The 71,533-nt window shown below is 35.1% G+C and overlaps 7 protein-coding genes and 1 non-coding gene across 9 annotated transcripts; 7 read left to right on the top strand and 1 right to left on the bottom strand.

Annotated features, from left to right (window-relative positions):
* Positions 1–17,457: 17,457 nt before the first annotated feature.
* Positions 17,458–23,387, top strand: LOC108227045 (protein FAR1-RELATED SEQUENCE 11). The gene is made up of 4 exons (XM_017402078.2): positions 17,458–17,678; positions 19,820–20,844; positions 21,463–21,906; positions 22,485–23,387. Exons 2-4 carry the CDS (start codon positions 19,867–19,869, stop codon positions 23,109–23,111), a joined length of 2,049 nt encoding a protein of 682 aa, XP_017257567.1. The 5' UTR covers positions 17,458–17,678; positions 19,820–19,866; the 3' UTR covers positions 23,112–23,387.
* Positions 23,388–25,639: 2,252 nt separating this feature from the next.
* On the top strand, positions 25,640–28,399 carry LOC108211488 (uncharacterized). Its single transcript, XM_017383099.2, has 4 exons — positions 25,640–25,843; positions 27,127–27,192; positions 27,849–27,953; positions 28,027–28,399. The coding sequence occupies exons 2-4, from the start codon at positions 27,148–27,150 to the stop codon at positions 28,144–28,146; spliced, it is 270 nt and encodes an 89-aa protein (XP_017238588.1). The 5' UTR covers positions 25,640–25,843; positions 27,127–27,147; the 3' UTR covers positions 28,147–28,399.
* Positions 28,400–29,637: 1,238 nt separating this feature from the next.
* Positions 29,638–34,278, top strand: LOC108209001 (LRR receptor-like serine/threonine-protein kinase GSO1). Its single transcript, XM_017379678.1, has 2 exons — positions 29,638–30,227; positions 30,750–34,278. Exons 1-2 carry the CDS (start codon positions 29,728–29,730, stop codon positions 34,159–34,161), a joined length of 3,912 nt encoding a protein of 1,303 aa, XP_017235167.1. The 5' UTR covers positions 29,638–29,727; the 3' UTR covers positions 34,162–34,278.
* A 2,377-nt stretch (positions 34,279–36,655) lies between these two features.
* LOC108217855 (disease resistance protein RPV1) lies at positions 36,656–41,260 on the top strand. The gene is made up of 3 exons (XM_017391091.2): positions 36,656–37,261; positions 38,246–38,440; positions 39,039–41,260. The coding sequence occupies exons 1-3, from the start codon at positions 36,780–36,782 to the stop codon at positions 40,798–40,800; spliced, it is 2,439 nt and encodes an 812-aa protein (XP_017246580.2). The 5' UTR covers positions 36,656–36,779; the 3' UTR covers positions 40,801–41,260.
* Positions 41,261–41,931: 671 nt separating this feature from the next.
* On the bottom strand, positions 41,932–46,361 carry LOC108204755 (probable disease resistance protein At5g47260). Of its 2 annotated transcripts, none has more exons than XM_017374351.2 (3): positions 46,123–46,361; positions 42,382–45,316; positions 41,932–42,206 (listed from the first exon to the last, which is right to left on the bottom strand). In XM_017374351.2, the coding sequence occupies exons 2-3, from the start codon at positions 45,308–45,310 to the stop codon at positions 42,199–42,201; spliced, it is 2,937 nt and encodes a 978-aa protein (XP_017229840.1). In that variant the 5' UTR covers positions 45,311–45,316; positions 46,123–46,361; the 3' UTR covers positions 41,932–42,198. The 2 variants fall into 2 exon arrangements, with proteins under 2 accessions (XP_017229840.1, XP_017229841.1); XM_017374352.2 differs by having other exon boundaries at positions 42,382–45,310; positions 46,123–46,356.
* A 10,100-nt stretch (positions 46,362–56,461) lies between these two features.
* On the top strand, positions 56,462–56,568 carry LOC135150031 (small nucleolar RNA R71). Its single transcript, XR_010288385.1, has one exon. It is a non-coding gene; the product is annotated as a small nucleolar RNA R71 (small nucleolar RNA).
* A 4,315-nt stretch (positions 56,569–60,883) lies between these two features.
* On the top strand, positions 60,884–62,070 carry LOC108219886 (uncharacterized). The gene is made up of 2 exons (XM_017393451.1): positions 60,884–61,542; positions 61,632–62,070. The coding sequence occupies exons 1-2, from the start codon at positions 60,884–60,886 to the stop codon at positions 62,068–62,070; spliced, it is 1,098 nt and encodes a 365-aa protein (XP_017248940.1).
* A 272-nt stretch (positions 62,071–62,342) lies between these two features.
* LOC135149621 (uncharacterized) lies at positions 62,343–63,637 on the top strand. The gene is made up of 2 exons (XM_064085386.1): positions 62,343–63,057; positions 63,399–63,637. The coding sequence occupies exons 1-2, from the start codon at positions 62,343–62,345 to the stop codon at positions 63,635–63,637; spliced, it is 954 nt and encodes a 317-aa protein (XP_063941456.1).
* Positions 63,638–71,533: the final 7,896 nt, after the last annotated feature.

Here is a 71,533-nt window from a genome sequence, read left to right as displayed (position 1 = left end):
TGGAATGTATTAAGTACGTAAGTCTGATTAGCAAAAAAAACTTTAAAAAATTGTATGCGTGCAAATGTAAAGAATATAAAGAAAATTTAAATTGCCTAACAAAAAAATTTTAAAAAAATTGCAAGTATGACCTCTATACCGAGAGTAATAATAGATTGTCAAAAATAATAACGCTATTAATTTTGCTGTACTTATAACTATCACACTAAATATTGCAAGAAATTAAATACATAAATATAACTACTAAAGTGCACAAACTTCAAAAGAATTGGATATAAGAACTGCTAGTACGTGATATAAAAAGCTTAAAAGCTTTCTCCGGGTTAGTTCTTTAAATTTAATAAATTCAGTTGTAGCTCTGAATCTTTGAAAACATAATAATGCGTTAATTCATTCTTTAAATGTTGCATCATACACAACTTCAAGAAGTACGGATCAATTTTTGGGAGGAACAAATATGATTACAGGAAATAATGTGTAATTAATTTTAATTATTTATGAGAAATAGTATAATACTACTACAAATTACAAACCCTGAGTTGCTATGAATTTAACAAAAAACATATTTGTATGCCACCAGAAACAACCGATATACCTTTTCTTGGATATTTGTATCATTTGATTGACCTTTATACATTTTTAAACATTGAGACTCTATTCAATAAGGTCCTATTTGTTTACTGCTTAATGGAAGCTTAATAAACTTAACTGACTGATTAAGTTGCTTCATCTCATTTGGCAACATTTTCTAAGGGCGCTGAGCGAATCATATAGTGCTGATTCATTTCTTCCTAAAATCCTATCTCATCAGTTCAGCTAGCTAGATACTTTATATATCAGAATTAGCATCACGTAGATAATAGTAGGGGTGAGCAAAACCGGATATCCGGTCCGGTTATGAATTATAAACCGGATATCCGATTTTTCGGATCACTAGATTTTTATTCCGGTTTCGATTCCGATTAACCGGATATCCGAAAATTCGGATATCTTCTAAATTCGGATTGGAAAACGGATTATCCGAATCCTATTTCTCCTCAAAGAACATATATTACTTTCTCACTTTAAAGTTTAACTTCATTCTGCAGCTTGCACAACTATAAAAAGAAAAACAAGCAAGACAAGTACAAATCAGATCCAACAGAAAAACAAACAGCCACTCCACTTCTCTAGACTCTAGTAATAACTAATAAGTATGTCACTTTTTATTTGATAACATTTAAATTTCAATGTACCACTAACAAAGTCAGAATACTTTGCAAAGATACACCAAACAGCTTCAAAAATGAAGTTATGTAACTCTAATCTAAGAAACCTAATGTAAGTATGTAACTCTGTTACTAACAGAATATTCGGATTTTCTTGCTCAGCCCTAGATAATAGCTTTAGAATAAAAAAATGAAAGCTAATTTTGTAGCTTTATGATGTGTAAAAAAATATTTGACAATTTATGAACTAGTTATTACTTATTTACATGAATTTATTAAACGATTTTTTTTCATTATTTATTTGTTTATTTCATAAAGTTCTTTTTACTATTAGTTTAAATAATTATGATTACATTCAATAATATAACAATAATAATAACTATATGGCAATTACTTAAATTCAAATTAATTAATTAATTAATGTAAAAATTAGAACAATAAAATCATTCAGATATTATTAAAATTTTTATGTCAAATGATATTAATTATTTAGCATTCAGATATTTAATTGATTCAGATTATTCAGATATATTATTACTAGAATAGTGTTGAAATGTTTTTTTTTTAATATATTATATAAATCTGAGTTTAGCCGCTTATTTAGGTAATCTATTTGACTTGCCCTTACCAAAACAGGCTCGGAAAACAAACAGCCTAGCGACTCAGTGAACGAATAAGGGGCTGTTTGGATTGAAGTTGGGAAAGAGAATCGGGAATGGGAATGGGGGTTAATGGGAATGGGAATGATATGGTAATCCAAGGGGTGGGAAGGGTATGATTTAACCACCTAAAAAGTTTGGGGTTCCATTTCATAGCACCAAATAACTAATCCAAACACTTGTTATGGGATTAAGGTTCCGATTCCCGTTAACCGAGCTCATTAACCATGAACCAAACACCCCCTAAGTATTAGATCGGTGATTGTGACATGAAAAATACATAAAAAAACAAAAAAAAAACAGTTGCGGGTCTTACGTTAAAAAAATACACAAAAAAATGAATTTAAATAAGAAAATAAAATGGACAAATGAAAAAAGATATCGTAGGTCTACACTCTACGGGCTGCTTTCAGGATAATCTTCCACCTATTCTATCAAACTAGCTTATATGTATATTAATATTATATATATTGTGGGTATTTTATTATTCTTATTCTATAATCATATTTATGATTCGCAAAAAGTTCTAAGGTTTTGAACTATTTTGTTCCAAAAAATTGATGATTTTCATAATTTTTCAGAGAATATAAATATGTATTCTCTCCGTCCCACTTCTTAATTTCTATACAATTCTTGTACATTACTTGACATACATTTTAAACTTGTATAAAATGTAATTTTGTAATTTAATTTAAAACAAAAATTTTAATATGAAAATTTTCATTATATAAAAAGGAACCTAAAATAATTTATAAAAATAAATTTTATAAGAATGTTATCAAACATATACTAATCAATGGAATCGGGAGAATAACTTATTAGAATATAAAATTATATTTTATAAAAAAAATTTGACTTTTTTTTCCTCTTGTGTTACTTAGAAACGAAATCAATTTTTAAAGTCTCGATCATTACATATATTACAGGTTGCGTATTAATGAGAGCGTATTAGCTGAAATACAAGTAGGCAAGAAGCATGTGGCTACGAGACAGTGCACCTTGCTTCCTCTTTAATTTTGGTGGGCACATTAATGTCAGGATATGAGGATAGACGTGATATTTTTTCCATTCGAGATAAAAATATGAGAGTTTTTTCATCAAACATATTAAATAACTCAAATGATCAAGTTTCTAATATAACTTATATTATACTCAAAATTCAACATGAACTTATGGGCTAAGTCCATATAAAAGATGAAGATATGGACCGACACATTCAAGATTGGGCTCGACAATATATGGGCACGCCCACATATTTGACCACGTCCATAAGCCTTAGTTGGATGAATAGAAGGAAAAACTATTTTTGGCTGGCATATTCAAGATTGGGTTGGATCATATGTGGCCGAGCTGACATGTCTGACCGCGCCCTATTTTCAGGGCACGCCCTGTTGTTGTTGTTGAAGACACATTAATAAATGAAAATAATCTGAAGATAAGAAGGACATGAGGGAACATGTTATGCTTAGGGATATGCCCTTGAGCATGTGTGGAACCGACTGTTGATTGACTGAAGACTCTATCTTGTAGTGTGAGGAGTTGTCCTCCTTGGGAGTTAGAGGATGAAGACTAGAAGAGGCCTTACTCTGTAGTCTAGCGAGTTGTTCTTGCCGGGGAGCTTGTGGAACCTTCTCGAAGTTATACCCTGGAAGGCTCTATCTCTGTAGTCTGGCGAGTTATCCTTGTCGGGGAGTTTAGAAGCGCCCTTGCATTTGGGATAAGTCTTGGGTGCTCGAGAGTCTACAAGGACCAAGACTAGGCCTCATCGTATGGGGCCCCTTTCAGGAAGGCGGCAGAACGGGAAGCCTAATCCAATTAGATTTCTTAGGAAAATAGAACTACGTCCGGCTTGATCCTCTACAAAAAAGGATACGTAGGCACATTTTAAGCATCGACAACTCTTGAGAGCAAGACGCTAGTGAAGGAAACCTAGTTTTCTTTACGATTACGAACCTTTTCCTACAATCTCAGCCACACCTAACTATTCTACCACTCTCCGGTACGAGTTTCAGGTTGCAGCCACCGTCACAGATCTTGATTCCAGCTACAACCTCAAATTTCGATGACTACCAAATTCCTGTGTTAACAAAATGGCGCTAGAAGGAGGGATTTCAAGATCTACATCTAGGAGGAAGGATGTTTCGCGACTGACATGATATATCGAAGTGCAACTCCCCTTGACTGGCGTGCTCTAAGGTAATTATTCCTCTTGATACTCGTATACCGATATGTTGTGTTAATTGTATCCCTTGCAGGTAGGAAGTATGTTAGGGGGTGCGCCTCCATCTAACATGGCACACCTTAGGCACAGACGTGCTTCACTTCAATTTCATAAATGCACAAATCAACTACACAACTCGATAACGGACACCGGCCAATCTTCTTGCCCCTTGCTTTATGGGGTATCCCGTCTACAATGAGTGTTCAACCCAACCAAGGTTGGGGTGGTCGACATTGATAGTCTCATGAGGATCTCGACACATTTTGATGGAGGAAAAACCGAACTCGCCGCTCATGTCATACCAATAAAAAGACTCACTTCCAATCAAGGCCTCTCACTAGTCTTTGCAAAAGTCATCAAGGCTCCTTCGCCCGTCAAGAACACAACGTCAGATCTGAAGTTCCATGACACTCCTATGCGGTCGAGTTTCTTGGCAGGTTCAACATTGAGATAGGGCTCATGGGTGCTCGAGAGTCTGCGAGGCCATGACCAGGCCCTTGGCAACTTCTATGCGGTCGAGTTTTTTAGTAGGTTCAACATCAAGATATGGGGCATGGGTGCTCAAGAGTTTGCAAAACCCATGACCAGTTCCAGGAAATCACTAGGGGGTAGATCACCTGCTTTAAAGATTCTGAGGAAATGGTTCCAGTCGAGGTTGGAGTAGGTTCTTTAAGGGGAGACAACTTCGAGCAGGAGGCAAACGAAGTTAATTAGAGACTTCACCCCGATATGGTGGAAGAAGTCAGAAGAGAGTCACAGATCATGTAAGCAACATATCAACAGAAAACAGCTCGATTCTACAATAGCAAAGTGAAGGTCAAGCCTTTGAACGTGGGAGACCTAGTGCTATGCAGGATGATGCTGGGAATGAACGTGCCAAGTCATCACTACTAGAAAACAGCTAACAGACATCAGTTAAAAACTAATGTCCCAGAAAATTTAAACTGATGTCTTTGTCGGTGATGTTAAAGGTACCCATTTTAACATCAGTTTTCAACTGATGCTAAAGACCCTATCGAATCAGATGCGAACTCTTTGAAGGGACACATTGCTTCAAGCACTTGCACTATCAGTACCCAGGTCAACAAAACCCTCATAACTCTCTCTACCAATACCAACCCCAACAGCCTCAATACAAAATTGAAGGATCTAGCGTAAAATGAATTGTACTTGTATTAAAAGATAACTTTAAACGTTCATAGCAAATAATATTTGAGTACTTTTTATGTTAAACATGTTTTATAAGATTATGCACACTAAAAAAAAAAGATTATGTGTTTCTTCAAAATATTTCAAATTACATTTTTTTTATATTGGCATAAACTTCTGAAATATTACTACATACTTGCTTAAAGTGATGTATGTTTCAAATTAAAAACCAATAATAAATAATAATAATTCAAGGCACCAAACAAGGGCTTATCTAGTCCACCCACATATACGAGACCCAACAAGTCTAGCTAAATTTGATATAACACGCACCAATAAAAGTTCATATCTTAAATATTAAATTTTAATATATGATATATCAGTATATAACTATATATCCTTACAAAAATTTGTGCATCCCAAATATTAAAACATCATAGAAAAGTCGCACCCTAAAATTACATATAAAAGTGTTAACACATGACCATTGAAGGTGTTCATGAACTTCGGAGCCTCAGTACTTTCTTCTTTAGCTAATTATGAAACTAAGTATTTCCGGTTAAGCAAAATTACACTCAAATCACGTCTCTAGTTAATGTTGTTATTTTAGCTTGAATATATTTACATTTACGATCAATATATAGATAGAATAAAAAATATGAATTTATGCATGCATGATATACTCAACTACAGCCAATATTAAACAATTCATATATATTAATGCAAAACTTACCAATTGTGTAGATCCAATTGTTTGTCGAAGCAAATCACATTCTACGTCCACAATATTACAATTATGTCTAGATAATATAAATTGAGTCATGTGCAAATATATCAAATTAGTAACTCAAAATTTAGTTAAGCTATGGTCACCTATATATATATACATATCGCAAATATGTTTCTTCGAGTCACGCAAAACACAGCTCCTAGGGTTTTCGCAATAAACATTGTGCTCCTAGGGTTTTGTGCATGGTCCAATTAATAAATTGGAGAAATGACCAGCAAATAGGACAGTAAGAATTGAGTATGGTATTGTTATAATATTAGATCATTTTATTTGCATGGTCCCTCGATTAATTTACAGCTTGTGCATTATCTTGTGCGAAGCCGTGACTGTTAAATGAGTAATGAAAAATTCAAAATAACCTATTAAAGAAAAAATACACACCTTCACTCTCAGTTCCCTTCTGTCATTACATTAGGAAGTCAATCCCCCTTGTTTACATGTTATCTTCTTCAACACCAAAGATACTTGAAAATTTATACGGAAACCAATAAACTGTTGTAAAAAAGATAAACATAGAATCTAGCTATAGTAACAAAAAATCAAAGAGCAAGTTCTACTCAACATCCTCCTGTACTCAGCATCACTATTCGCTTCTTCCAACCCTTCCTTCTTTGATTAGGCTATTGATCATTTCTTTCTCAGTTGTTGCATCTTTCAGAAACCCATGTTTTAGGGCTTGCCTAGGAATGAAGCGCTTTTTAAAATCTTGAAAGCACAATCCAACAAAAGATCCGAAATCTTTGGAAAACCTTTGACACGTTCCCATTTTACATAACTGTTTGGACAAAGCAGGCAGTAGTTTGATCATGTCAGACCAAGAGTCCAATAACCTCTTATAACTTGCCAAGAAACTTGCCACATTCAAGAAAGTATCCCCAGTGGAGGATCCAACTTCGAAAGTAAGGGAGGTCGTAAATAATATTTTGTAACGATGATCTATCGGAATAAACACATGAAAAAAAAAATTTAATATTCATATTATGTAGTTCTTTACCGTTACATAACATAAATAAGTCATGTCTACATCGATTAGAATGGTGAATACCAAAATAATAAAATAGATAAAAAATTTAATATTTAGAGTTTTTACCGGTCCACGACATTATGTAATTATGTAAAATTAAGGAAAAAATTTAAGGGGGTCGACTGACCCCTCTTGCCCCTTTCAGGATCCGCCTCTGAGTATCCTCCTGTTAATATCATCCGTTTCGGAGATCCCATAACCCAATTTGAGTCCTTGGACACCTACCATCCAGGTATATGATTTAGCTTGGTATCCACATCGTAGCTCTTCCACTTCAGGACGCCCCGTAATTTGGAAAGAAGGAGAACCGAAAGGCATGTAACTAGTCATTCCCATAGCAATCTTAACAAGCTTTTTTTCAGCATCCGCAGATATTTGGTCAACATCCAACTTTCCCACAGAGCTTCCTTCTTCACTCTCTTCCAATTCAGATAGGCATATTAGAAGTTGTTTGAGCACAATTTTGATGTAATTTTTGGGCCAACCGCCGGAAAACTGAACATTTCTTAACCGAGTTGTTTTTAGAGAAAAAAGAAAATAGTGATTTTTCAAGCACTCATCTTCAAACTCTTCAAGAATAGCAAAATGGTGGGGATCGTCATACATTTTCACTTCAGGAGGCCCCGTAATTTGGAAAGAAAGAGAACCAAAAGGCCTGTAACTAGTCATTCCCACAACAATCTTGACAAGCTTCTTTTCAGCATCCACGGAAATTTGATCAACATCCAACTTTCCCACAGAGCTTCCTTCTTCACTCTCTTCCAATTTAGATAGGCATGTTAGAAGTTGTTTGAGCATAATTTTGATGTAATTTTCGGGCCAACCGCCGGAAAACTGAACATTTCTTAACCGAGTTGTCTTTAGAGAAAAAAGGAAACAGTGATTTTCCGAGCACTCATCTTCAAACTCTTCAAGAATAGCAAGAAAGTGAAGATTGTCATACATTTTCTTGTTCCTCATAGTTCGAAGTTCAAGAACTCCTTTAAAGGATGAGGGAAGCATTATCAACCCAAACCTTTCTTGTTTTGCGTCAACAACTTCACGAACATTCGGCAATTCAGTAATCAGGGGCACACCTATCTGCCTTCTGATATTAAAAGTCATGTCATGTAATTTGTCACGTATGTCAACAGGGAGAGCGGCTTTCTTGTTTTTGTTAGGTCCGGAAGCGAATGTAGAAGGGGGGTTGAATACAATCGTCGCAAAATAATCGCGGAATAAATCTGATTCTTATTTAACATGTTAATCAGATTTTAATTAGTTAATATAAAAATGTTTAAAGTCGTTATATAATTAAATGGGTTCAATTTTAATGTCCACTAATGTCCGTAGAATAAATTCGATAGGGTATATTTTCGATTAGTGATTAAAACAAATGAGTGATCAAAGCACAGAATTTCTGTGAATATAACAAGAAAGTCTATCAACTTGATCAAACTTTTACAAGTGAGTGAACACTTTTGAAATGGAGAATGGTGGTCATATATAGGCAAAACCATTGAACTTGTAAGACAACTAAAGATATGACAAATACAAGTAAGGTATGACAAAGCAAAGCAAGTTAAAAAATTCTAGTTGCTTTGTCATGACAAAAAAAGGGAAAGACAATTTAAAGCAAGGTAGGACAATCTAATTGCTAGTTAAGACAAAGTAAAGAAGGAGAAGACAAACCAAAGCAAGGTAGGACAAATGGAGACAAAGCTTGGCAAGCTTTCCCATTCGAATAGACAAGGGCACTCCTTGTCTTGGCTTCATTCGAATGAAGCAAGGAATAACAAGCCATGAGTTTGTCTTGGAAAGTCTTGACTTGCTTTGGAAGGAAAAGTGAGTTGTCTTGACCATGTGTTATGAAACAAGGTAGGACAAAGCTTTCCAATGTCTTGGAGTGTCTTTAAAAGAGCAAGAAAAAAAATTTCTTTGTTTAACTAGTTGATGTAGTGCATAAAGTGATTACTTTAGAAAATAATATATAGATTATAATTCACTTAATTAATTTAATTGAGTATATTCATTAGTTAAATTAATTCAAGAGTGAATTAATTTACCAAATAAAATACACAACTAATATAATTATATGAGAAGTGAATATATATAATCTATTTGATATTTAATCAATCTCATTCTTTAGTAGAGCTTCTGTCTTCTTTGAAACTTTAATATCTTCGTCTTGAATTTTCAATTGATTGAACGACCACCTTTGTTTGACTTTGAATATTTAATCTGGATAGCTGACACACAAATGTACTGTCCGGTTTATCTGTATCTAGCTGAATAATATATTCTTCATCAATAAAACAATTAAGTTGTGGCTCGTTCGTCGAGTCTTCGTCTTGTAAGTTCTTCTTCATAAATTGGAATCTTCTGAATAAATGAAGTATAGAAACTTTATACCTTTTGAACTCCTAACGTTCCACAAAAGATTATTTGTGCACTGAGGCTTGAACATATCAATGATCTTCTTTCAGTGGTGTGCAGCAGCATCCTGGAATTCTTCTGACATAAAATTCCGATAAATCATTTGACATTCTTCGTACGGATTCTGGTTACTTGCTATTTACTGAGCTTTCTTATCTGAGTTGAGTTGTACCTCTTTAAATACAAATAGGCTGAACATATGCCTTTCAATCTCCCCCTATTTGTTTGTTAACAGAACATGCAACTTTCCTAGAGGATAACTCAACTAACTGATAAGACAAAGGATTAAACATACAAATATAAATTGCAAAAGTTTTTGGTATTAGATTAAACATTGAACTAGACTAATTAATAGATTACAAAAGGATGTTCTTTGAACATGTTTTACAAATATCCTAATTAATCTATTCACTCAGAGTGAGTGACTTTTCCTTCTTCAGTATCAGAGCAATGAATAATAGGAGTTGACGGCTCATTCCGAGTAGGCTCTTCAGATATGGTGGTTTCACCATATTTCTTTCTCTCTCGAGCGAAGGATAGCTGATATTGTAATTCTGTATCTACAGGGTCTTCCCTAAAGTCTGATGGCTGAGACCTTTTGACTTGCTTCATTTTCCTGAAGTAGTGGTAAATGTTCTTCCTTGTATAGTAAGCAACAATCACATCATCAGCTTCAGCTTTAACTTTCGAAGCGATGCCTTGGTTCGCAGAAGTGTAGACACAAGAACTATTGGTTGACACCATACGCAGATAAAGAATCATGATCTAGGTAAAAGGTGCCAAAGTGGTTCTCATTGATGAACTTCACATAGTATGGATTCCTGATGACTTGAGGGCTATTATGATTAACATAATCCCTAAGTCTGTCGCGAATAATTTCATTCAGATTTGAATTGTGTCGGATCTTGTTATGAACCACCCAGATTTCAGTAAGAGATAAAGACTTGAAAGAGTCAACTGAAACTCTGAATGTTCCGTTTCTGTGAGTAAAAATAATAAACTCCCAATGATCAAGAAGATTATTGACGCCGACAGTTACATAATCAAGTTGGATGGCAAGAGCACACATGAAATCATCCTCATTAGGGTTTACCTCTCTCAGATCATAGATAAATGATTTGAACTTTCTATCTTCGAAAGGTTCCCTTTGAGGTCTAGAGAATATCCTCCTTGCTATGTCCCAGCTTTCACCGACCTTTCCAGCAACATCCAAGTTTCTCTACTTACATGCAGCATCCCAAATTTTCTGTTTCTCCAACTTGATATGCTCTTCAGTCATCTTCTTCTCATCAAACAACCTCTGCAATTCTTGAAGCTTTAACTTTCTAGCTTCATGTTCTGCCTTGAATTTCTGTACCCTTTCCAAGTGCTCAGGGTCAGCAAACTCTTCCTCAGGAAATAAAAAGCTCTCTTCAAAATGGTCTTCCTCTTCAGCTTGATGATAAGCAGCATCAAAGACATCATCATCTTCCATATCTTTAGGATAGTTGTCATAATTTACATTTATAAAGATATCATCAGAATCAGGCATCTTGTTTTTGCCTTTGGACTTGTCTTGTTCCTTATCAACTTCTAAGGTGTCCTTTCCAGCTTCATTCTCTTTGCTTTCTCCACCCTTATCATCTCCATCTTTGTCCTTATCCTGATCTTTCCCCCCCTTAGTTGAGGGATCCTCTCTAGTTGACTGCGCTGTAGACTTTGAAATCTTCAAATGTTGAATAACTTGAGCCATTGATTTCTCCAAGCTATCAAGCTTTGACATATAGAGCTCATTATTCTTGTCAATCCGAGAGTGAATACCCTTGACATGTTCACATACTTCCTCTCTCAGAGAAGTAGAGGGATGATCAGTAACCTTTTCTTGCAGAGTGACTAGCTCTCCACTCTTCAATTAGGCATTCTCAGCAGCAAGCTTTTCAAGTTCAGCTTTAAAATGGTCCAATTGTTCCTGTAACAAAACAGTGTCGGTGTGTGCACTCACCTCACGAACACTCAAATATTTATCATTATCCTCTCGTGCGTGTGTTTCGCTCGATGTTTGCCTAAGTTCCCTCGTGTTTCTCACACCGCCAGCTGTACCTGTATAAACTACCAAAGTTCCTTGAGATCGAACTAGTGGTAGTGAAGGAACTAATTGTCCTTCTGATGCCTGTGAAGGCAGATGTACTTGCAGGCTGCCAAGTAGATCTTAATCTAAAACGAAGAGTGATCAGAAAAGTTTTCATTTAACATGTTTTGAAAGTCTTTTCACTCATTAAGTGTAGTATCATATGTATCAGGTTGAGTGATTACTAGCGTGAGTGCTAGGGGTGTGCATGACTCTATACAGGGTACCGCGGTAGGACGACCAATTTCAATAAACGCATTCTGTTGAGAGAATGAATCTAAAGACTGTATATTTACCATTTCGTTGTCCAAATACTTTTGGGAAGAAATGGATGCGGCTGTAGTTGTCTCCGACTCATCCACCCTTTGCTTCTTTGATGGAAACATTGCTGCGGGTTGACTCAACAAACTACTCCCACTCCGTTTCCGGGCTACCTTCTTAACATCAAGTTTAGTAGTGTTGGTGGAAGTGTTTGATGAAGAATCAGTGGTTGAAATGAAGTCTTCAGTTGGGTTATGAACCTAGATGTTTTCAGGTTCAATGCTGGCAGGCTGGCACACAAAATTAATGTCACAACCATAATATGATATATCAATAGTAAAACTAGATGAAAATTTAGAAAGTACCTGAGCTACCTGTAAGTCCTTATGAAAGGCATGAAGCTTAGTGTTGATGGCAAAATCAGATGGAAGTGGTTGGGAGGTTGATTGTGTCTGAGGGATGAATTGTGTTTGGATATTTGAGGGTGTAGGTTCAGACTGTGATGGTAGGATGGAAGATTGTTGAACAGGGAAGAAGTTGTATTGTAGTGGTTCTCCGTCATGTGATGGTGAAGGATGATGTAAAGGTGATTGATATGGTGAATGATATGGTGATTGGTGAGGGGATTGGTGAGCAGAGTGGCTTGGTGATTGGTGATCTTGGATAAGTAGAAGTTGTTGTACGTGAGGTTGTTGTTGTGGTACTTGTTGTTGAGGTTGAGGTGGTGGAAGTGTTTGTTGCTCTTGTTTCTGTTGTTGAGGTTGATGTGGTGGAAGTGGTTCACCAGGTTGCAGTTGTTGTAGTGGTTGAGGAGGTTGAGCCACTTGTAGCTGATATGGTTAAAGCTGAGTATTGAACTGATCAATCATGAATGGAGTGACAATTAGAGGAACATGATCATGTTTCTTTGCCTTAGCAAGCCTGTTCATCAGCTTCGTACATGTCTTGGAGGTAAGAGCTATTGGGGAATTCATGTAGAAGATCTTGTCTTCCTGAGACATCTTGTCGTTTAAGAACAACATAAGGAATCTTGGATAAAAGCAGTCAACTTTGGCATTATGTTCCACAGTACGATTCTTTAAGGGACCCAGCTTCTTGATAATTTCCTTAAGAACCCGAAGTTGATAGGACGATTATAGGCACTACAGAATTCAAAGACCTGTAGGTGGGAAGATATATTACCAAAATTTCTCCGGTCAGTGGGAGCAAATACCTTCGCCAAGGTATCGAAGAACACATCCCACTCAGAACTAAGGTTACCCTTAGACATCTTAGAAAGATAGATTTCTCCTTGATCATTGATTGTCTGAAAGAATTGAATTATCTCTTCGTCAGACGGGACCTCAGCAAAGTTATTCCTCCGGAATCCAAGGATTCTGTTCACATCATCTGTAGTGATTGAGATTCGCTTGCCTCCATAAATGTCTCCAACGATCTTGTAATTATCCAAAGTAGTTGAATTGACTGCAGTGAAGTAAAAGTCATAAAAGGGTTGCACTTGAATATCTGTAGAGGCAGTAATGGCAGTGCTGACTAGACATTGTTCATTGAGAAAACGAATTCACGGCCTGAAGCGCTGTGAACAAGACTCGAGATCCAAGTATCCATAATAGTTCGTCTAAATTATATTGAATTGGCCATTCATTATTATAATTAAAAATTGAATTAAGCGACAATTTTTCAAATAAACTGATAATTCTCAAATTTCTCGCAAATTTCAAGTAATAATTAATTAAAAATTAATTAATTAATTAATAATTCGAATCATAAAAATAATATTGAATTAAAATTTTAATTAATTTATAGATGGCACAAATTCAATTTAACTCCAATAATCAACGTCCCAAACGCGGTCTTAAACTCAAACACCAATTAAACTCAAAAACCCAAATTCAAAATCAAGAACCCTAACTCCAATCATATCACTTCGGTTCCAACACACAAAACGCAAGCAGAGGATTCGATTCTTTAAACTAACACAGCAGAATAATCCTTTGAAAATCGAGTTCAAACCCAGCCGAGTAGTTCGAAATTCAGATGAAAACAAGCAGCAGTTCGGCTTATAATCGGACGAATCGAAAGTTACCAGCAAGCCAGAGTTTGAAAACGAACAACAAGTTTGTGAGAAAACTTGAAAAACGAGTGTCGAGTGTGTGTATATATGACTGCGTGTGTGTGTATCGCTCGTATAACGGAGAATATGAAGTTGAGCGGGCAAGACAAATAAATAAAATGTCTTTGGGTGTGTATAGGCAGTGAAGACAATCGTTTGTCCTGAGGTGGTATAAAAAATTATTTGGGACGACAAAGGAGGGGATTGTCGTACCAAACACTAGAGTCCAGAGGTGTGCGTGACTCGGGTAAGACAATAATTAGTATTGTCATACCGAGTCGAGTGTCTCAAACAGATGCGTGCCGCGTGTGTGAGATAGACTTGTCAAGACAATTAAAATAATTGTCTTGGCACTTGGTGTATAGGCGGCTGGGAAAGAATAATTAGTAGGGCAACACAATTTTAAAATTGTCTTGCCGAATGCTGTGACGTATAGAGATAGATGTGCACGTACAGCTCGCAAGTCAAGTGGTTTACTTGACTTGCCGAGCCAACTCAGCCACATAAACAAAAATAAAACCGAAAAAATAGGTTTTATATACACGATTTTTGATTTGTTTTTAAGATAAAATTAAAAATCCATAATAAATTATATATTACACAAATATTTTGTAAATTCCAACTTTAATTAACTATAAATTTTTATGCATTGAACTTTAGTTCAATAAAATGAATTAACTAAAATTCAAATATTTATGTTTAATTAATTTTGAAAAATTCAAAATAATTACAAATAATTATCTAAATGCCTAGAAAATAATACAGCAAAGTATGCAAGCACTTAGAAAATTACAGATGAATATACAAACATGAATAATTACACAAAATGTTATCAGATAATATACATGCTATCATATAAAAACTAATAATATATATATAATTACACAAAAAATTCACAAAAAATATATACAAACAAATAAAGCATATGAAAAATATATACAATGAGAACTATGTCATATTTAACATACCTAGCTCACAAACCAACTTAGAGAAAGTGGATTCATCAAGTGGTTTAGTGAAGATGTCATCAATTTGCTCGGTCCTGGGTACGAAATGTAACACCACTGTACCATTAATGACATGTTCTCGATTAAAATGATATCTGATATCAATGTTCTTGGTTCTTGAATGTTGAACCGGATTGTTGGAAATGGCTATGGAACTTGTATTGTCACAAAATATAGGAATTTTGTTTACTACAATACCATAATAATTTAGTTGATTCCTGATCCACAAGATCTGAGCACAACAGCTACCAGCATCTATATACTCAACTTCAGCAGTAGAAGTAGACACATAATGCTGCTTTTTGCTATACCAGGAAACCAATCGCCGTCCTAAAAATGACAGCTTCCAGACGTACTCTCTTCCTATCAATCCTGCATCTTGCATAATCAGAATCTGTATAGCCAGTTAAATCAAAACCAGTTTTCTTAAGGTACCAAATACCTAAACCAGGTGTACCCTTAAAATATCTAAAGATTCTTTTGACGGCTATAAGATGTGATTCCTTAGGATCAACTTGGAACCTAGTACACAAACAGGTTGCAAACATAATATCTGGTCTACTTGTAGTAAGATAGAGTAATGAGCCAATCATATCTCGATAGCTTGAGATATCAACTTTCTTACCAGATTTATCCTGGTCAAGCTTTGTGGTAGTGGACATGGGTGTCTTTGCCGGTGAAGAGTCTTCTAGATTGTACTTTCATTGAAGATCTCTGACATATTTAGATTGGAATATGAAAATGCCATCTTCCTTTTGGATTACTTGAAGACCAAGAAAGTAAGAAAGCTCACCCATCATACTCATCTCATAATTACTCTGCATTAACTTAGCAAAACTCTTGCACAAGCTATCATTAGTAGAACCAAATATAATATTATCAACATATATTTGAACAAATATCATATTATTGTCATGCAATTTGTAAAAGAGAGTTTTGTCTATGACACCTCTAGTGAAATTGTTTTCAATTAAAAACTCAGAGAGAGTGTCATACCAGGTTCTTGGTGACTGCTCGAGGCCATAAACAACTTTGAATAAGAAGTAAACAAAGTCAACAAATTCCGGATTTTCAAAGCCAGGGGGCTATTCAAGATATACTTCTTCTTCAAGCTTTACATTCAGAAATGCACTTTTCACATCCATTTGATAAACCTTGAAGTTGGAGTGTGCAGCAAATGCAAGAAAAATTCTGATGGCTTCAAGACGAGCAACTGGAGCATAGGTTTCATCGTAATCAATTCCCTCCTCTTGGGAATAACATTTTGCGACCAGTCTGGATTTGTTTCTCACAACAATGCCATCATCATCCAGCTTGTTCCGGTAGACCCATCTGGTTCCAATTACAGACTTACCCTTAGGCCTTGGAACCAGGGCCCAAACATCTTGTCTCTCAAATTGATTGAGTTCTTCTTGCATGGCAAGAACCCAATCAGGATCAGCAAGTGCTTCATCTATTTTCTTTGGTTATAATTGAAATAGAAAACCAGAAAATAAACATTCATTAGATGTAGCACTTCTAGTCTTTACACCAGCATCAGGGTAACCAATGATTAGTTCAAAGGGATGATCTCTGCTCCAGATCCTTTCCCTTGGAAGATGTGACCTTGATGATTCAACAATATTGTCAGTAAAATGAAGTGTATGACTAGTTGATCCAGCATTTTCCCCTGAGTTGTTGCTAGGTTGACTTGATGATCCACCACTGGCACTAGTGGAATCACCAGCATTTCCATCATTTTCTCCACCATTGTCTGGATCATTATCATCATTGTTGTCATCACTTGTTGCAGCCTCAGGTGGCATAAATGTTACATTGACACTTACTTTCACGGACAGAGTATCAATCACAAAAACTCTATAAGCTGAATTTGTGTAACCAACAAAGATGGCTTCATATGTCTTTGGTTCAAACTTACAAAATCCATCATTTTATGAAGTCCAAAAAAATCCATCAGTATTTAAATACGATCAGATTTTTATAAATTTTAGATAATCTCAATTGAATTTTATCGGATTTTTAAGCAAAATTTATAATCTTGATTGAATACGACCAGATTTTGTAACATCATATAAAATCGTAATTGAATAATTCAAGATTTTAATACATTTCTAAAATCCGAATTGAATACAACTGGATTTCATGAATGAAAAAATTCTTTAAAATCAACTGTGACAATATTTGTTTGGGTTCACTCGCAATTATAATAAGCGTATTTCCTATATGCACTTAAACCACTTAATTAAAATTAATTATTTTTCAGCCATGTCATTTAGAAAATATATTTGAACAAAATTTAAGGAACCTAGCATTACTTACGAATAAATTTTGTTTTATTAATTAATAAATTTATTAGTTTATAATCAAATTTATGTTTTTTTTTCACCTCAATTTTACGTGAAAAAAGTCGAAATGACATTTATTATTTTTTTTAAAGGAAAACGACATATACGTTGGTACAGAAGGAGTATTTTATATATTCATAATTTCATAAGACAAACTGAACGGGTGTTTTCGTGGTCGATCAAAGTCATAGCAGGCGTCGGATAAGCATATGCGCACGTTATAAAGAGCCAGGCCCCCATCACATCCCCTGCGCAAATTAGGGTTCTCCCCCCAAATCAATTGAATTTCTTGTCTCCTTTCCTTTCTCTTGCCCCCTATTTAATTCAACAATCTCTACAGCTACTTTTCAAATTTGCAGCCTACTGTTTAATTATTCTTGTAAGTTCTCATTAGCCCTTTTTTGCCCCCATCATTTCATCATGTTAATTTCAGTCTAGCTTATCAAGATTATGTGTATATATGTTTGTATATTTCAATTAAGGTTTGAGTTTTGTTTTTTAAGTATTTAGTGATGTTCTAATATGAGAAAGTATTGATTTTGGTGTTTAGAATGGTATTTTGGTTAAAATGTACATGGAATTTGAAGCAAATTTGAAAGATTCTTGATCATATTGTGGTAGGTTTTTTAGTTGATGGGGTTATGCATTTAGTGTATACGGGTTGTGGCTTTTTGAGCTGAATCTTTATTGTTAATGTGGTAGGTGACTAAGATATAGATTCCGGGTGATATCGGTTTCTTAGATTTTATGCTCAAGTTAGTATTTTTTGTGGTTATTAGGTATTTTGGCATATATTAAACTTTAGTGAAGCAATATCTAATGTAAGGATGAATTTTAGTGGAGAGCTTTAGTTTGAGTCGTTTATAATAAATCCTTAATCCTTAGGTAGAAATAAAATGTCTTTCTTTATGTATACTTTTTTAATAGATATATATACCTCACTACTAGCTCGGAGCTAGTTTATTGCCTTCTGAATTACAAAAATCTACAAGAGATGTAGCACCCTTGCTGTAAAACATTTGGTATATGTTATCTTAATATGTACATACAAGTCAGATATCTTTAACTTATAAGTGAATTTGATGTTTAGTATATTATAGTAATGAAATTATACATGAAATTAGAGGCAAATTGGGAAAAATCACGATCTTGTGCCAAATATCTTTCTTTGACTGGTTTGGCAAGTGAGATTATAAGTTATTTTCTTTATTTGGTTCATTTTTAAGTGACTGATGAGCTCGAGATAATATTTTCTGTGTGATTGCTTTAATTTGTATATATTACAACATTAAAATAAGCCTCAATGAGGCTCTATCCGATATCTAATTTACCATTTAATGAAGAGCTTCAGGTCGTATAGTAAGATAGGACTACTTGATTATAGCTAAAACGTCTTTCTTTAGAAATATAAATATAAAAATTTAGTATCTTGTCCAAAAGCTCCAATTAGCACACATAGTGTGTTTGGGCAACTTAGGCTTATGTTTGTCCTGAGGTATTAAGTTTGGGAGTTTACAATTATCCAATGAATAATTATAATATTTTGTTTCTTCTTATAACAAACTTTTTTGGGAATGTAGTTTAGGACAAAAGAATGACTTGTTGAAAAAATTAAATGGTACCTCCTTTAACAAAGCATTAGACATCATTATTTGGTAGCACACTCAGTCAATATATGCCTAGACGAGGTTTAAACCATCAACCTTACGTGAAAGGAGTGAAGGCAAGAGCTCTTTTGGTAGTATTTGAGGGTCTTATTATGATTTTGAATAGAACATACACAGGATCAACATTCTCTGTGATATGTATACATCTGATTAGGTCTACAAAGCCACTCTTGTGCTTTTTACATGACTAAAGTATCCTTGATCATTGCTTGACAGATAATTAAACAATTGAAGAACAATGAAATGTTAATATTTTGCTAGTTGGCAACTTTACAGATCTGCTCTTAATACTAGAAAAGAAAAAGTTGTGCTGGTGCTGCTATATGTAATAGTTTAACTATTTTATATTGTTTAAGATCTTTTTTTGCGTTATTTATTGTTCAATGATGGGATAAATTAAAATGGAGAAACTTTACATTTCCATATCTATCAAGTATCAGCAGGCTGCACCACAAAATTATGTATGATTTTTCTCACATAGATGGGTAAAGTTACTTGTACTAAATTGGATTATTAGGCTGAACATCACCACAAATGTTGAAATTGTTTTGCAATTGTAAATCAAATCATAGTACTCTTTACATTTAGGTTCTCTTGCTCCTCTTTATTAATACAGGGATGCTCCGTAGTCATGTTATTATACTTGTACCTACTGGACTGACATTGAGATTTCCTAGTTAGTCTGATTCAATCTTTAAAACAATTTCCTGACAAAAAATATTTAAAATAATCTAGGTGGCCAGTATGCCAACTGCTAGCATTATTATTAAATTGTCACAAGATTGGATGTACTGCATTTCCCCATGATAATTAACTTTAAAAATAAAATCTTGTTATTTGTTTTATGTGGCAGGTTATCGTATGGTTTGTGTTTGACCAGAAGTAGGATTTGAGGGGGCTATGATGTCTGAAGAGACTGAAAATATTATGGTCGTTTATGATGATCACTCTGAGCAAAGGTCTCTGTCATTGGATGATACAAGCAGCACTGAGGAATCACCAGATGAATCAAGATTCTCCTTGGAAACAAATGATGCAATTCCTTATATTGGGCAAAGATTTACCACTCACGATGCTGCCTATGACTTCTACAGTGAATTTGCCAAAAGAAACGGATTTTCTATTCGCCGTCATCGCACAGAAGGTAAAGATGGAGTAGGCAAAGGGCTAACGAGACGATACTTTGTTTGCCACCGTGCAGGCAATACTCCCGTCAAAGCCCTAACTGAAAATAAGCCTCAACGAAATCGCAAGTCCTCACGATGCAATTGCCAAGCATATATGCGGATAAGCAAGACAACTGAAATGGGAGCAGCAGAATGGCGAGTCACTGGATTTGGAAACAATCATAATCATGAACTTCTAGAAGCGAACCAAGTTCGTTTTCTTCCTGCATATCGAACCATCTCAGATACAGATAAGAGCAGGATTCTTATGTTTGCGAAAACTGGAATTTCAGTGCAACAGATGATGAGGCTCATGGAGCTAGAGAAATGCGTGGAACCTGGATATCTGCCCTTCACAGAGAAGGATGTTCGAAATCTGCTCCAGTCATTTAGGAAAGTAGATCCAGAGGACGAGAGCATAGATCTACTGAAAATGTGCAGAAACATTAAGGATAAAGATCCAAATTTTCAGTTTCAGTATACACTTGATTTAAACAATAGGCTGGAGAATATTGCCTGGTCATATGCCTCTTCAATCAGGTCATATGAGGTGTTCGGTGATGCAATTGTATTTGATACAACCCGCCGCTTAACTGCATTTGACATGCCCCTTGGAATATGGGTTGGAATGAATAACTATGGTATGCCTTGCTTCTTTGGTTGTGTTCTTCTAAGAGAGGAAAACTTGAGATCATTCTCCTGGGCTCTGAAGGTAAATCATGAAACAATCATAACTGTCCAAACTATTCAACTCTGCTTTCTTTTTAAACTTGTAAGAGAGAGCAAATAATGAAACAGATTCAGAATTTATGGTGAATAATGCTAATAGTCATTCAGTTATTTGCGGGTGGAATTATTAGTTCAATCTAATAACCAATTCGTTACAAATCATTAAATGTAGCTGTTGCAACATCTAGCAATTAGTTGCCTTTTGTAATGTGCATGTTCTTGTTCTTAGCTTTGGCATGCATTTTGTTGTTAGTTCTAGGCATTATATAATTTAAATGAATAAATAGTTCTGGGTGAAAGTAGCTATAACGTATTACTTCGCTGTCCTGAGATATACTAAAAGAATTTGTATGCCATTTTATTTGCTAGATTTCTGTATAGTAATGGCCTTCTGAACATTTAACATAATTTTTAATCAATTATTTTTTGTTTATTGTTGCTTCTTTCATATTCCTTGTACTTGGTTCAAGTGAGCATCTTTACGTTCCATATATGGGTAGTTACATGAGAAACATTTATGTTTGAATATATTATATGCATATAAAGGTGTAATCTGATTTACTTGTGACGTTAACTTTCTATTTCATTACATGTGTCAAAGGCATTCGCTGGTTTCATGAATGGTAAGGCTCCACAGACAATATTAACCGATCAAAATATGTGTCTGAAAGAAGCAATATCAATTGAGATGCCTACCACCAAGCATGCCCTTTGCATTTGGTTAATTGTGGCCAAGTTCCCGTCTTGGTTTAATGCTGTCCTGGGAGAACGCTACAATGAGTGGAAGGTTGAGTTTTATCGATTATTTAATATGGAGTCAATCGAGGAATTTGAACTTGGGTGGAGGGACATGGTCGCTTCCTTTGGACTTCATACTAACAGGCATATAGCAAGTTTGTTCGCATTAAGATCACATTGGGCATTGCCATACTTAAGAAGCTATTTCTTTGCTGGAATGACCACTGCTGGACACGCGAAGTCTATTAATGCTTTCATCCAACGGTTTCTCAGTGCACAAACAAGGCTTTCACATTTTGTGGAGCAAGTATGTTCTTTCTATTTTTATTTTCTATTTTTATTTTCTATTTTCTTATTCTTTATATGTTTGAATATTCCTTGACTTCTTATTTACTGCTTTCCATGGAGATATTCATATAGTCTTCCCTGTGTCTCGACAATGACTGGTTATAGACAAAAATAGGCAAAGTCATTAAATAGTAATTACTTTTAGGCATCTTAGTAATTGAATAGAAGTTCTAGAGTGGAAAAAGAATAGAAATCACAGGTTAAAATCTGTGGGGGGAGCAAGTTTCAGAAATAGAATTATTATAAAAATTGCAATTATCAATATGATCTTTAAAATTCTGAATTTTTTTAAAAATAAATTGCTGAAATTCCCATTTTGCGCCTCAATATTTAATGGGAAAAACATATTTAATAAAAAAATTAACGGAAGGGGTGCTAAATGACTGTGCGGGTGAATTATGGGATGCGATTTGCATTTTTTAAAGTTATGCTACACATTCATAAGGGGCAAAATGCAACTACCTCTTTAAATAATCTAATTTAAAACATGTTATTTAGAGTTATTACTTGATGCAACTAACATAGTTTTTGTAAAAGGTTGCCACTGCTGTGGATTTTAAAGATCAAGCAGGAGAACAACAAACAATGCAACAGAATATCCAAAACATATGCCTGAAAACTGGGGCTCCTATGGAATCGCATGCGGCCATAATATTGACCCCTTTTGCATTCTCTAAGCTTCAAGAACAACTTGTCTTGGCTGCCCATTATGCATCATTTCAGATGGATGAAGTTTTTCTTGTTAGGCACCACACAAAGCTTGAAGGAGGACGGAGTGTTTATTGGTCTCCACAGGAAGGAATAATTAGTTGCAGTTGCCATCAGTTTGAGTTTTCCGGAATACTTTGTCGGCATGCCCTGCGAGTTCTCTCTACTGGAAATTGCTTTCAAATCCCAGAGAGGTACCTTCCTCTCCGATGGCGTAGAATTAGCACTCCATCTGCCAAGCTCCTCCATACTAGTTCAAGCGATCATGCTGAACGAGTGCAGTTATTACAGAATATGGTGTCAACTCTTATCACAGAATCTGCCAAGTCAAAAGATCGTCTTAATATTGCAACTGACCAAGTTTCAATGCTTCTGTCTCGGATTAAAGAGCATCCTGTACCCTCATCAGGCACGAGAGAAATTGCTTCTTATAAAAGGAATCTTGATTACAGGTGATACACCATAGAACCATACCAAGATTTTGTTGTAGAAAGCAGTGATTAACATTTAAACCACAAGGATTTAGTGCTTCACATATGGAATGATACCTCTCTTTCTTAAAGAGTTGTAGATGCCTTGTTGCTGATACTCTGTGCTTGACATTTTTGTAATTACAGACTGACAGTTGGTTTTACTTGTGAGGTACTATAACTTATACTAACATATCTATTAAAGTGGAGTATGTGCAAGTTCATATTTTTATGTGTAAAATTTTAGACCTTTAGAACTAAAGCACAACAATTGCAATGAATGCCTTCATACACATTCTTCCTCACTTGAAATGGTAAACACGGATGTATACCTATTTTAAAATTCTCATAAAATATAATTTTATAAATTACTTTAAAAAAATTTCATTATTATCCTCTGTTGTAAAAGTCGGTGATTAATCATGATTAGTCACCGATTAATCTTTGTTCCGTAACTCGCCGAACTGATTAAATCTCCGATTAATCACCGATTAATATCCGATCAATTCAATTAATTTCCGATTAATCCTTGTTCGATGACTTTACCGATTAAGTCCGATTTCCGTTTTTTACAACACTGTTATTATCAATCAAATGATCACTATATTTTATAAGATTTTAAAATAAGAGTTTTTCCATAAATACTCAAGTTTAAAATTATTTTTGCAATTATGCAACTCGTTGCAACTACAGGCAACCATACTTGCAACTAGATGCAATCATATTTGCAACCACTGTGGGGCTAATTAACAAAAATTGCATCTAGTTGCAGATCGCATTTTTGCAAATATTTTTTTAAAAAGTTAGTATTTTTGCAATTTTTTTAAGAATATGGTAAAATCGCAACAAAAGTTAGAAAAAATAATATTTTTTGATATATATATGGATTTCAAGGATGAGGTCGAAAATGACATTTGAGAACTGGAACTTGAAATCAGGAGTTGCAGTTGCATATGAGGTTGCATTCAGTTGCATATGGTTGAATGCAATCTCATATGCAACTGAAAACTGTAAGTTACCATTGATGTATGGGTGCCCCTGGCGGGGTCATTAGATCAAAATAGAATCAACTGAATGCAACCTTATAAGCAACTGAATTTTTTAGGGTGGGGTGATATTGGGGTGGATTTGGGTTGCAGGCCCCGCAGGGGCAATATTCAACTGAATATGCAATCTCATAAGCAACTAAATGCAACTGAAAACTGTAAATTACAACTGATGTATGGGTGCCCCTGGCGGGGCCATTAGATCAAAATAGAATCAACTGAATGCAACCAAATGCAACTAAATGTCTGATTTCAAGTTCCAGTCTCCAAATGTCATTTTCGACCAGATTTTCAGAATATATATATATATATATATATATATATATATATATATATATATATATATATATATATATATATATATATATATATATATGGATTCCAAGGATGAGGTCGAAAATGACATTTGAAAAGTGGAACTTGAAATCAGGCATTCAGTTGCATATGAGGTTGCATTTAGTTGCAGGGGGGAGGGGGTGGTATTTTTGCAATTTAGAAACTTAGTTTAGTAAATATGCAATTAATTTAGGAAGATGGTATTTTTGCAAATAAGATCCTAAAAAGTAGTATATTTGATAAAAAGTTAGAAAAACATGTCAAGTTATATAAAAAAAGGTATTTTTTTGAAGTAAATTTAAAAAAGGTTTTTATTTAAAAATAATGAGGACAGGAGGAAGTTTTATTTTTGGAAAGGAGTAGCCGAGTAGTGGATTAAATTGGGGCTACACATTAGACTATTGTAAATATGTGTCATCCCTAGGGGTGAACATAACCCGATCAAACCGCTCAAACCGAACCAAACCAACCTTATTTTAGGCCGATTAAACCGACCCAATCAAAACCGAAACTTGAATGGTTCGAATTTTAAAAAACCCGATTAAATTGGGTTGGGTTAGAGTTTGGCAAATTTTAACCCTAAACCAACCCGACCCAACCCGATAATAATTAAAAGCCAATTAAGTAAAATATTCAACTTGTACTTATATAATAGCATTGCAGTTTTGTCAGAATTTAACTTGAATTGGTTTATAATAGCATGTGTATTCGTATTTGTGTGAGTTCACATTTTACACTCCTAGTCCTAGTGTGCCTCAAAATTTTATTTTGGTAACCATCAGTAAGTATATGACTAAAATTCTTAGTCTCTCATGCTTCAGTGTTCAACTTGTATCTGAGCAAACTGCCTGGCCTTTTAATTTTTTTCATCTTCAATTTTTCATATAGTTTTATATCAGTGATCACTATCAGGTGTTAGTCCCAGTTGTATATGGTGATGCATTCTTCGACTAACCAACTGCAGATACCTGAAAATTATTTTAGCAACTGAATAATAATAGACTACGGATCATATTTCAACCCAACCCAAACCGACCCAAACCAACCCGAACTATAAATTGTAGGGTTGGGTTAGCCATATATTTTTAGATGATTGGGTTAAATTTTTTATAAACCGATTAAATTGGGTTGGGTCATTTTTTACCTCCAACCCGACCGACCCAACCCGTGTTCACCCCTAGTCATCCCCGTGTCCGGTGAATCGATTTAGCTGGTGACTAGGGCATATACATACATCTATACATACAATCAGCTTCCTGCCTCCGATTTGGGTTGAGAAACTCGACATCAGTCTATAGGCTTCGTTTGTTCGGGGAAGGAATTGGTTGTGACCAAGGTAATTGTTATTTTCTAACTTTGTTATGTTTGTTGTGTGTAATCTGAAATTGCTTCGAATTTTGATGCATTTCACTTTTAAGGTAGTAGTTCTGGTGCTTTTTTAGTTTCGCTTGCGGTTTGTTTGCACCTGCCATCTCTATAGTTTGTTTTCGCAGCAAAGAAATCAGAAGGTTAGGCTTTGCTCGGATAAGTAAGCATAGACTAGTAAGTGTAATTAAGGCATATGTTTAAGAAAGGGTGGTGAATGATTAAGCATCAATCACTAATGCGAGGAAGTAGTGATTTTATACTGAAATATCAGAGTGTAATATAGATGATGATCCAGTAAAATACCTATTATAATTGATGGGTGGTTGGAAGAGAAGAACATAATTCTGTAATAAACCGTCATGGGAGTAATAAGAAAAAGAATTAGCCAAGGTCTTTGCGCAAGTGATCTGAACTTTTTCAGCCTTTTCTATAATTACCTGCACATAAAACTTCAACTTGATATAAAAAAAAGAGACCAATTGCAAATGAACCATTACTAATATAAATGCAGGCCTCTTCTTACAGTTAATTGTTCAAGATGTTTTTCTCTGATAATGGTAACTTTTGCTTCCCTCTGTACCTTAATTTGAATGTGGGGATTTAGTAATTATGATATAATTGTATTGCGAGTAGTCTAATTTTGTTCGTGAGTAGTACATTTTCAAATGCATTTATCTTTCTTAAATGCTTGCTCTCTTCCTCAGTGCATTGGTGTATAATTACATATGTGGTGGATTAGCTGAGGTTCTGAAAGCATATTAGGTATAAGTTTTTTAGTAGATTGGTCGTGCATTGATCTGGCTGAGCACTTCCTGCAGGCCAAGAGCATTACTTGATACAATTTCACTCGATCAACTTTGATAGAAAACTCCACAAATATTAGTAAAAACACACTTACATGAATTTACGACGCCATTACATAGCCGCAGATTCAGCAGGGAATCCATGGCCTCGATTAAATTGGTGGGTTTTTGAAATCAGAGGCTAAATGATATGATTCTGATGTGTTAGTAGAATTTAAGTTGATTCGTAATAAATTTGATAAATTATGAAAGTGTGTGTGATGATTTCGAGAAATTGGTACAGTTTAGGATTGTACGTGGTGAATTTTTGTTATTTTCACAAGGGGAAAGAAATTATAGAGATATTGATGTTTTCGTATTTTGGTTTATCAGTTTAGGTATGAAGTTGTATATTTTTGTACTTTGTTTTGTTCATTGTTTGAAATTTTGGACGTCTTACTTGTTGCAGTTTTTAACAAGGGTTTACAGGATGCATCCTCCGTTAACTTTGCACAGACACCCAATGTGTGCTGAAGTAAGTTTCTTTTTTCTATTACTATTTTTGTCTTTTTGGTTGTTGCGTTATGATGAATTAGCAGGCATGAAATGGTTTCTTAAATGCCATCGACGTTTGTAAGTGTATTACTGGACATGTTTGCTTCTTTTTAACTTGCGAGCCATAGCGTAAAATCCATTCTAAACTATAGATATGTTGTGAATTATTGGAATGGAAGAAACTTGTGTACTTTTAATCATGCCCGACTTGTTTTTACTTTTTAAAGTAATTTTGAACTGTTTTAAAAAATCTTATGCTGATGCAAGTTATTTTTTAGTTCCACACAACAGATTAACTTCTTTAACTAGAGTACTCTATATATAGTTTTTGACATTCACAAATTTGGAATTCCTACATTAAACAGACATGTTGAAGTAGGTTATCGATGCATATTGATTTTTATTCGAGACCTACTTTTGGATCTTCAGATTTGGTTGGACCATTACATTCTGTAATTTTGTCCATTGTTATATTCAAAGTTACCTATCTTAATGTTAAAGATACCTGGTATTGTCGTTTAACTTCGTGATGGTTCTCACTACAGTTCTAATGCGCATATCACCATGCATCGTTTTACAAAATAGTAATATTTAGTGCTTTTAAGTTGTGATATTATTGGTTGATTCTATATATAGATCATTGAGCAGTTCCAAAAGTGTCACGTAGACCATCCCCTCGGAAAATTCTTTGGTGAATGCACTGATCTCAAGATAAAGCTTGATCGATGTTTTCGAGAGGAAGTAAGATCTCTTTATTATGTGATTTTCATTTGATTCCAGTGTTATCACAAAACTCACATAAATTCATTTGCAGAAAGCATTGAAGCGAAAGGCCAATTTTGAGGAGAGTAAAAAACTGAAGGAGAGGCTACGTGCTCACAGGAAAGAAAGACTCGACGCCAGCCTCGAAGACAAGAACCTCGCGCAAGCTTAGTGGCGGTATTGAAATACACCCACATATCTGGAGGTTTAATTATTCAAAAATGAAATGCAACCTCTTAATACGGGACAAATAATTTGTGAGAGCATGCATAGTTATCATTTGTGTTCACCTGGCTTGTGCCAACATTCTTTGAATTTTATTGTTATAAAGCATAATGTAACTGCTGTAAGCACTTCAATGCTCAATTACAATGTAGTTCTGCCATGAATGATTAATGAATAATTGAATACCTATTATATGTAAATTTGGAATACGTCTGTATCAAAGCACAGAAGTTAAGATTTATTCTTTCCGTGTTTACTATCGTATTGAGATGATATTGACATACTTTCATTTTGACAGACATTTCAGTCAAGCTATATGCTTGTATAATTGTCTTATGAGTTCTGAAAGATATGGTTTGTAGTATTGGTTCTCAACTAGAAGAATTAAAATTATATTAAGCTAGCAATCACTCCCACAAATTTGAATATAGAATGTCTCATCTCCTTTTTGGCATGCCAATCTTAGTGTGGAGAACTTGCAGTCACACTCTAATTTTTCATTTCTATATGGCTCTTTTAAGTAATGGTCTATTACAAAAATATAAATGCCAGAACATTGGCACCAACATTTTTTTATCCACACTTCTTGCATCGCTATTTATTTGCATTTAAATGGTCTATATAATTCTTCTTCTCCGTCAGAGTCTTAGTTCACTGTATCTAAGAAATTGCAAAAGTTTGAAAAAGCTACCAGAAAGTATAAGTAAGCTGCGATTCCTTAGATATCTATATCTCTCTAGTTGTACAGAACTGGCTGAAATTTCTCAGAGTCGATTGATTTTCCTGAGAGACTCTCTTCACTGTATATAAGAGATTGTAAAAGTTTGACAAAGCTGCCAGAAAGTAAAAATAAGCTGATATATCTTCAAGAACTGAATCTCTCTGGTTGCTTCAGCCTATTTGATGTCCCAAATTTATTCTTTGTGCAAATGCCAAACCTTAGGGTTCTAGATTTGTCGAGCACAAGTATAAAAACTTCGCCACTTTCTGTTTCCAATTTGATCAAACTTAGAGAACTCCTTTTGCGAAATTGTGAACTTCTGATGGAGCTACCCCATGAAATTGGTGCCCTTGGGAATCTCAAGGTATTAGATTTAGAAGGAACTTATCTTGCTTGTTTGCCAAAGGAAGTTGGAGAGCTTAATAAGTTAAGGTGTTTGAAGGATTCACTGTATGATGCTGTGAGCTACAGAAAAAGCAAGAGAAGAGTTAATATAATTCCCAGGACAATATTAGCAAAGTTTACTCAGTTAGTATCCATAATACTTATTGAACATAAAATTTAGTATTTTATTTAATTTAATCCGAATTCAACATCAATCTCAAATCTAATTAATACCTATCCTCTATTCACACTTTTCACAATAGTATTTATTTAATTTATAAAAAATATCAATATTAAGGACAGGCAACTACTTTTTTTCTCTCCATGTGGGTATTAGACCTATTCTTCATTGGAAGTCCACATACTATCTCCTTGGAAGATATCTCTCCCATCTCCTCTCTCTGGTGCCTGGAGTTTCTCGCTATGGCCACCCCTGTTCCCAGTATAAATACTTACGGTTCACTTTCAGTTGTGCATGATGTGTATTTGAGTTTCAGAAGTGCAGATACTCGCAAAACATTTGTGGATCCTCTCTGCACAGCCATCAACTCAGACGGAATCTCCACATTTTTCTACGACAGTGAGCTGCAAGGTGGAGAAGAAATGTCCTCATCAGTTTCCCCCGCGATCGAGGTGTCAAAGATCATAATTGTTGTTCTTTCTACAAACTATGCTTCTTCTACGTGGTGCCTGGACGAGCTTGTCCAGATCCTTGAATCAAAGAAGAGAACAACCAAGCAGAAGGTCTTTCCGGTATTTTATGAAGTTGATCCAGCAGATGTGCGCCAACAAACCGGTGAATTTGGCGCCGCTTTCAGTAAACATACGGACATGAAGAACTCGAGGGAGGTAGAAACTTGGAAAAATGCATTGGCTGCAATAGGATGCCTTCCTGGAAATACTCTGCCCATTTTAGCAAGCAGGTAATTAATTTTTACCGTATTGCTTTTAGACTTGAGCAACCAGAAAGGTCCAAAATTAAGCAATAAAAAGTAAACTGAACAATAATATTAGAATGGAACTGGTTGAGTTTGCTGAGACGCCTGAATTCATTGTATCCTTTGCTTTTAGACCTTTCTAGTTGTTTAATATAGTTTATTAAATTTTTAAAAAATAGAGCGCGATTGGGTAGCCAAGTGGTGAGTTTATCTTCTATTGTCCCGGGACACCAGAAGTATTAGAAGGCATATAAGCCTAAACTGTCAAAAAAATTTAACAATGAATTATATGATGAGCTTGTAGTCTCATCCCCTCCCCCGCCCAAAACCTGTGATGAACATGTCCAGTTGCAACATCTTATCAGGAAAGTGTTTCAATATATACAGTCGAATCTTTTGTAAACATTGTTTTGCAACTTGAATAACTTGACAGATACATGAACTGTAACACAGAAATCTTTCACTATTTATTGTCCTGATGTTTATGACTAAATTTTTGTGATGTAGAACGGAACTGCAACTAGACTTTCCCGGAGGAGAAGGTACTCTGTCTGACATCAAAGTGTTACATGGCCTAAAGGAAAAGGTTATACCCCACTCGAAAGTTTTGGCAGCAAAGGACCTCAGAGTCATGCATATAGATCCCAAACAAACTGATATTCCAGATAATTTAAGCTTCCCTGATCTTGAAAAGTTGTTCATGCGATCAAACCTTGGCTTGATATATACTCCCATGCCATTCTTTGAGAGAATGCCAGTCCTTAAAGTCCTAGATATGTCAAGATCAAGTATAAGAACTCTGCCCCCTTCGGTTTCCAATTTGATTAAACTGGAAGAACTAATATTGCGAAATTGTGAACTTCTGGTGGAACTGCCACATGAAATCAGCGCACTTGGGAGTCTCAAGGTATTGGATCTGACAAACTGTAAAAGTTTGACAAAGCTACCAGAAAGTACGAGGAAGCTGAAATCCCTTGAATATCTGAATCTCTCTGGTTGTACAAATTTGGTTGAAATTCCTCAGTCTATTCATTTTCCGCAGACACTGTCTTTTCTAGATCTAAGAAATTGTAAAAGTTTGACAAGGCTTCCTAAAAGCATCACTAAGCTGAGATTTTTAAACTTTCTTTATCTCTCAGGATGCACAAAGTTGGCAGAGATTTCTGATTCTATTAAATTCCCACAGAGTATCTCTTCACTGGAATTAACAGGTTGTAAAAGTCTAAGAAAGCTGCCAGAAAGCATAAGTAGGCTGAGATCTCTTGAATATCTGAATCTTGATGATTGTACCAATTTGGCTGAAATTCCAGAGTCTTTTCAATTGCCTGAGAGACTGTCTGCATTGAATCTACTAAATTGTAGAAGTTTGACAAAGCTACCAAAAAGTATTGGTAAGTTGAGATATCTTCAATATCTGAATCTCGCTGGTTGCTCTGGTTTATGTGATGTTCCAAATATGTTCTTTGTGCAAATGCCGACCCTCAAAGTCCTAGATATGTCAAGTACAAGTATAAAATTTTTGCCACCTTCTGTTTCCAAATTGATCGGATTAGAAGAACTCATTTTGCGACGTTGTGAGCTTCTGATGGAGCTACCACATGAAATCGGCGCACTTGGAAATCTCAAGGTATTGGATCTATTTGGTTGTACAAATTTGGCTAAAGTTCCCGAGTCTATAGAATTTTCTCAGAGTCTCTCTTCAGTGGACCTAACAAATTGTAAATGTTTGCAAAAGCTACCAGAAAGCATCAGTAAGCTGAGATCCCTTCAATTTCTGAATCTATCTGGTTGTACAAATTTGGATGAATTCCCGGAGTCTATTGCTTTTCCCCAGAGTCTCTGTTTCCTGGATCTAACAGATTGTAAAAAATTGACTAAACTACCAGAAAGTATAAGTAAGCTGAGATCCCTTAATTTTCTCTCTCTCTCTGGTTGTACAAATTTGTCCAAAAATTCCAAGTCAATTAATTTTCCTCGGAGTCTCTCTTTCCTGGATCTAAGAGATTTCACAAGTTTGGTCACGCTACCAGAAAGTACAAGTAAGCTGAGATCACTTAAATATCTCTATCTCTCTGGCTGTACAAATTTGGCAGAAATTCTAGAGTCTGTTCGTTTTCCTCAAAGTCTCGCTTTACTGGACCTAACGGATTGTATAAGTTTGACAAAGCTGCCAGAAAGTACATATAAGCTGAGATACCTTGAAAAACTCAGTCTCCGTGGTTGTTCAAGTCTATCTGAGGTTCCAACTTCATTCTTTGAGCGAATGTCGGCTCTTAAAGTCCTAGATATGTCAAGCACAGGTGTGAAAACTCTGCCACCGTCTGTTTCCAAATTGCTTAAACTGGAAGAACTCATTTTGCGACATTGTGAACTTCTAACAGAGCTACCACATGAAATCAGTGCACTTAAGAATCTCAAAAGTTTGGATCTTACAGGTTGTACAACTTTGGCAAAGCTGCCAGAAAGTAAAAATAAGCTGATATCTCTTCATGAACTGAATCTCTCTGGTTGCTTTAGCCTATCTGATGTCCCAAATTTATTCTTTGTGCAAATGCGGAACCTTAGGGTTCTAGATATGTCGAGCACAAGTATAAAAACTTTGCCACTCTCTGCTTCCAAATTGATCAAACTGAGAGAACTCCTTTTGCGAAATTGTGAACTTCTGATGGAGCTACCCCATGAAATCGGTGCACTTGGGAATCTCAAGGTATTAGATTTAGAAGGAATTAATCTTGTTTGTTTGCCAAAGGAAGTTGGAGAGCTTAATAAGTTAAGGTGTTTGAAGGTTTCTCTGTATGATGCTGTGAGCTACAGAAAAAGCAAGAGGATAATTGATATAATTCCCAGGACAGAATTAGCAAAGCTTACTCAGTTGGAAGAGCTAAGCATCACTTATGATCCACAGGATATATGGTGCTATGCTGCAGTGGAAGATACTATGGAAGACTTGCCTAGCCTCAGAAAGCTGAAAACTCTGAAGTTGTATTTGCCAACTACAGTACTTCTCCAGAAACTCCTTGGACTTAGGTGGAAAAATGATGACTTGTCTATTTACCAGAATTTATCAAACTTCACCTTCATCATTGGTCCTGAAGCTCAGCGTTTCATAACACGTCTACCATGTGGCCTCGAAGAGGAGTTCCTGAAGTTAAAGAAATGCTTGAAATATAGTAATGGCAAAGACAACACAACTGCGTTTCCAGAAGCTCTAAAACATGCCAATGCTTTGTATCTCGATCGTCACTGGACTATTCAAAAGCTCTCCATCTTCAAATTAGACGAATTACATAAGCTGAAATTCTGCTTGTTGGTGGACTGCAATGAGATGCAAACGGTTTTTGATGAAAGTGACTTTTCCCACGGGGTAGCTAAAAAAGGAGACAATTTTCATTCATTGCAGTACTTGGCCATTCATTACCTAATGAATCTAGAGGTAATCTGGAGAGGGCTGGATGTTGATTGTTTCTTGCAGTCTTTAAAGGTACTGGTTCTGCATACGTGCCCAAACTTGCATACCATTTTTCCCAAGGTTATACAAGGAGATCTTGTGAACTTGGAAGAGATGGTAGTTGAAGATTGCCCCAAAATCAAAACTCTGACAGATGCAGACTTATCTCTCCCAGGATTGAAAAATTTATCACTTGTGTACTTGCCTGAGTTGGTGAGCATATCTAGTGGCTTGAGCATTGGCCCAAAACTAGAAAACATCGTAATTTATGATTGCCCAAATTTGAAAAGACTTCCTTGTTTAGGAGAGTGCAGTAAAGAGGTGGTCGAAATTCAAGGAGAGAGTGACTGGTGGAATGCTTTAGAATGGAGCAGCAGCAGCCAACCTTACGCTTTTTCTGAACTAGACATAGATGGAGATTTGCTGGATGAGTTGGCGCCAAGGTTTAAAGATTCCCTTCACCTCTTGTAAAAGCATACAATGCCAATTATAAACACCTGTAGATAGTACACCAGATTCCAATCCTTAAAACTTGCATGTGGAAGCAATCAACTTACATTCGAATGCAATTTGATGCATATTCTAATATGTGTGCATGTGTGTCTGAATTCTATAAAGATCATATAGTACAGTAAAAGAAAACAGCTGTAGAATCTTCTGATAGTACAAAGGTCTATACCGAATTGGCTTGTAGGATGATGTAGTTCATCATGACTGCTTCTGTAAACCGATCCAAGTCTCCTTCAAGTTGTTCTGAAATTTGTTGTGGTTTTTTAATTCAACTAGGAATCATGAATATGATTCTGTCATGTAGAAATTCAGTTACTAATCAAGTCTAATAACATCATGCAAGTAAAACATATAGGCAAGATTCCTAAATGGATCCCATCATAATTTGATGTAAGCACAAACTGATTCTCTGATCCAGGGTTATTCTTCTTTCTAATAGTTAGAGGTATATGTCACTCCGTCAGACTGTTAGATCTTCAATGTCTCGTAAAACAGAAAAAATAACAAAATAAAATACTTTTTACCTCTATCTGTCGAACCAAGGAACAATGAGTGAAGAGAGTTCTCAGTCAAGTTCCTTGTTATCTAAGCGGGAGAAATTACAACATTAGTCAATTTGGAAAGATCTGATGTTGACATTGCAAATTCTATTAAAGCATATAGATATTGTTAAAGCCTTTCCTTTGTCTTGGTGGTATTTCTGCAAATGAAATGAATTCTCTGCCTCCGTCAGTCTTTCCAACATCTTCATACTTTCTCCTTCATGCATATCTATATGAACCAAGTGCCTTATTTGGAGTTGTAATTTTAAAATTAGAAATTTTAACTTTCTAGGCCAACTAATAGCTAATTGCATTTTATATACTTGAAACTGTTCCAGATAAACATTTAAGCAACTTGTCAATGTGAAAATGTAATTCAGTCTGCAGGAATATCTTTAGACGCCGTTTGGAAACAAGATTTCATTTCAAATGATGGATTTCAAATGATCAAACTTATACTAATATTTGAATATGTGGATTTCAAATGAAATCCAAATCCAAGTTCCTAAACAAATTATTTGATCGAATTCAGAATTTCAAATGAAATCTAGATTCCCAAATAGGGAATTATATCATTGCTTACATTGAATTCATCCTAAGTGTGCTAGCATTAGGTACACATATTTGTGTGCTACCGATCATATTGTTGATTTCTCTGTACATCACAGATGATAACATAACAATCAACGGTAATATCTTCGCTCACACCGACGCGAAGACTTTTGCTCTTAGATGCATACAACACTTATTAACTAATAAACCTTAACCAGATACATTCAGTAATCAAAAAAACTCTCAATCTTTAAGTTAGATTTTGAAGGGTTGAACACTCTTAAACCAACTTTTCATATTATAATTGAAGTGATTTTATATAGAGTTTATTGCCCTTTTTAAACCCACACTTTGGTTGATTTATATAATAATTTATAATCAATTCTTATTAAAATTTATATAATAATTTTAATTAATTTCGTCGTACGAATAGTAACGAGAATTTTCTAATTAAAATCAATTATTTTGATATTTTTTAATTATTTTAATATTATTAAAAAAGTATGAATAGTCCAAAGATTCAATAATTATCATATTAGATCGCGCTCAAGAGAGAATCAATCCTTAAAATGAAATTTTAGAACCAATAATGTTTTACTGCAACTCCAAATTTTAAATAAGTTTTCAGTATTTAAATTTAAATACATGTTTTTTTCATCGTTCCGTGCGTCGAAAAATATTTTTAAAAAATAATAATATATAAATATGATTATTTTTTCATGTACATTTCTGTTGTAGATTGAGAATCCTAATTAATATTAGAAATAAAACTAAGAGTTACAAGAATAACATACATATATAATACATAAGTAATGAAAATCAAATATGTTTGATACATATGATTATTTGAATTCTCTCACTTAATAATTGATGCATTATTACAGAAAATTGGACCGAGGGAAAAGGAACCGGTTCGCCAAACTCTTATACTCTCCCACCTCATTTTAAGTTGTCACATTTGGGTTTGTGTCGGTCAAATTGACTAAAGTTTGACTGAAATTTATTAATATTTTATCAATTGAAAAAATAAAAAAAATATATCACCGGAAATAATTTTTAATCTATTTTAAGATGTAATTTTCAATTTAAAAGTAATGAAACAGTGATTTGTAATTTTTGGTCAAAAATTAGTTAATTTGACCAATGAAAATAGAATTGTGACAATTAAAATGCGACAGAGAAAGTATTGATTATAATAGTTGTTATAATCTAAAAATAATATGTTATTAATATTTTATATTACAGATTTCATATATAGATATAATCATGAATATGATTTTTTTATAATAAAAATGAGTATGATTGGGTATGATTTTTTTGATGCGCCTAACTCACTTTTTAGAGTTTCTAAAATCGGAGATGCTCGAGTAATTGATGCATTATTTACAGAAAAGTGGAGTTGAGGGCAAATGAACTGGTCAGCGAGCTTGCCCTTTGAACTATACTAAAAGGCTCCAGCAATTGCTCACTTCCTGATTATCTGATATGGCTTCCTCTAGTTCAACTAGTGAGATGCAAGCATCTTGCTTAGCTGGCCATGATGTTTTCTTGAGTTTCAGAAATTTAGAGACTGACAAAATATTTGCTGATCATCTCAGCAAAGCCCTCAACATAAATGGACTCAGAACACTTTTTTATGACAGTGAGCTCAGAGCAGCAGAAGATAATCCCCTGGTACAGGCAATCGAGATGTCGAAGATTATAGTTGTTGTTCTCTCGGAAAACTATGCTTCTTCGCGATGGTGCCTGGATGAGCTTGTTGAAATCCTGAGATCAAAGCAGCAGGTTGTTCCCATATTTTACCATGTCCATCCAGCAGATGTGCGCAAGCAGACGGGTGAATTTGGCACTGCTTTTCGGAAGATGAAGAGCAAGAGGAACAACAGGAAGAAGGCTCAAAGTTGGAAAGCTGCCCTGAATGAAGTTGCAGATCTTCGTGGATATGTTTTGCAAGATTTGCAGAGCGGGTAACTCACATAATCTTGTGTCGTGTAATTAAATAAGCCATTCTAGTTTTGTTTATGTATGGTTGTGCTAAAAAGGTTAAGAATGATGAACTCAATTAAAAAGGCGTTTGGAAAGGTGTATTTAATTTCAAATGATTGATTTCAAATGACAGGATTTGAGTTGTCATTTTAAACGCGGGAGTATCAAAATGGTCATCATTTAATTAATAAAGTTTCAAATTTATCACTCACAAATTTGGTGTCTCAAGTTGGTCACTTTCCACACCAAATTAGTGATTTTCGGTGATAAATTTGAGATTTTGTTAGTTTATGATACACTAAAAAAGTCGCCAATTTGAGACCCCCATTTTATCGGTGACAAATTTGAAACTTTGCTAAGTATGTAGTGGTCAATTTGATACCTAACGCTTTTAAAATCTCAGTTTTATACTAATAATTGAATGTCTGGATTTCAAATTAAATCTTCAAATTCAAAATTTCAAATGAATTCCTGATTTCCAAACAGACCATAAAGGAATATGAGATTAGCCCTTATTAAGAATAATAGTCCAATCCGATATGCAATCTCTCAAAACAAATACTGGCCAGGTTTCACATTTCAATCATTGTTTTGGTTCATTTCCATGGTATGGATCAAAAAAGTGATTGCAATACAATTCATGAGATTATAATCTTGTAAATTTGGAGTAAATAATGTAGTTGTCCGGGGATTATATTCTCTTCAAATAATTATAACCTTATAGTATTAGAATTTATAGGATTATAATTAAATCCTACGATTAATCCTGGTAAGAAAACATTGATTGGATATTTTATAGGATTTCGGCTACCTCAACAAACATGGGCCATAGGTTTTTCCTAAGACGAGTAAGATTCTCATAGCAAAATAAAACATGTGGTAAAATAAAATAAAGTGTTTAATGTGTTCTGTACGATAATGTTTCTCAGCAACATTTTGCATGAACAAATATTTGCATTTTGCAGGTTGGAGTTGGAGCTAAAGCGTATTCCAGAAATCGTCAAAAGGGTTAAGCTTGGAATAAGCAATTGTGTACTCTTGCATACAGCAACTACTGACAATCCAGATGGTCGGGAATCTGGCACCCAAAATTTGAAGGAAGTCTACAACAAACCACCTTATCCCATAAACACATTATGGACTGCTAGCCAAGCTGATGAGTATGTTTCCTTAAAAAGCTTTTGTGTTATAATAAGTAAAATTTGAAAAATGCTTTAGCTCCCCTTCTTATCCCAGAACAAATTTTCAAGTGGTACTGATGTAGCTCACCTGTTTGCCATGTCACTTACGATTAATTTTGTTGCCTAGCGTTTTCTGACTTGCTAAAATTTGTTCACCATAATATGTAATTTATTTTCTTAAATGTGCAACAGACTGATATGACAATAGTGCATTATTCATTATTATTGATTTTGTTGTTTGTTTGTTTTTGCCAATCTTTGACAATACTCGATATATAAAAAAAAAAAAAAAAAAACAGGCTTGCAAATTGTAAATTATGAGGCTGTCTCAAGACTTATGTCATAGGTAAGTCAGAAATGATAAAGCATCTCAGAGTGTCAAATCTTCCATGGTCGTGGTCACAAATAAGTTCAAAGATGACGAAGTATTTTGCAACCTTAGAGATCTCTGAGTGTCTCAAAGATCTTTCATATTATTTCTGTCAGTGTAGATGTGGTTTCTTTTCAGCTTTTAGTTATACTGACATATTGGTTGTGTATTTTTCAAAATTAGAAAACTTTGAATTTTGTAATGCAGAACGGAAGCACAACTAAACTTTCTGGGAGAAGACGGTACTCTGTTTGACATCAAAGACTTACATGGCCTGCTAGAAAAGGCTTCACAATTAAAATTACTGCAGTCAAAATTTGTAGCAGTTAGGAACCTCAAAGTGATGCACATAAGCAATTCTGAAATTCCTGAGGTTCCAGAAAATTTAAGCTTCCCAGATATTGAAAAGATAATCCTGCAACCAAACCTGGATTTGAGTTATATTCCTCCCTCATTCTTTAAGAGAATGCCAGCCCTTAGGGTCCTAGATATGTCAAATGCAAGTATTAATACATTACCACCTTCAGTGTGCCAATTGATAAGACTTGAAAAACTCTGTTTGCGATGCTGTGCTAATATGAGGGAACTACCACATGAAATTGGTGCTCTTGAGAATCTACAGGTATTGGATCTCTCCGGGTGTACAGATTTGGCTGCAATTCCCGAGTCAATTCATCTGCTTCAGAGACTCTCTTCACTAGTTCTAGCAGATTGCAAAAGTTTGACAGAGCTACCAGAAAGTTTGTGTATGTTGAAATCCCTTCAAAATCTGAATCTCTCTGGCTGTACAAATTTGGTTGAAATTCCCGAGTCTATTGTATATCTTCAGAGACTCTCTTCACTGGCTATAGCTGACTGTATAAGTTTGACAAGGTTACCAGAGAGTTTATGCGTGTTGACATCACTTCAAAATCTGAGTATCCCGGGTTGCACAAATTTGGCTGCAATTCTCGAGTCTATTGAATTTCTTAACAGACTCACTTCACTGATTATAACAGATTGTAGAAGTTTGAAAACGCTACCACAAAGTATATATATGCTGCAATTTCTTCAGAATCTTCATCTAGCTGGTTGTACGAATTTGGATGGTATTCCTGAATCTATTGAATTTCTGGAGGGACTCTCTTCACTGACTTTAACAGATTGCAAAAGTTTGAAAGAGCTACCACAGGGTTTATGGATGTTGAGATCCCTTCGACATTTAAATCTCTCTGGGTGTACAAAGTTGTCTGAAATTTCCGAGTGCATTGAATTTCTTGAGGGCCTCACTTCGCTTATACTAACGGATTGCAAAAATTTGAAAGAGCTACCACGTGGTTTATTTATGTTGAGATCCCTTCAAATTCTGAATCTCTCTGGGTGTACAAAGTTGTCTGAAATTTCCGAGTGCATTGAATTTCTTGAGGGCCTCACTTCGCTTATACTAACGGATTGCAAAAATTTGAAAGAGCTACCACGTGGTTTATTTATGTTGAGATCCCTTCAAATTCTGAATCTCTCTGGGTGGACAAAGTTGTCTGAAATTTCCGAGTGCATTGAATTTCTTGAGGGCCTCACTTCGCTTATACTAACAGATTGCACAAGTTTGAAAGAGCTACCACATGGTTTATTTATGTTGAGATCCCTTCAAATTCTGAATCTCTCTGGGTGTACGAAGTTGTCTGAAATTTCCGAGTGCATTGAATTTCTTGAGGGCCTCACTTCGCTTATACTAACAGATTGCACAAGTTTGAAAGAGCTACCACATGGTTTATTTATGTTGAGATCCCTTGAAATTCTGAATCTCTCTGGGTGTACAAAGTTGGTTGAAATTCCCGAGTCCATAGAATTTCTTGAAAGACTTTCTTCACTTGTTCTAACCAATTGCAGAAGTTTGAGAAGGCTACCACATGGTATAAGTATGCTAAGATCTCTTAAAAATCTTAATCTCTCCGGTTGCACGAATTTGGCTTACATTCCGGAGTATTAAATGTATAAAAAGAGACTGTCTTCTCAGAATCTAAGCTACCAGCACATTTATGTAAGCTAAAATTTCTGATCTCTATTCCTTGGTTGCTCAGAGCCTACTTAAGTTTCTCCCCTATCTTATTTTCTTCATTAGGTACTCCTTTCCTATATGTTTTTCAGAGTTGAATAGTAGTTCGACTTAAAACCTGTTTTCTACGTATCTCAGTTATCTCATTTTCTTAAACGGCGTCCTGCTTCATGCCTATCATGCCCATTGTGCTGCTTTTGGTCCGTTGTGATTAGACTGATCTGATGGATTGTCGCTGTCCTTTTGTGATTCTGTATCTGTAATCTACTTTACATCGATCTAGCTCTCTTTATTTCGGCATCTGCAACTTTTGGTTTGAATTTATGTTGTACTTAGCCTGGCAGGTTTATTGCCCAATTAAGTTATAAAAAACACATCTATCTACTTTCTTAAATCAAGATACATAACATGAGAAAAAACCAAAATGCTCAGGTAAAATTTTGGGTATCAAGTTGAAAGTAGTGTAGTGATAAACAAGTTAAAAGTAGTGTTGTTGGAGACGAAGGTGGTAACAACTAACAAGGATGAACTGTGAGATCATCCTCTTGGATAGTAGTAGTGTACAATTTTGTAAAATTAAAATAAGTGTACATTTGCTGTATTTTTGAGTCACTTTTACTAATTATAAAAACAGCCAAACAGTAGAGCAATTTTTAACTTACAGGTCACTCATCGAAAAAACAGTCAAGAATAGTAAATTTGTACTCCCTCAATTTGATATATTAGTCTCTTGAAGGTTACTTATCGAAAAAAAATAGTTGACAATGTTAGTCTCTTGATTTTTTTTTGCACCTAATTTTAACTGCTTTGATCACTTAAAAATATTATTTTCAATTTTTTTCTATATAAATATTAGCATGATATTTTTATTCATAAAAGAAAATTTTAAAAATAATATTTTTAGGTGTACCATCAAAACACTTAAAGGTATGTTAAAAAAAGTCAAAAAGACTAGCATAACCAATTTCAACAATTTTTGAGTTACTAAAATAACAAGAAGTCATAACTTTCGAGTTTAACTAAGCTTACCAAGGTAGATCAGTGAAAGTGATCTCTAAACTTCAGTTTCTGAATGAGAAAGTCTGATATATTTCATACGAAGAGAAGCTACAACGAAAAGAATGGCTGTTTTTCTTATGATAATAACCGAAACACATACTAAAATGATCAACATCACAGGGAACATATAGATACTTTAGTGACAACAGTATGCTTACTGCATATGTAAATTATTGAAAAATGCAATGCCAGATCACTGTTGTCTCATCGTAGCAAGTCCAGACTGAGCATCACTGTCAACAGTCCAGGCGTCGAGAAGAATTCGTCCGCCTGCTAGACAGCTAGTAACATGAAAAAAAGGGATTAGATAACCAAATATTTGCCAAACTCCGGCAGAAGGTAAGGTTAAAAGTATAGCATGCTCGATTACACAATATAATATAGACGTATAAGAATATGATGAAAGACTGATCCGAAGATTCTGGTGCAAGGAAATTGAATTGGCAAGAAAATTACCAACTGTATAATATTCCTGGAAATGTTGTTTAGCCTCAGGGTCTGTCCATTGCAGAGATTCCCACCAAGATTCTTCAGCTATAATGGATGTCAGTCTGACAGCGTTATCTTTGCTGAAAGGCAAATGATGCAATGCTGGACATTTATTTATCTCCACTTTCTTCAGAGCCGGCCACTCTAGTAAATCATTTTCCCAAATACTTGTCAAATTTTGCATATCTACAAGTACCACTTCCTTTAAGTTTGGAAACACTAGTGGTTTCTGTCCAGCACCGTGAGAAATATGGATTATGTCTTTCACTGCATCTTGAGTGATAATTTCGATTAGCTTTGGACACCTGCTCAACTTCAGAGTTTTCAGTTTTGGTAAGTTGCCAATGTGGATGGAGCCACCCCAAAGGCTTTCAAGTTCTAGCAAATCATTCAAATACAGTCGCTCCAGATTCGACAGTATTGAATAGTGGTCAACCACATATTTGATTTTGTTGCAGTGCTCTAGCAGACAACCTCTGATTGGAGACGAGTTTGAGAACTCAAATTCAGATAGATGTTTGAGGTCATAATGGTTATCTATTACTAATGAATCTGCCCTTGAAATCAACTTGAGAAATGCTGGACTTCGATCTCTACCATTGCAATATTTCACATACCTCTGAAATCTTTCACATTTCGGGATCTTGAAATCTGGTGAAATTGGACAACCAATGAAAACTTGAAATGAGCCAGAGTCCAGACCTTCTTTTTCAACAAAAAATTTGATGTTATCTTCCTTGTGAGCATAGATCCTTGTGACACCATCTACCACTTTTATGACATCGACAACTTCATCATTTAGAAACCTGAACTGAAGACTTGTCAAATGTCTCAGGCTTTTAACACTTTCCATAACAGCATCAATAATCCCCCAGGTATAAATACCCTTTTCTGATTTTGTATCAATCAACAACTCTTGCAATTCAGTGAGATTAGAGATTACATTAAAGATATTTGTTTCACTGAAAACAGAACTGGATACTAGGAAACGCTTAAGATGTTTCAAGCTTCGGATTTGAGGTGGTACAATATCAACTCCAATGCCACTAATATCGAGGACTTCAAGAAGTTCAAGTTTTCCGATGTCAGGAGGAAGTCCCAACAAATTGATGCATCCATTTAGATAGAGCACTGCTAGATTTATTGCATTCATCAAAGAATCTGGAAGAGTCTCAATATTAGTGCCCATCAAGTCTAAAACACGAAGACTTTTCATTTGTTTGAAGAATGAAGGAGGAAAACTTTTCAGATTTGAATTCCCTTGTAAGAAAAGAGTGGAAAGCACTGAACAATTTGGACTGTTTGAAAAGGTATTTAAACTCTTATTGTCAGCCAAGGAGATCCAATGCTTTTCTTCCCAACTATCCATATTTTGTTGGTCTAAAGATTCTTCATTTGATAGAACCAAACAATTATGTTTCCCATCAATTTGCAAGTTATGCAATGCCACAAGTCGGATCAATTTGTGCATCCTAACACATTTTTTGTGCTCATCTTCTTCAAACAAATTCAGATTGTTAAGAAGCTCCAACATATATCGCCCTTTTTGACGGCCACTTTCACCCTTAGATCCCAGGAAATTTTCAGCCATCCAACAGTCCAACGAACGATCTTTATATATGTTGCTTTCTTCTGGATATAGAGCACCGTAATAAAAGCAATCCTTTTCAGCATCCTTCAAGAGGTCACAACAAAAGCTCAAAGATCTACACATTTCTTTAATCTTATCATCTCCGTACTCAGGCCAGCTATTTAGGGTGTTCAGTCCATTTCTCCAGGAACTTTCAGTGTCTCTAAATTTGAAGTATCCTGCCACAATCTTGATAGCAACGGGAAGACCATGGCACCAATCTACTACTTTACGCATAATTTTCATGATAAATGCATTGTTGCTGAAATCTTTGGGTTTTAAAATATTAGAAAACATTCTCCGGGCCTCCTTTGAAGTTAGTACTCCAATCTTAATAGAGCGATCCACCAACGAGGGGCAAACAAATTTGAATCTTGAAGTTATAACTATTTTGCTACCTCTTTCCCAATTGTAAGGAAATCCAATTTCATCTATACTAAGATCTTCTTTAGCATTATCAAGAAGTAGCAAATATTTTTTGTCCTTCAGTGTTCCCCAAATTTTTTGCTTGTATTGGTTAACTGCAATGGTTTCATCAAGATTCAGTCTTTGCATTACATCCCTCTGTAGTTCTTCAATGCTAAAGTTTTTCGTGTTCCCAATCACATCAAGCTTATCTGATGAAACCTTTAGCCAAATAACTATCTGAAACATATTAGCAACTTCTTCATGGTTGTTCAAATTCTGCATTATGGCCGTCTTTCCTGTACCAAGTATTCCATGAATTTGAATTCCTCTAACATCCTTCCCCAGTTTCAGAAGACTTAAAATTGTGTTCATTGGATTTTCCAATGTTTCGAAACCTTTAATGTCAGGTGCGTTGGAGATCTTTACAACATGATCGGGTTGTTTAGCTACGAGAATGTTTCTCATCTCACTCAGCTCTTTCTGCAGTTGTTGTATCTTTGTTATATCATTATTCATCATTGCTCCAAGACGTATCCGTTGGGGCATATCTGTCCACTTATCTATCTTTTCAATCTCAGTCTTGTAAAAGAAGAGGGATTCTGTCATCTGAATATCAATTTTACTAACCCTCTGATCCCAGTCATTGTACTCATAGCTTGTCTTCATTGTCATCACCTCTTTTTCAGCTTCATCATCACGATCCTTCTTTTTTGCCCGTAGAAAATCCAATTGTTCCTTTAGTTCTTTATAGATCGCCTTCACATTCTCTGGGGAGAGAAACGTCACTGTGGGTAATACTCCAGCAACTTCGGCTCCTGCAGTTACTACAGAAGCCACTGCTTGCACTGTACTAGCCATCTACAACTTAAGAAAGAGACAAACACATTAGTTCCTTTCTAAACCATCGGTAATGCAGATCATTACAAGGCCTGACAACATAAGCAGGTTAAGAAAGTAAAAATTTCAAATTTTCAAGATACGAGTAGAATGGTCTAATTCCCTACCTATCTCTCATCATTAGTCATATAAAGCCTTTTGGGAAAGATACTAAAATTCAATAAATTATGTTTACTAAAACTAATTAAATCAAATAGTGACAGATTGTTACTCTTCGGCATTATGAAACCAATAAAATGAGAAATGTTATGTAGACTTCAATATTAGAATGAAAAAAGCAAGTGTGAGGGTCAAGACATTTCCAGCATACAACGCTCTTTCTTACTAACACAGTATTTACTACTACTTCCTCCGGTATTTCATATATTTTAAATATGACTTTTTGCACCCTTTTCAAAGTGTTTTGACCATAGATTTAAGATATTTGTTTTTTGTTAAATATTGATGAAGAAGAAGAAGATGACCACCACTACTGATGCTGATGGATTTGTAGAGAATGTTACTTGGGAAAATATAATGGTACTAACACAAAAGTTTGAACAATGGGTGCTCAACTCCTAAGGGCAAGAAATTCAGAATCTCTATAATCAACAAATGTCCAGCACCATGAAGAGAGATCATCAGGTATGATCAATAATAATATTTGTAAATTCATATCTGATGGTACGAGTGATGATCCATTAACAGAACTAAGATATTAACGTGAATTGAACAAGTGCATAACATAAATAAGAATGTATACACAAGAATTAGCAAGAGTAAATTCAAAGAACCTTATACTGCAAGAGCTCCACTGGCAGAAGATTTTGCAAGAGATGGTAGTTTCGTGTCGTTTACAAAGAATTTGGCAGTTACAGAATGCCACTGCATAATAATAGAGTGAACAAAAACCAGTTCAATCTTTCTTTGCAGCAGAGACTAACTACATTTTGTGGACAAGAAGACAGGCCTAAGGGAGCTCTTATCTCTGCTTAATGTCATGGTCAACTATGATGTCTTTTCTTCGCAAAATAAATTAATGTTCGGTTGGCCTGCTTATTCAATACTCTCATCCCATTTTTAATTTTTTATTATACTCTCTCCTTCTGGTAGAACAACTGACGGATTTGGGGAAGTACATGTAAATATTTTCATTTTCGGATTTTTCTATCTAAGAATATTAAAATTATATTTTTATCTAAAATAAAAAATATTTGAAATATATTATTTACTAGTACGTCTCCCCAATATACTGAGATGGGTGTAAAAGCAAGTGATTCAATCTTCTTTGGACTCGATGAGTCCATGTTATGACATTTTTACACCTGATTTTAAATATACAAAAAACTGCTCCCTTCGGCCTTCTGATTTCTATACATTTTCTTTTTCGGGATATCCCATTCAATTCTATACATTTCAAAACTTTCCCAAAATAATAAATTTTTATAATAACAAAATCCCACACACCCACTACTTCTATCTACTTTTTCAAATCTTTCAATTAAATATGCATGGGTTCCACAATTTTACCTACTTTTCTTTCACTTTCTCATTAACTTTACACTACTTTATACACTTTTTTTACACTACTTTATACATTTTTTTTAGTTTCCGTGTTCATTCCAAACGTATACATCCCAAAGGGACGGAAGGAGTAGCATACAAGCCCGTGGGCCCGTAATTTATAACATATACTTTAAAAATATATATTTTGATTTTAATTTAATTTTTGTATAATATATTTAATTTTATAATTTTACAAATAGTGCAGGCCCGCCCTTTTTTTAGTAAGTGATTAACTATCGAAGCGAAGAAAGGCCGAATCAATAACTAAATTTATTTTAAAAATCAACTAATAATGTTAATAATACCCGATTCGGATTGATACATGTACATATTTTTATTCAATTTGAACTAACACAACATAATTTGTATAAAAACGTTTATACTGATATTGATTTGTCCAGTAGATTGCTCAATCGAAATTTGATAGTTAAAATTGGTTTTAGGTCATATATATGTATATTATCTTCCTCTCTTCCCCTATAGTTCGTCAACACTAATTTTGAAATTCTTAATTCTTAATATAAATTTACAGGTCATCACTCGTCGATTGGACGATACATTAATCACCGTTAATCGATCATTTGCTAATCTATTGTTAGTGAAAACGTATTTATATATTACATGCCACTTTAAGAAATTTTTATCATGATTATTTATCTATTATTCATTTATTAAAGTTGGTGGTTCGAAATTATTCAATCGATATTCAAACATCGATCATTCGCCTAGTTGATTTTATATTACTTACATGGCACGTAAGTTAATTTTGAGTCTAACTCTTGTGAGTTTAAGAAAACTTGGATCAAATTCTGGCCAAGGATCCGATAGACATTAAAGAGTATAAAGAAATATGATCTTTTAAGAGAAAATGAAATAAAGATCAATATAAATAGATTATTTTACACTTGTAGAGTTTGATTTAGTGTTGTAACATATAATATATAAATATACATATAATTATTATAAATAATTTAAATTAATTTTTTGATACATCTCATTCTGATTCTGAGTATTTCTCAAGCACTAAGTACTTATTCTCGATAGACTTATTGATCTGAATAAATTTAATGTGCGATTCAAAATCAATAAATTATTTAATGATCAACGATATGTAGATAAGCTCTCTTATTCTCCTTTTTTGGGTCTCATTTAAGTCACACACATAGGAGTGAGCATTTATTTTGGTTAACCGAATATTGAAACAAATAAATTCAATTTTTGTTCATTTATGATTTTTGTATCTTCCGATTTTTTAGATATTTTCAATATATTTTAATCGAAATAACCGAATAAACAAAATATATTTAAAACATAAAATTATTATCAATATTTCTATCATATCAGTAACAATCTACTTATATATATTAAAGGAGAATCAAGGGCAAAATATGTCGAAAAAAATGACCGTGAAATTTCAGTTATACCCTTAATTATGATGTAATTACAAAATTGTAGATTTTAATATTAGTAATTTGGATTGTAAATTAATTTTACTATTATTAATTTAGTTTAAAACCACTAATTTTAATTAAAATAAATTTATTTATTATTTTTTTCTGATTTCCTAGTAATACTCTCTACAAAAATTTGATTTTTATTTTGGTATTTGATTTTTCCTTAAATATTAAAGTCGGTTCGGTAAAATAACCAATTGTTTTGGTTATCAATTCCATTGTGGTTTTTATACTTATTCAGTATTTTAGTTATTTTGGTATTCGATAATTCAGTTTAGTTTTTATAAAAACAATCGGCCTACATATATTCAGTTCAGTAAAACAACCAAAATATTTTGGTTGTTAATCCGGTTGTGATTTTTATACTTATTCAATATTTTAGTTATTTTGATATTCGATAATTCAGTTTGATTTTTACCAAAAAAATCAGTCTACCCATATATTCTTGTGCACATAATTGAAAATTTAAATCACCAAACAATACTGTCATGTAGGAGTTAATTAATCATTTATTTATAGAAGTGATAATTGAAGTTAAAACGATTTCAAATTATTGATTATACATTTATAAATATTAATGTGCCCCCTATCACAACACAACCACTAACCAAAATCTATCTAGTACTTTTATAATAACTTTGGGATTTTTTGATACTCTTGATATTAGTTTATTAACCGTGATTGGTAGGTATCGCTATAAAGTTTAATAAAAGATTAATTAGAGGGCACAGGATCAATTTAGATAGATATTATTTATGAAAATTAAATGAGTGATAACTTCATACAAATGAATTAATTAGAATAATACTTTTATAAATGGATATTAATGAAAGGTAACAGCAACTGCAATCAATATAAGTATTTATTATGTACATATTTCATTATTTAAGGAGAATGTAATGATTGCATTAGTTGTTGGCATTTTTGTAATTACATCATAACTAAGGGTATAACTGAAATTTCACTGCAATTTTTTTTGACATATTTTGATCTTGGTTTTCCTTTAATATATATGCAAATAGTTTCATCAAATATTTTTTGATTTTTAATTTTGTAAATTAAGATTTATTTTTTTATTTTTATTTAAAAAATGATTCAAAAACAATAATGATATATTTCGTTTCTATACACCTAAAAAATATACAAAAAGAAAAATAAATATGTATAATGGGATGGAGAAATTAGTAATCAGTGGTCGATGACTCGATTAGAGAGCTTGAGTTATGAAGTCTTGTTAAAAAAATCTATTTATTGTAAATTTAATTAAAATTAGGTTGAAATTTCAGTATTTAGAATTAAAACTTCATTTTCAAATTTATTTATAATTCAATATATATAATTATTTAAATATTAAAACAAATATTATTTTATAGAAAATTGTTACGAGCAACATCAGCAGTGTCTTGACATGAATATGTTGTCACTTGACATACCTGACATGTATATAATGAGATGCATTTTTTGTCTATCAGTACTTGAAAATTATTGTTCAGCCAAGGTCAGTTCAATATTTGAGAGGTAATTGCATATTGTATCTCTTAACTATCGTTCAAAAACGTATTGTACCCATATTTTAGGAAACTGAACTCTATTTTAGGAAACTGAACTCGCACCCTTTATTTTTATCTTTACAGTTCAAGCCCGAGATGCACCCCTCTACCGTTAACTGCCGTTAACTTTGTGCACTCTGTTAAGTCATGTACATGTAATTGCAATTCGGACCCCGTAACTTAAGTTCAAAAACGATATTGTACCCGGTACCCATACTTTTGGAAACCCAAATCGTACCACCTATTTTTACATTTCAAGAACGATATGCACCCCCTCCGTTGAATTCCGTCAACTTCCGTTAAAATACTGCTCCGTCTCAATTTACATGTTCCCTTTACTTTTTCAGAAGTCAAATTGACTAATTTTTGACCCACTATTAGAAAATATTTATTTATTGTTTTAAAAAATAGAAAGTTACATATTAGAATAGACTAAATAATAGAGGTAAATTTAATAAAAGTAAATCTAGTCTATTTTAATAAAGGTAAATAATTGTTTCAAAAAAATAGAGGTAAATAACAAGGGTTCTGTGGCTCATAGCCTAGCTAGAATTCCATGCTTGTTAAACTGTTTCATCATTTTTTCATCTCCTCCTACTCATTTGGTGGAGACTGTTCTCAGAGATTTATGTTAATGAATGCTATTTAGTTTAAAAAAAACAAGGGGTCCGAATTGCAATTGCATCTATTATTGCGAAATTCGGACCCCCTATAACAAATAGACTAGATTTAGTTTTTGATGATATTTTTTTTTAAAATTTTTGTTTAATCAAGCTATCCCCAAGTCAAAATGATTTTACATATCGAAGGATTTTAAATTTTTAGTCACATGTGTATTAAGTACTTAAAATATACACAATTTTAAATATAAAAAATAAATATTATGTGATATTTATTATAAATAATACATAAATTTATATATTGAATAAAATATATAAATTTTAATTATTTTGTTTGGAAAAATTGATCAAAAAATTAAAAAAATATCATCAAAAACAAAATTTAGTCTATTTTAATATGTAACTTTCTATATCCTAAAATAATAAATAAATATTTTCTAATAGTTGGTCAAAAATTAGTCAATTTGACTTCTCAAAAAACAAAAGAGACATGTAAATTGAGACGGAGAAGTATTTTAACGGAAGTTAACAGAATTTAACGAAGGGGTGCGTATCGTTCTTGAAATGTAAAGATAGGTGGTGCGATTTGAGTTTCCAAAAGTATGGGTACAATATCGTTTTTGAACGTAAGTTAGGGGGTCCGAATTGTAATTACCTGTACATGACTTAACGGAGTGCACAAAGTTAACGGCAGAGGGGTGCATCTCGGGCTTGAACTGCAAAGATAAGGGGTGCGAGTTGAGTTTCTCAAAGTATGGGTACAATATCGTTTTTGAATGATAGTTATGGGGTGCAATATGCAATTACCTCCCAATAATATTAGGCTCACCCGCACTTTACTTGAATTTTGCTTGTAATAATTTAAGAAAGTCAATTGATGTCTCTAAACGTAGTATGTATAGAAGCCTAATCCCTTAATTAGTATTGAGCCTCGTCCATGATCAAAGGGGGAATGATCGTAAAGATGTTGTAGTTTAGGATTATTCTATAAAAATAAGAGTTAAATGCATATCTGTCTTGCCTGGTTGCAAGGTTTGTCTTGTTCTTGTGACAAGGGTTACGCTATCTTCATTTTAGTTATCACTTCATTGAGTTTTCGATTTGTCCGTCGAAAGTAGAAATGTCAACATATGCAACAAGTCTGGAGGATCTGTATTTACGTCTCACTGTGGAGGAAAAGGAAGAAGGAGGGATGATTATTGCAGAGGGTGAAGTGAGGAAGCAACAAAACACTTATGCACTAGTGGGAGGATTCCTTACTGTTCGCACAAAATCACGCAAGTGTACGTGGTCACAAGTAGTAAAGAATCAAATTCGGTTCGTTCCCAGAGAGACTGGTGTATTCAGAAATATGCACTAATGCACCAATGTATGATTATTATTCAATGCTTAGATAAATAACAATTTGGTTGGTTTATCTAAATTAACTAATTAAAGTCGAATTATAACTAAGTGAATAACTGAATTACTAATGAGAATAAAACATGGGATTCTAACTTCATTATATACTTCATTCAGAGTTATGCTTTATCGATATGTGATGGTTGATAACTAATCAGATAACACGAAACTGATACACGCTAACTGTCGTTATACGTGCACCATACTGCTACACATCCACAATTAAGATAGAAGGTAAACAGACACCATTATGCTTAGACCCTATATGTCTATAGAATTTGAAAACATAACGGTTGAAGAGCAAGTTATCTATCAAGATTACATAGGGCGATGCAAGATGGTTAAAATCACACCACTAATCATGTATATCGAATACATAATCCCATGTTCGCATGGCAAGTTCTAAATCAATATATTCACTGTCGCTTCAATAAAGATTAACCCACAACTTAGATGTTAGCTACGCATCCAAGAAGAAGAAGCACAACCAATACGAAGAAATCAACATTCATCACACAAATAATTAAGGCAAATCAACTACTGAAATCCATATATAAATCCGCTAGAATCCCACGATAATGATTAGTTCATACTCGAACTTCTCATCATCATGGGAATAAGAGTAAACATGGTACTGAATAGGAAAAACAAACTCAAAGTACTAGAATAAGAGTTAAGAAACAAATCCGAAACGAGCATCCAAAGTTACACCTACTTCGAAGAATTACAAAGGGAAAAACTATGAAATTCGATCTTGATCTTCTCCGTAGCCGTCACGTGCTCCTTAGAATGTTTCTAGATTTTTTTTTGGTTCCCCAAGCCTTTATTTTACTTTCCCAGTGAACGGGCCTTCAAACGGATCAAAAACGGTCAAAACGGGCCAAAAATCCCGCCCAGAGTGTGAGGCGGGCGCCTCACATCTCAGGCGGATGCCTCACAAGGTCAGAACGCTCAGGCGGGCGCCTCACAAGTGAGGCAGGCGCCTCACAATGGCAGAACGCGCACCCGACACTTCTTTGCCCATAATTCTCGCCTCGTGCATCCGATTGCTTCGCCGTTTTTTTTCAATGAAAGTTGTGATTCTCCTCTTCGTCCTCCATCCAAGAAACCTACACAACTCAAAACTAAAAAAATATCAAAAACATCAAAAGCTTGAGGCCATTTCATCACTTTAAGTCAAAACGAAGGCTTCTAAGTGGATATGAAATCCACTTATCACACCCCCAAACTTAAACCGATGCTTGTCCTCCAGCATAGACACACACACAAACACTACTAATGCAATGCATGAATGCAACTAAATGCCTACATCTAATCGAATCATGAAGTGTAATCCGTGTTAACATATAATCCTCAGAATCTGCAACATTCTCGGCATTCATCTCTTTCACTCATTAGCCATGTTCTCTTCCACTACAAGTGTGAAGTGCATCATGTGTGCTAGCATGCTCTCTAGTGAAACAAAACAAAGACCATCAAACTTCAACAGAGTCCTCACTATGAGCCGTTAATCAGAATCAGGTTTAAATTCAACAGAGTCCTCACTATGAGCCGTTAATCAGAATCAGGTTTAAACACTTCTTTACTAAAGAGTCAACTACAATTTAGGGTCCCTAAAGAATTTCTATGCCTCTCCTATTTTTTCTAATTTTTTTTCTTGCTAAGTCTAAGGTTGGGACGCTTCTCAGTGTAAGTGAGTCACGACCGCCATTCGACTTCGCTTATTCTATTTTTTTTCTTTTTTTTAATCAAGCAATTCTCCAGTAATTAAAGGTTGTGAAAGATCACCAAGAATTTGCTTATTCTAATACATTTGTACTTAATACCACCACAAGTACATGGATCGTCCCTTTCACATGGCATTGCATTATACCTATTGATCTCAAAGGAGTACTTGATAATTTTTATTCTTTTTTTTTTAGAAAGACATATTCATTCTTTAACTCCCCCAAACTTAAGATTTACAAACTCTAAGTTCAAAAAGGGAATAATCCTAACTCTACGCCCGACTCAACGCGAGGACTCAAGAAATAAGTTAGTCTAAGTCTTATCTCTAGCGCATAAGTGTAATTACAATTTCCACACAAGTAGTTTCCAAGTAACAAGGCATCACATATGATCAAGACTACTAGCCAAGAAATTATGCACATAAACTCATCATAGGACATCAACTTGGAGCACAACTTCAAGATTCATGCAAATGCAAATATATGAAACTACTAACACATCCACACATCCTAACACAAGTATATATATATATATATATCAACAAAACTTACTAATATGCAAACAATATGAGATAATATGCTAAACTATATGCAACATGCAACCTATATGAACACAACTATAACATGCAACCTATATGAACACAACTATATACTAGTCCTTAGATTACCACCCCCAAACTTAAAATCTTCAATGTCCTCATTGAAGGTGATAAAAAGGATCGAATGTACCTAGAAGGAGTCAGAACGATCACCCTCCTCAGGTGGAGGATCAGGTGGTGAATATACCATGCCAGCTCCAAACACTAGCCAATCAACCTCAACACCAATGGCTCGAAAAGCACTCCCAAGAGCTTTAGTCAAATCATCTACAAAACGGTGGTGAATGTTATGCATGGCATCCATATGCCGAGTCAACCTCTTAAACTGCACATCACTTAAGTGATCTGGTGGTAGTTTGAGTTCGATTATGGGAGCTTCTTCAATAGATGGTTTAAGATGCTCCTGAAAATTTCTAAGCTCTTCTACTCCTTCATCTTCGAAATCAGAATCCCATGTTAAGACGCTCTCTAAGGTACATGGCCTTAGTTTTTGCTCCATCTCAGAATTTTCAACAGCTTCTAGTGGCTCCACCTTAAAGCATTCTTCTTCGTCGGTTGGAAATTTCATTGCGTTGAACACCTTAAAAGTGACACTTTGATCTTGAACTCTCATTGTAAGCTCTCCTTTTTGCACATCGATCAAAGTTTGGCCAGTAGCTAAGAACGGCCTTCCCAAGATAATATGAATCTTCTTATCCTCCTCAAAGTCTAGAATGACAAAATCAGTAGGGAAGATGAGCTTATTCACCTTAACCAAGACATCCTCCACTATACCTCGTGGGTAAGTGATGGACCGATCAACCAGTTGTAATGACATGTTCGTAGGTTTCGGCTCCAGCAGCCCAAGTTTCTTGAAGACAGACAACGGCATCAGATTGATACTAGCTCCCAAGTCACACAAACACTTGTTGAAAGATAACTTGCCAATAGTACATGGTATTGTGAAACTTCCGGGATCTTTAAGTTTCGGAGGCAATTTTTGTTGTAGCACGCACTACACTCTTCCGTTAGAGCAACGGTCTCCAAGTCCTCAAGCTTCAGCTTATGAGATAGAATACCCTTCATGAACTTAGCATAACTCGACATTTGTTCTAGAGCCTCCGCAAAAGGTATGTTGATTTGTAATTTCTTGAAAAACTCTAGAAATTTAGCGAATTGTTTGTCGAGCTTATGCTTCTGAAGTCTCTTCGGAAAAGGGGGGGGGGTGGATATACTTGCTTGACCCCAATATCAACTTTAGGACTAGACTTCTCGGCTGATTCCTTGCTTGCTTCCTCGTTGATTTCATTCTTATCAGCGCCAACAACAGTTTTTTCACTATCAGACTTAGATGAGAGCACGGGTGTTTCAACCTGTTGATCACTCACTTCCTTGTTTCGCTCTGTTGCTGATTCTTTTTCCTTCGTAACCTTTCCGGACCTCAAGGTGACAGCCTCTACCTGTTCCTTCATCTCTTTCTTACCCGGATTGGCCTCAGTATCACTAGGAAGAGTTCCTTGTGGTCTGTTTATCAACGCGTTAGCGATTTGCCCAATCTGGTTCTCTAAAGTCTTGATTGACACCGCTTGGCTTTTAATCATTAATTTCATCTCTTCCCATTCAGATCTTTCGTTGGAAGACTGTCCAGCAACCCCATATTTTGTTGCTGGAATCCAGGTGGATGGAATTGCTGCTTCGGTGCAAACTGTTGTTGAAAACCAGAAGGGTTGAAAGGTCTAGCTCCTTGCTGCTGGAATTGTTGCTGCTGTTGTGGCATGAAGTTCTGATTATTGCTCCAGCTGAAATTCGGATGATTCTGATTATTGGGATGATAAGTGGCAGGAGCTGGCTGTTGAGACCTTTGGAAGTTGCTCACAAACTGAGCGGATTCACTAGATATAGCACACTGATCAGAAGAATGTGCACCAGCACAAAGCTCGCAAACTGAAGGTGGCTGCTGATTTCCCAGATTTGCCAAAGAATCCACCTTCATAGTAAGAGCCTTAAGCTGAGCAGTCAAAGCTGTAGTAGCATCAACATCTAGAATTCCTGCTGCTTTGCCCTGATGAAGACGCTGAGTCGGATTCTGATATTCTTTTGCAGCCATCATCTCGATCAACTCATAAGCCTCGTCATAGCTCTTAGCCCATAGAGCTCCACCTGATGCTGCATCGAGCATTGGCCTCGATTGAGGACCCAAGCCATTATAGAAGCAATTGATAACCATCCAATCAGGCATCCCATGATGTGGGCACTTTCGAAGCATCTCCTTGTAGCGTTCCTACGCTTCACATAAAGTTTCACCGGACAGTTGAGAGAATTGAGTGATAGCATTCCTGATTGCAGCTGTTTTGGCCATAGGGAAGAACTTAGTAAGAAATTTCTAAGCCAGATCCTCCCATGTCTTAATAGATCCTGCAGGAAGAGAATGCAACCATCCCTTAGCTTTATCCGTCAGAGAAAATGGGAATAGCCTCAATTTGATGGCCTCGTCAGTAACACCATTGAACTTGAAAGTGTTGCAGATCTCAATGAAATCCCGAATATGCATATTAGGATCCTCTGTCGGAAAACCCCCAAACTGCACTGAGTTCTGTACCATCTGAATAGTGCTCGGTTTGATCTCAAAAGTGTTGGCCTCGATCGCTGGCCTGACAATGCTCGATTGAATATCATTGATTTTAGGCTCAGAGAAAGCCTTAAGAGCCTTAGTATCATTCGCAACTGGTGGTCGATCACCCATTGTAGTGTTCACTATCGTTTCTACTTTTGCCAATGCTTCTTTACGGGCCTGAGAACGTGTTCGCATACACGTCGCTTAAGTACCTGAAACACACACAAACGAAATAAAAGTGGAAAAAGAATCCAAGTCACTGAACTTTAACGACCACTGATGACAAGCATAAACTAAAATATAACACCGAGTCCCCGGCAGCGGCGCCAAAAACTTGTTCGCACAAAATCACGCAAGCGTACGTGGTCACAAGTAGTAAAGAATCAAATTCGGTTCGTTCCCACAGAGGCTGGTGTATTCAGAAATATGCACTTATGCACCAATGTATGATTATTATTCAATGCTTAGACAAATAACAATTTGGTTGGTTTTATCTAAATTAACTAATTAAAGTCGAATTATAACTAAGTGAATAACTGGATTACTAATGAGAATAAAACATGGGATTCTAACTTCATTATATACTTCATTCAGAGTTATGCTTTATCGATAAGTGATGGTTGATAACTAATCAGATAACACGAAACTGATACACGCTAACTGTCGTTATACATGCACCATACTGTTACACATCCACAATTAAGATAGAAGGTAAACAGACACCAATTATGCTTAGACCCTATATGTCTATAGAATTTGAAAACATAACGGTTGAAGAGCAAGTTATCTATCAATATTACATAGGGCGATGCAAGATGGTTAAAATCACACCACTAATCATGTATATCGAATACATAATCCTATATTCGTATGGCAAGTTCTAAATCAATATATTCACTGTCACTTCAATAAAGATTAACCCACAACTTAGATGTTAGCTACGCATCCAAGAAGAATAAGCACAACCAATACGAAGAAATCAACATTCATCACACAAATAATTAAGACAAATCAACTACTGAAATCCATATATAAATCCGCTAGAATCCCACGATAATGATTAGTTCATACTCGAACTTCTCATCATCATGGGAAAAAGAGTAAACATGGTACTGAATAGGAAAAACAAACTCAAAGTACTAGAATAAGAGTTAAGAAACAAATCTGAAATGAGCATCCAAAGTTACGCCTACTTCGAAGAATTACAAAGGGAAAAACTATGAAATTCGATCTTGATGTTCTCCGTTGCCGTAACGTGCTCCTTAGAATGTTTCTAGGTTTTTTTTTGGTTCCCCAAGCCTTTCTTTTACTTCCCCAGCGAACGGGCCTTCAAACGGATCAAAAACGGTCAAAACGGGCCAAAAATCCCGCCCAGAGTGTGAGGCGGGCGCCTCACATCTCAGGCGGGCGCCTCACAAGGTCAGAACGCTCAGGCGGGCGCCTCACAAGTGAGGCGGGCGCCTCACAATGGCAGAACACGCACCCGACACTTCTTTGCCCATAACTCTCGCCTCGTGCATCCGATTGCTTCGCCGTTTTTTTTCAATGAAAGTTGTGATTCTCCTCTTCGTCCTCCATCCAAGAAACCTACACAACTCAACACTAAAAAAATATCAAAAATATCAAAAACATCAAAAGCTTGAGGCCATTTTATCGATTTAAGTCAAAACGAAGGCTTCCAAGTGGATATGAAATCCACTTATCACTTACAGAGAAGAATATTAATTTTAACGCTATGTTCCCTGTGGCGCCCAAAAGAAGGAATTGAGATTCACGATCTTGGGGGACATCGATATCTATTTGTTTTCTATCACATCTTGGATATGCAAAAAGTGTTAGAGGGAGAACCATGGACGTTTGAGCAGAGCCTGTTAGTGTATCACAGGCTTGGTGACACTGAGGATCCTTATACGATCAGTCTACACAAGAGTGATATATGGGTGCAAGTTTATGATCTTTCAAAGGGGCTTATATCTGAAAATATACTTATGAACATAGGGAACTTCTTTGGGAAGTTTGTGAAGTCTGATCCTGCTAACTTTACAAGAGGGTGGTGGAAGTATGCACGTATACGGGTAACAATGGATCTGGATAAACCCTTGAAAAGAAGGATGAAGATAAAACATGAAGGTGGAGAGTGGAGCTGGATAAATTTTAAGTATGAGATGTTAAGTACTTTCTGTTTTGTTTGCGGAGTATTGGGACATTCTGACAGAGACTGTAGTCTGGTGTATGCAAATCCTGAAAAAGAAATAGCTCGTGCGTATGGAATATGGTTGAGAGCACCAACAAAAAACATTAACACCCAAAACCTGGGAGCCAAATGGCTTAGAAATGGGACTGAAGGCAGTAAGGTATGGGAAGAAACAACGGGGAGATCGAAGATGAACATCACCATACATGACAGCGATAAGGTGGAGGCACGTTTCATGGAGGTGGATGGAAAGATTAGCGAGATCAAGGAGTGGATGAGGGGATCAGGGTTGTGCAGCAAAATTAGAGGAGTGAGTTAAGGGATAACCATCTCTTAAATCAAACAGCTGGAAATGCGGGAGGGAATATATTTATTAATGAAACAGTTGTAACAGACCCTATGAGGAGGCGTGTTAATGAGGAAAATATCACGGAAGTGGGTACAGGAAATATCGAAAATGGGCCTATTGTTAACAACGGGCCAAAAAACTTGCCAGATGCGGACTTGAAGAGCAAGCCCGCCTATCACAATGAGTTTAATAGCTTAGAACTGTCGTGGGTTGGGCAAAACACGGACAGTTGAATTTCTGCGTGAAATCACACAGCAGCTTAAGCCCAGTTTTGTTTTTCTTTCGGAAACTTTAACTCGAAAGAATAAAGTAGAAGCAGTTTGTAAAGAGCTGCATTTTGCAGGATGTTGGGTGGTCGATGCGGAAGGGCATAGTGGGGGGTTAGCTCTATTATAGAAGAATGACGGAGGATGTCAAGTAACAGCAGCTAGCAAACACTTTATTGATTTTGACGTAGAAAATACACAGGTAGGACGTTAGCGTTATACTGGCTTTTACGGATGCCCGGAAAGAGGAAGAAGATACGAGTCGTGGAATATTCTTCGGACTTTGGCAGGTACATCAAATCTTCCATGGTGCATAATTGGTAATTTTGATGACCTAATGTTTGTAGACAAGAAAAAGGGGGTATAGATCACCCATGTAGTTGTTTGACTGGATTTGGGGATGTAATAAGGGATTGTGCGCTGGTGGACTTGGGGTTTTTTGGGGAGAAGTATACATGGGAGAAATCGAGGGGTAAGGAGAACTGGGTACAGGAGAGGCTTGGTAGGGGCTTAGCCACGCCAAAATGACGAAATATGTTTCCGCTAGCTGAAGTTTGTGTACTTGAAGTGGCTACATCTGATCATCTGCTGCTACACCTGCAGCTAAATAAGCAGGTATACGTTCCAAGGAGTAGATGGTTTAGGTTTGAAAATGTTTTGATAAAAGAGAAGAATTGCTTCAACTTAATAAAGAATAGCTGGGAGCAAACTGCAGGGCGAGAATTTTGGAGAAAATTAATTACTGTGCTTTCAAACTTGATAAGTGGGGAGGGGGTATAAGTCAGGAGTTTAAACAGAAGCTTTTTGAATGTAGGAATAAGCTTCAAAAACTTAGAGCTAGAAGAGATGTGAATGGTATTCAGATGTATAATGAAGTACGACGGGAATATTTGAGTTTACTGGAAAGAAAGGAGGTGTATTGGAAGCAACGTGCGAAGCAGTTCTGGTTGCAAAATGGGGACCAAAATACCAGATTCTATCATCAATTTGCATCGGCTCGACAAAAGAATAATGGATTTTCTCGTATTAAAGACGAAGGTGGAGAGTGGAAGGAAACAGAGGAGGAAATTCAAGGAGTTATTATAGACTATTTTGCACGAGTATTCTAGTCTTCAGGGTCAAATGGCAAATTGGCAAGTTATCGGATCGTGAAACTATGAATCAAGTTACAGAAGAAAAAATACGGACTTAATTGCTGAGATTATTTATGAAGAGACTAAAAGTGCAGTGTTTTCCATGCATCCGGAGAAATCACCTGGGAAAGACGGCTTAAATCCTGCTTTCTTTCAAGCATATTGGTGCATAGTTGGAACTGATGTGGTTCGATTCTGTCAGCACTTTATGTCTACAGGAGAGCTCCCAAATGGAGTTAATCAAACATTGGCGTGTTTAATTCCGAAGGTTAAAGCGCCACAAGCCATGACTGATCTAAGACCGATTTCATTATGTAATGTTCTTATTCGTATACTCTCTGAAGTCCTGGAAAATAGATTGAAACCTTGCTTGAAATCATTGATCTCTGACAGACAAAGCGCATTCATAGAAGGGAGGTTGTTAAATGATAATGCTCTGGTTGCCTTTGAAGTAAACCACTATATGAGAAGACTGACTCAGAGAACTAAAGGCATAACAGGTTTCAAAATGGACATATCCAAAGCATATGATAATCTGGAGTGGAACTTTACTCAGAATGTGATGCTGAAATTTGGATTCTCTAAACTGTGGAATTCAAGAGTTACGGGGTCAATTCAGTCTCATATAGCTTCATTCGCAATGGTAATATCTTTGGTGATATTACTCCGCACCGGGGAATCTGTCAAGGTGACCCAATATCTCCATATTTATATATTATGTGCGCAGAGGGGCTTAGCTCTATTATTCGATGGAATGAAGAGGTAAGATTGCTACATGGATGTACAATTGCTCGGGGAGCCCCTTCGATATCACATTTGCTATTTGCGGATGATTGTTACTTCTTTTTCAGGGCTACAAAGACAGAAGCAAACATTATGAAGAGGATCGGATGTAGGTATGAGAGTATATCCGGGCAAATGATAAATTATGACAAGTCATCAGTCACCTTCTCATCAAATACAACTGCAGATAACAGAAAAGAAGTTTGTGAGCAGTTGGGAGTCAATGAAGCCCAGAATCCGGGCAGATACTTAGGGATGCCCATGTATGTAGGAAGGCGAAAGGTTGCAACCTTCTCATTTCTGTCTGACAAAATTTCCAAAAAATTACAGGTGTGGCAGAATCAAACCTTGTCTAAGGCAGGAAATGTGACTCTGCTGAAAACGGCAGCTGAAGTTGTTCCAAATTTTTGGATGAGTATGTTGTTGATTCCTTTGGAGGTGTGTGATAGGATTGAGAAGAGTATGAAAGCGTTCTGGTGTGGGGATGGTAGTTCTGTAAGGGTATAAAATGGTTGTCTTGGGAGAAACTATGCACGATTAAGAAGGATGGGGGATTGGGGTTTGAAAAGCTAAGGGACTTTAATATTGCAATGCTAGCAAAGCAAGCTTGGCGGGTTATAAATAATGTAAATCCATTAGTGACAAGTCTGCTACGTGCTCGGTATTTACCGGGTTCTGATTTTCTAGATGCAAAGCTTGGGACAAACCCCAGCTATGTTTGGAAGAGCTTAATGGAGACTCAAGATGTATTGCGATAAGGATGAAGACGTCGTATTGGGATGGTGAAAACAAATATTTGGAAGGTACCATGGCTACCTTGCCCATTAAATGGATACCTTACTACTATCATCTCGGTAGAGCTAAAGGACAAAAGGGTAGTGAATTTACTAGATGAAAGTAAGAAAGCGTGGGATGAAGATTTATTGCAGGATATCTGTAATGAGCGAGATCGAGAGCTGATAAGGAAAATTCCAATACCAAGAAGCAGTAAAGTTGACTCATGGTTTTTGTTTTGTGATGACAAAGGAGAATTCTCAGTCAAAACTTGCTACAGGCTTATTCGTGGAGAGAGAGAATGCCTAGATAAAATGTTCTGGAAAAAATTATGGGGTCTTAATCTCCCAGGAAAGGTTACAAATTTTCTATGGCGATCATGTCGAAAGGTGTTGCCTACTGCGGCTGCATTAAGGGTGAAACATGTAAATATTAGTGCTGTGTGCTCATGGTGTCAATCTGGGATGGAGGATGATCGGCGCGTTCTATTTCAATGCAATTTTTCTAGAGAGTTTTGGGAAAAAGTTGGACTTGCAGATGTAGTAAAAGTAGTGCCAGGTGACACAGTCATGTCTTTATTAAAACGGGTGTTTCGGATTGGTAGAAAAGAGCAGTATAGCATGGTGGGTTTACTGTGCTGGAACTTGTGGCACAGACGTAACAACTGGGTTTGGAACAATGTTAACACTTCAAGCTTTGGAGTTTGTTCCAGGACGATCAGTATGCTTGCGGAATAGAACCGGGCCAGAGAGGAGATGACGAAACAAACAACTCAGCATGCGAGGAATAATAGTGTATGGTGCACACCTCCTGAAGGTTGGATCAAAATTAATATAGACGCTGCGTGTCTTCCAAGGACTGGCCAAATGGGAGTGGGGTGTGTTATTTGTGATGAATAGGGACGCTTCATCCGAGCTAGGAATAATGTAGTGCATGGAGTATTGCAGCCTAGAGAAGTTGAGGCAATAAGCTTACGAGAAGCTCTATCATGGACGAAGAGATGGCATACTAGTAAGTGTATCTTTGAATGTGATGCTAAAGTTTTGAATGTGATGCTAAAGTTTTGGTGGATGCTGTTAATGGTAGGAGTGGACAGTCCTATTTTCACACAATCGTTGATGATTGTAAAGATATTCTGAAACACTTTAGTGAAGTGTTAGTAGTTTTTTCTTCTAGGTCTGCGAATACGGTAGCACATTTGTTAGCAACAGCTACCTATTCTATGTCAGGTCTTCATGAGTGGTTAGCAACTGCTCAAGATTTTATTGCATGTAATATTTCTTCTGAAGAAGCTTCGTAATGCAAGTTCGATTATTTCAAAAAAAAAAAGAGAATAGTTAAATGCATATTGTGTATAAGAGCATCTTCAAGAGACTCTTAAATGAGCTCTTAAATTGAAATTTGAGGAGGGAGAAAGAGATTTTTGCTCCAAGAGACTCTTAATAGCTCTTCATATCACTAAGAGCCTCTTGTTTCTCTCTCATATCTCCTCAAAGTTGATAGCCACTACAAAGCTCTTAACTTATTTTTTGCAATAAAATATCCATTCCCTCCAATTACATATGAGTTTGTGTTATATATACAAGTCCAAACAAAAATAAAATATCAACTTAAGAGCAAGTATAACGAAAATTGTTGGAGTTGAGACTCTTAAATTTGTATTAACTTACTGGAAGTCTAATATTTTATATTATATTTAAGAGTGGGTTAGGAGATTATTGGAGATACTCTTAAAGTATGCATTATGTGCAATTTGTGTATCTAAATTATCAATTGAACACATTTGTGTACTCCAAATATTGAAGTGGGAGTAATACGCGTACTACCGTTAATTCTCATTAACTTCCGTTAAGTCCTCTCTCTGTAAACATGTTTTTTTCCTTTATTTCACTCCACTCAACCTCACAGGCACTAACCTATAATGGAAGAAAAGAATTAATAAAATAATTAAAGATGAAGAACATGAGTTTTCCAAAAAAAGTTTATTTATTGGGAGGTGTACTCTCAGAATTATAATCATGGGGTTATTTTATATTTTTTTAATTAATTATTCCTAAATATCCAAATTTAAACTTTTTCTAAAATATATTATTATCATATTTAAGTAACTTATAATACGCGTCAAAAGTAGTGATATCTATTATTTATCATATATTTTAATATATAATTTTATTGTAAATATAAAATTATGTTTGGATAATATTATTTAAAATTAATTTTTAAATAATTAATAAATGTGTTTGGATTAATATATTTTTAATGAGTGTGTTAAATAAATTTTTCACTCTCTCCGTCCTTTTTTAGTTGTCGTATTTAAGGTGTTAAATAAATGTGTGTCAAAAAGTCAAACGTCGTATATTAAAAAATAGAGGGAGTATATACACTTATGACTTAGCATTTAATGAAATAAATAAGAGGATACATCAAATTAACTTACAAAATTTGTTCTTCTTAATTTGTTTTTTTTTTTTGCAAATGTGACAATTAAAAAGAGATAGATGAAGTATTTAACATGTTGAAAAAATATTTAAATTCGTCAAAATACTAACTAGAAATTAACATGAAAAGATTATCTTAATGAAAATATTTAAATACAAATTTTCATCTAATTTTGATTTGTCAAAAATATTTTCATTGATATAACTTGGAGTTCAATATATTACTAACTACAAATATTCATTTAATTTTGATTGGATTTTAATTTTGATATACAAAAGTTGAAGATATGAAATTTCATGTCAAAATACCCCTCATAGCTCAGGTTGTATGTATTGGGGGATGAGGATGCGTTACACATTTTTAATGTTCCTGTAAAGTATAATTTAATAATTTATTTTTAATTTTTTTTCTAAATAATTTAAATGTTAATTGTTTTTAGAAAAAAAAAATTTAAAAATAAATTATAGAGTTATACTTTATAGGAGCATTAAAGTGTGTGTCGAGACATGAGAAAACCCCCGTTAAGAATTGAATGCGAGAAAGAAGGATAAATTTTAAATAAATAATATTATTTTTAATTAATTAATTTAAATTAAGCACATCATTATAATTTTTAACTGAAGTGCAGAGAGGTAACTGGTAAGTGATCTCTGGGACTAGCATGGCAGGAGTGAAAGAACAGGAACTAGCATGGCAGGAGTGAAAGAAGAGGAAAAGTAAAGTACAGTTAACGGAGTTAGTAAAAACAAACAGGAGTACACACATTGCACATATTTGTATAGTTGAGATACACAATCTGTTCAATCAATACTGAAGGTACACAAATTATATGTGATGCATAGTTCAAATACACATTTTGCATTTAACTCTAAAAATAATAGGTTCTTTTATCGCGAGCCTCGTCTAAAATTGATGTGCCTTTTTCATAGTAAAATTGAGAAAGATCATAATGATATTTAAATAAGTAGTCTGGAATCTCTGAAACCTTGTTCCACGTGAGCCTCTCGTCTATTAACGTGCATAGATGCTAACACACATAAACAAATACGTGGGAGATTCATATATACTAGGTTATACTCCCTCTGTCCCATTCAATTCTATACGTTTCTTTTTCACTGCTCGACACGCACTTCAATGCTCTTGTAAAATATAGTTCTATAACTTATTTTTAAAATTTTCTTTTTCTGAATAAAAATATAACATTCAAACTTTTATTCAGAAAAGAAAAATCTTAAAAATAAGTTATAGAACTATACTTTACAGGAGCATTAAAGTCCGTGCCGCGTCCCCATCCCCCAATGTATACAACTCAGGGGGACGGAGGGAGTATGTTAGCTTCGAGATGTCAGATCAGCGCACTTGATATCATGCTTCCAAAAAAGTGGGGGCTCAACAATTCATATTTGTCAAAATCAAAGGCGGTGGCCTATTTTGCCAAAATCTCGATATGAAAATTTATTTTGAATAAATTATTGCTTATCAATAACTATATCTGATATGATCCCAATAAATAGGGTAAGTCATGACATGTTTTGGAAGAAGACACAATCATTGCTTTCTTAAAAAAAATCCTACTTAAATTCTTACAAGCCTATTGTTCAAATGATTATTGCAAGCGATATTTTCTAAGCTACTTCCTCTTTAGAAGACTAGTATAGAGACAATAATCTTTCCATTAATATTTATTATAACACATGTAACGATATTCCATCATTTTATGATTTTATATACCTCGAATATGTGAACCTGTGGTTTATTACGTTTGCAACACTTAAATAAAGTATCACTTTTCTTTATCATCTGGTACATCAGTGATTCTAAATGTGCAATTTTATGACATAATTTTCACAAAACCACCCTAATACTAGCAAGAACTTTTATTCTCTACATGATTTGACATGGGCCTTCCTCGTGGTTGGGATGGGTGATAGGGGTATTACCCCTTTTTCACCGTATACGCACCTTTGCCTGCAATCCGAATCACATGATCTGCTTGTAAGATAATTAAGAGAACGCTAACAGGAACACTAATAGGAATACGGATCTTGAACTATATGATCATCACAGATAAGTAGAATACAAATCTGTTGACATGATGATGATTATTTGAATTCAACAAGGTCTTGTATGTTGGTACTTCAATAGAGATGTATGAGTTTTTCTCTTTTTTCTATATATGTCAAATATGTGTTACTCTTTACGGTTTTCATTAGTCCAACCTTTTGATGGAAAAGGTGGATATATATATATATATATATATATATATATATATATATATATATATAGACAGAGAGAGGACCATCCATCTCACCTAATTTATTTACTCCTTGATTAATTATCCATCAGAATTAATCAGGTAAGTTTTTCAACTCTTGAGTTTCCTATAGACCACTTTATGTGAAAGAAACATGTATAGGAATAAATGTAAATTCCTTACAATAATATAAATTTTCTTACAATCTCCCACTTGGTCTTATAAGAAACAGGTCATGAATGTGCACGAAGACATTGGTTATTTTTCAATTCCTTAGTTGATAGATTAACAGATGCACGAGTCATGGCGTGCACATGTTATTGTACAACACGCTTACTTCCATATACTACCACATCTACAGTTTTCACAACCACGTCATAATGAGAATGGCTTAATGGTCACTTAATGTTTCATTCATCTTAAACATAAGTGTGTACACCTTTATGACGAAGAAACAGAAAACTTCATATGTTAGATATTAAGAGCTCGGTAATTGTCTTTCACATATACATACAGAAAGACAAGCGACATAATCAGTAATTTAGGAACTGTCCAGTAGACCTAAACTTTTAGCATGCCTTTCAAAGGTCTTAATTAGCAATCCTTTTGTAAGTATGTTTGCCACTTGCAAGTCAGTGCATATAGACTCAATGACAATTTTTTTTTGTTTAACATCTTGCTTTCACGACAGGTATTTTAGGTCCATGTGTTTTGAACCATCAGTAATCCTGTCATGCTTAGAAAAGAACGTCGCATCTTGATTGTCACAACAAATCGATAATAGTTTGAAGATAAAATTTAAGTCTCCCAACTGTGACACGAAATCGCGCAGCCATGTTGCTTGAATGGAAGCTTCATAACAGGCCACATATTCAGCCATCATTGTGGAACCGAAAATCATTTCTGATTTTTGACTTTTCCATGAAACGACACCTCCACATAAAAGAAATGTATATCCAAGACTGCAGAGCCTAGTATCAGGACATCCGGCAAAATCCAAATCAGCATAACCAATTATCTGTTGATGATTTGATTTTCTGTACGTAAGCATGTGTTTTGGTTTCCTTTAGGTATCTCATAACTTTCTTTGCAGCTTTCCAATGAGCGATCCCTGGGTCACTCTGAAACCTTCTGAGACAAGCCCAAAATTCCTTGTGTTCTAACACGAAAAATCTCTATGCCTAGAACATAGGAAGCCTCCCTCATATATTTCATTTCAAAGTTCTTTGAGAGATAATATTTAGTTTCTCGCAACAAACCAAGGTCACTACAAGCCAATAGTATGTCATCAACATATAGAATCAAAAATATGGATTTTCTCCCACTGAATTTAAGATATATGCAGGTATCAACAACATTTTCAGTGAAACCGAAATTTATAATGGTTTCATGAAATTTTAAATACTAATCTCTGGAAGCTTGCCTTAGTCCATATATTGATTTCCTAAGTTTGCAGACCATATGCTCTTGCCCTTCAATTATGAAGCCTTCGGGTTAACACATATATATTTCTTCCTCCAAGTCTCCATTCAGGAACGCGGTTTTGACATCCATTTGATGCAACTCGAGATCATAATGAGCTACTAATGCCATGATGATCCTAAAAGAATCTTTTCTGGAAACTGGAGAAAAAGTCTCGAAATACTCGATGCCCTCTGTCTGATTATAAACTTTGAACACAAGTCGAGCTTTACATCGTTTAACATCGCCTTTAGAATCACGTTTGGTTTTGTATACCCATTTACAACTAATTGCTTTATGACCTAGCGGGAGTTGTACAATTTCCAAGACTTGATTATCACTCATGGATTTTAATTCATCTTTCATGGCATCAACCCATTTGTCAGAATCAGGGCCTTTAATGCCTTGAGCATAAGAAACCGGATCCTTATTATCATTAGCTTCTATGAGATAAAGTAGAAATCATTCGAAATGGCCGATCTCCTTTGTCTCTGAGATCTCCTCAATGTTGTTTCTGATGAATTTCTGGTATTATTTTCATTTGTGAGAACCTCATCAGGGAGCTGATCATTCATTGGGATTTCCTCAGTGTTCTCTTGTTCGTTCCTAGAGGTATTCCCAACATCTTTCGAAATAATAGGTAGTAGAACCGTTACCCTTACTTCTTGAATGATCACATCATTTTGCTTTATGCTCCCACGTACTGGTCTCATTATTCTCATAGAAATTTGCATTACCCGTTTCAACTATTCTCGTACTATGGTTAGGACAGTAAATTCGATATCCTTTTGTATTTTTCGGATATCCTATAAAGTATCCACTCACTGTTCTAAAATTCAATTTCTTTTCTTGTGATTGTATATTATAGCCTCAGCCGGACAACCCCAAATTTGGAGATGTCTTAAACTAGGGTTCCATCCTTTCCACAGTTCAAAAGGTGTATTTGGAACCGCTTTACTTGGAACCCTATTTAAGATATAAACGGTTGTACGTAAGGCTTCCATCCACAAGAACATTGGCAAATTAGCGTGACTCATCATGGATCTAACCATCTCCACATATGTACGATTCCTTCTTTCAGCTACATCATCTGCCATGAAGAACCAGGCATTGTGTACTGAGCAATAATACCAAGCTTCTGGAAAAATTTAGCAAAAGGTCCAGGGTGTTTCCCTGTTTCATCATACTGTCTATAGAATTCACCACCTCTAACCAACCTACTGATTTTCACCTTTTCTTTTGTTTGTCTTTCTGCCTCAGTTTTGAACATTTGTACAGCATCCACCGATTGAGATTTTTCATGTAATAGAAAGACATAACAATAGCGTGAATAATCGTCAATAAATGTTTTGAAATACATCTCTCCTCTAAAAGTCGGAACATCAAAAGGTCCGCAAATATCTGTATGTACTATTTCAAGAAGCTGGGTACTTCTTGTGGCTCCTTTCTTTGTGTTCTTTGTTGTTTTTCTCTTTATACAATCAACACATGCTGGAACATTATGAAAATCCTTTTGTGGAAGAATACCATCCTTAATCAATCGTTTGATTCTTTCACTATATATATGTCCCAGCCTTTTATGCCACACGAAGTAAGTGTCATCTTTGGATTACTTAGGCTTTGTTTCTTTATCATGCAGGGTAAAATTTATTTCAACATTTGGAGTTTTAAGTTCTAGCTTGTAAAAACCATCAATCGAAATTCCAGAACCAATACAACTAGAATTTTTAAACAAGCTGAAATTTCCATTGCCAAACTCAAATGAATATCCAGCCTTATCAAGTGCACATACAGAATTAAGATTACGGGAAATAGAAGGTACATAAAGTGTTTGACACAAGTCCAACACATAATCACTACATAAAATAAGATGATAAGTTCGAATAGCTTTCACCGGAGCTTCGTCTTTATTTCCTATAAAAATAAAATCATGATCACTTCGATTTGTAATTTGCATCGTACTGAATCCCTGCATGGAATTCGAAACATGAACATTAGCACCGGTGTCTATCCACCAAGTAGAGGAAGGTACATCAATTAGCTTTGATTCTAAGTAACTCACAAAACCCATTGGGTTACATTTATTTTCGAACCAGACCTTACGTATACTGCAATCCACCTGGAAATGTCCAGGCTTCTTACAGAATTTACAAACATTATCCTTCCTTTTCTTCTTTAATGGTTGATCAGACTCATTAGACTTAAATGGTGTTCTTTTATTGTTCTTTTTCCCGAATGAAATGAGCTGCCTTAATACCTTGTGATCCTTGCCTAGATTCCTCCTGAACCAATTTATTAGTCAATTCATTGAAACTCCACTTTTCCGTAATAGTGTTGTAATGAATCTTGAATGGTTCATATTGTGGAGGAAAAGTAGTCAGAATAAATTGGACAAGGAAAGCATCATCCATCGCGAATCCGAAATTCTTAAGTTTGGTAGCAAGGTTGATCATTTCAATGACATGAGCATTCATGGTGCGAGAACCATCAAACTTCATGGTTACAAGATCCGTCATCAGCTTCACCGTAAGGGATTTATCTGCTGTCTTGAACCTTTCCTCAATATTCTTTAAGTATTCCTTAGCATTATCATGTTAGTATTGGTGTCCTAGAGACAATACTATTGTGTTCTATCGTAGACATTTATGGATTATGTTATATTGATTATTGAATAAATATTTATTGTGTCTTTATTTACTGCGTAATATAAATTGAAAGCATAATAAATGTCCTTGGAATATTATATGTAATTCTATATCTCTAAGTACGTGACTTAGAAATGAGATTATGAGAATAATATCATATTCCTAAATGTCCCTAGTCGAGTATTATTGTTAAGGGACAATAATGATGCATTAAGACTAGTATGTTTGTTGACTGATGATCACATCTCATTGATCATAGGTATAGTGATGCTAAAGTCAAGAACATAAGTGCATGTATCGACACATGGCACTGGAATGACCCACCGTGAGATTTTACATGTTAATAAGTGTCATTGGAAATTCTCACTGTGATAATGATGTAATGATCCTCTGACTT

This window comes from Daucus carota, chromosome 1, assembly GCF_001625215.2.
Source record: "Daucus carota subsp. sativus chromosome 1, DH1 v3.0, whole genome shotgun sequence".
Lineage (NCBI taxonomy): Eukaryota > Viridiplantae > Streptophyta > Magnoliopsida > Apiales > Apiaceae > Daucus > Daucus carota.
The sequence above is the reverse complement of the archived record's forward strand: the minus strand, read 5'-3'. Positions and strand labels throughout refer to the sequence as shown.

What these genes read in the sequence shown, in the direction of transcription:
- LOC135149621 (XM_064085386.1), top strand. Translation starts at nt 62,343, where the DNA reads ATGGTGAAAACAAATATTTGGAAGGTACCATGGCTACCTTGCCCATTA. An exon ending in AGTTTGTTCCAGGACGATCA is followed by an intron (nt 63,058 to 63,398) that starts GTATGCTTGCGG and finishes GTGATGCTAAAG; the next exon opens with TTTTGGTGGATGCTGTTAAT.
- LOC108219886 (XM_017393451.1), top strand. Translation starts at nt 60,884, where the DNA reads ATGCATCCGGAGAAATCACCTGGGAAAGACGGCTTAAATCCTGCTTTC. An exon ending in TTATTCGATGGAATGAAGAG is followed by an intron (nt 61,543 to 61,631) that starts GTAAGATTGCTA and finishes CTTCTTTTTCAG; the next exon opens with GGCTACAAAGACAGAAGCAA.
- LOC108204755 (XM_017374351.2), bottom strand. Translation starts at nt 45,310, where the DNA reads ATGGCTAGTACAGTGCAAGCAGTGGCTTCTGTAGTAACTGCAGGAGCC.
- LOC108209001 (XM_017379678.1), top strand. Translation starts at nt 29,728, where the DNA reads ATGGCCACCCCTGTTCCCAGTATAAATACTTACGGTTCACTTTCAGTT. An exon ending in CTGCCCATTTTAGCAAGCAG is followed by an intron (nt 30,228 to 30,749) that starts GTAATTAATTTT and finishes TTTGTGATGTAG; the next exon opens with AACGGAACTGCAACTAGACT.
- LOC108211488 (XM_017383099.2), top strand. Translation starts at nt 27,148, where the DNA reads ATGCATCCTCCGTTAACTTTGCACAGACACCCAATGTGTGCTGAA. An exon ending in GACACCCAATGTGTGCTGAA is followed by an intron (nt 27,193 to 27,848) that starts GTAAGTTTCTTT and finishes TTCTATATATAG; the next exon opens with ATCATTGAGCAGTTCCAAAA. An exon ending in ATCGATGTTTTCGAGAGGAA is followed by an intron (nt 27,954 to 28,026) that starts GTAAGATCTCTT and finishes ATTCATTTGCAG; the next exon opens with AAAGCATTGAAGCGAAAGGC.
- LOC108227045 (XM_017402078.2), top strand. Translation starts at nt 19,867, where the DNA reads ATGATGTCTGAAGAGACTGAAAATATTATGGTCGTTTATGATGATCAC. An exon ending in CATTCTCCTGGGCTCTGAAG is followed by an intron (nt 20,845 to 21,462) that starts GTAAATCATGAA and finishes CATGTGTCAAAG; the next exon opens with GCATTCGCTGGTTTCATGAA. An exon ending in TTTCACATTTTGTGGAGCAA is followed by an intron (nt 21,907 to 22,484) that starts GTATGTTCTTTC and finishes TTTTTGTAAAAG; the next exon opens with GTTGCCACTGCTGTGGATTT.
- LOC108217855 (XM_017391091.2), top strand. Translation starts at nt 36,780, where the DNA reads ATGGCTTCCTCTAGTTCAACTAGTGAGATGCAAGCATCTTGCTTAGCT. An exon ending in TTGCAAGATTTGCAGAGCGG is followed by an intron (nt 37,262 to 38,245) that starts GTAACTCACATA and finishes TGCATTTTGCAG; the next exon opens with GTTGGAGTTGGAGCTAAAGC. An exon ending in ACTGCTAGCCAAGCTGATGA is followed by an intron (nt 38,441 to 39,038) that starts GTATGTTTCCTT and finishes TTTGTAATGCAG; the next exon opens with AACGGAAGCACAACTAAACT.